This window comes from Oncorhynchus mykiss, chromosome 18 (assembly GCF_013265735.2).
Source record: "Oncorhynchus mykiss isolate Arlee chromosome 18, USDA_OmykA_1.1, whole genome shotgun sequence".
NCBI classification, from domain to species: domain Eukaryota; kingdom Metazoa; phylum Chordata; class Actinopteri; order Salmoniformes; family Salmonidae; genus Oncorhynchus; species Oncorhynchus mykiss.
Window position 1 is genome coordinate 52,230,593 of NC_048582.1, and position 71,377 is coordinate 52,301,969.

General features: G+C 43.2%; 4 protein-coding genes and 1 long non-coding RNA gene across 11 annotated transcripts; 2 read left to right on the forward strand and 3 right to left on the reverse strand.

Moving 5' to 3' along the window:
* Positions 1-4,804: 4,804 nt before the first annotated feature.
* si:dkey-166k12.1 (organic cation transporter protein) lies at positions 4,805-14,852 on the forward strand. The gene is made up of 10 exons (XM_021572415.2): positions 4,805-5,978; positions 6,202-6,305; positions 8,142-8,296; positions 8,675-8,843; positions 10,804-10,918; positions 10,997-11,097; positions 12,149-12,360; positions 13,939-14,047; positions 14,123-14,335; positions 14,617-14,852. The coding sequence occupies exons 1-10, from the start codon at positions 5,601-5,603 to the stop codon at positions 14,708-14,710; spliced, it is 1,650 nt and encodes a 549-aa protein (XP_021428090.2). The 5' UTR covers positions 4,805-5,600; the 3' UTR covers positions 14,711-14,852.
* A 7,002-nt stretch (positions 14,853-21,854) lies between these two features.
* On the reverse strand, positions 21,855-29,399 carry zgc:110239 (C1 family peptidase). Of its 2 annotated transcripts, none has more exons than XM_021572417.2 (11): positions 29,239-29,399; positions 28,006-28,065; positions 27,728-27,820; positions 27,026-27,198; positions 26,688-26,949; positions 26,403-26,598; positions 26,068-26,261; positions 25,760-25,851; positions 22,812-22,973; positions 22,445-22,634; positions 21,855-22,142 (listed from the first exon to the last, which is right to left on the reverse strand). In XM_021572417.2, the coding sequence occupies exons 1-11, from the start codon at positions 29,282-29,284 to the stop codon at positions 21,955-21,957; spliced, it is 1,656 nt and encodes a 551-aa protein (XP_021428092.1). In that variant the 5' UTR covers positions 29,285-29,399; the 3' UTR covers positions 21,855-21,954. The 2 variants fall into 2 exon arrangements, with proteins under 2 accessions (XP_021428092.1, XP_036808971.1); XM_036953076.1 differs by lacking the exon at positions 29,239-29,399 and adding an exon at positions 28,410-28,492.
* A 1,375-nt stretch (positions 29,400-30,774) lies between these two features.
* On the reverse strand, positions 30,775-38,726 carry sytl1 (synaptotagmin-like 1). 6 transcript variants are annotated; one of them, XM_036953080.1, is made up of 15 exons: positions 38,572-38,726; positions 37,936-38,058; positions 37,292-37,440; positions 37,100-37,211; positions 35,126-35,183; positions 34,956-34,989; positions 34,778-34,833; positions 34,486-34,560; positions 32,807-32,973; positions 32,582-32,684; positions 32,262-32,423; positions 31,997-32,075; positions 31,786-31,885; positions 31,420-31,625; positions 30,775-31,350 (listed from the first exon to the last, which is right to left on the reverse strand). In XM_036953080.1, coding segments are annotated over exons 1-15 (1,569 nt in total). In that variant the 5' UTR covers positions 38,574-38,726; the 3' UTR covers positions 30,775-31,207. The 6 variants fall into 6 exon arrangements, with proteins under 6 accessions (XP_036808975.1, XP_036808972.1, XP_036808974.1 ...); XM_036953077.1 differs by having other exon boundaries at positions 34,459-34,560; XM_036953079.1 differs by having other exon boundaries at positions 34,459-34,560; positions 37,936-38,378; positions 38,572-38,724.
* Positions 38,727-40,678: 1,952 nt separating this feature from the next.
* LOC110519830 lies at positions 40,679-51,283 on the reverse strand. Its single transcript, XR_005037333.1, has 4 exons — positions 51,057-51,283; positions 50,849-50,884; positions 50,561-50,708; positions 40,679-40,975 (listed from the first exon to the last, which is right to left on the reverse strand). It is a non-coding gene; the product is annotated as an uncharacterized LOC110519830 (long non-coding RNA).
* A 12,792-nt stretch (positions 51,284-64,075) lies between these two features.
* LOC110496487 (G-protein coupled receptor 3-like) lies at positions 64,076-66,628 on the forward strand. The gene is made up of 2 exons (XM_021572419.2): positions 64,076-64,285; positions 65,112-66,628. The coding sequence occupies exon 2, from the start codon at positions 65,130-65,132 to the stop codon at positions 66,129-66,131; it is 1,002 nt and encodes a 333-aa protein (XP_021428094.1). The 5' UTR covers positions 64,076-64,285; positions 65,112-65,129; the 3' UTR covers positions 66,132-66,628.
* Positions 66,629-71,377: the final 4,749 nt, after the last annotated feature.

Genomic DNA, 71,377 nt, shown 5'->3' on the forward strand with positions numbered 1-71,377 from the left:
ATAAAGGCTCTGTAATGTTGTTACTATAAAGGACTCTGTAATAATCTTACTATAAAGTCTCTGTAATGTTGTTACTATAAAGGACTCTGTAATGTTGTTACTATGAAGGCTCTGGAATGTTGTGACATAAAGGCTCTATAATGTTGTTCCTATAAAGGGCTCTGTTATGTTGTCACTATAAAGGTACGGTAATGTTGTCACTATAAAGGCTCCTTAATGTTGTTACTATAAAGGGCTCCCTAATGTTGTTACCATAAAGTCTCTGTAATGTTGTTACTATAAAGGCTCTGTAATGTTGTTACTATAAAGGCTCTGTAATGTTGTTACTATAAAGGGCTCTGTAATAATGTTACCATAAAGTCTCTGTAATGTTGTTACTATAAAGGCTCTGTAATGTTTTTACTATAAAGGACTCTGTAATGTTGTTACTATAAAGGACTCTGTAATAATGTTACTATAAAGGCTCTGTAATGTTGAGACTATAAAGTCTCTGTAACATTGTTACATAAAGGCTCTGTAATGTTGTTACTATAAAGTCTCTGTAATGTTGTTACTATAAAGGACTCTGTAATAATGTACCTATAAAGTCTGTAAAGTTGTTACATAAATTCTCTGTAATAATGTTACTATAAAGGACTCTGTAATGTTGTTACTATAAAGGCTCTGTGATGTTACTATAAAGGCTCTGTAATGTTGTTACTATAAAGTCTCTGTAATGTTGTTACTATAACGTCTCTGTAATGTTGTTACTATAAAGTCTCTGTAATGTTGTTACTATAACGTCTCTGTAATGTTGTTACTATAAAGTCTCTGTAATGTTGTTACTATAAAGTCTCTGTAATAATGTTACTATAAAGGCTCTGTAATGTTGTTACTATAAAGGACTCTGTAATAATGTTACTATAAAGTCTCTGTAATGTTGTTACTATAAAGGACTCTGTAATAATCTTACTATAAAGGGCTCTGTAATGTTGTTACTATAAAGGACTCTGTAATAATGTTACTATAAAGGCTCTGTAATAATGTTACTATAAAGGCTCTGTGGTGCTCCTATATTATAAAGGCTGACGCATAGAGACACTGCAACCTTGGGATGTCTCTCTCTCTATGCAGTAAACCTATACACTACAGGTAGATCCTGCAGTCACATTACAGCTTACAGCTTTGTTCAAACACACATGTGCACAAGAACTCAAGCATAAACAAACGCACACACCACAATACTAACGTATGGTATGAATGTGGCTGTAATTTCCCTGGTAATAGCCATGTCCATGTTTACGTAAGCTGATGTGAGCTTGGGCAGGGGGATAAATATGAAAAATGCTTTGGGCCAAGCTAAGGAGAGATGGAGGAATAAAGAGATGGAGAGAGGGGGGATTACAAGTCACACATTTTATCACACTCTCACTGACCCTGTCTCCCCTGATTAACTGACACTCAATCTGCCCTACAGGTTTTTGTTCTCCATATTGTTAGTAATGATAGACCAACCTATCTAATCCTTTGAACGTTTAATGGATCCAGTTCCCTAGGGGTAGGAGCAAGGAGTTCAAGTGGCATTGGTCAGAAAAGCTTCTCGAATCACTGCTCTGTAATCAGTCAATTCTCTCCACTAGAGAATTAATCGGCTGACCCTACGACTGTTCCATAGACCCACAGGCATCAGCAGGATGGGACATAGTGTTCAGGTAGAAATAACTAGTATAGAACACACATGATCGTTCTCTGTCATGTAAAAATTAATTGTAGCAGTTCTACCGCATACATCTCTGTCTACATCATTGATCCACAAAAGGCCGCTCCATAGGCCAACATTTACCTCATATACTATCCACTGCCTATTATAAACCCGCTATGATTTACATCCCGCTTTACATCCGCACTGTACCCACGCTGGGTGTGGCCACTGCCCGGATACATCATGACGTTACGTGCGCGGATGCAGTGTGCTCTCTCCCCTCTCATTGCATAAACAAAGACAACGATGTCTATGTGACATGTTATCACAAAAACCCAGTTGACAACAAAAATACAACGTCTCTTAGAATACCTTAACCGTTATTGTACCCCGCAATGCCACGTTGTACGTTGTTAGTAAACAAAGATGCTTCGTTAGGAAGTATAAAAACGCTTACTCACGCACAATCAGGATTCAAGAAATCCAGTCGATTATAGCCGATTTCCCCTCGTATATCAAGATCAACCGGGTGGGGAACTATTGTAGTAAATGTGGAATGTGGGATTTTATTATATGTGCTGTGCTGCAAGGGAACGCGGTAAAATCCCGGGTACGGTGTGGAGAAGAAGCGTAAAACGGTAACGTCAAACACTGGAACTTTCCCTACCGGAAAAACGGCCGTTATGTCAGTTGATCAAGATGATGGGATATGTCTGTCGAGTCAAGGTCATCTCAGATTTACTCGTTTCTTCTATTTCCGTTCGTTTTCCTATGCCAATAGCCATCTCTCTCTATCTCTCTTTCCCTCTCTCTTGCTCTCCGTCCAGCTCTTACCGAAAAACACCGACCGCAATGTACCGACTGTGACGTCACGAACGTCCACAGCTGCTGCAGGATGATAAATGTATATTAAAGCCTATCGTTTAAATAAGCAGAAATACTACCACCTTGTTATCAAATTAGTACTACCACTATGAACAAAAATCGTATACATGGTTATGGACGGATAAAATGTAAAAAACGAGGCTAACTCTGGCTTTTGAAAAGAAAAGAAAATGGTATCATAAAATGAGCTTGGATGTTTAATATGAGTTCGAAATAGCCCATTTTGAAATAGCCCACATTCTGTTTGCAATGAGTGAATGTTGAGGGAAAATAGACAAATGCCTAAAGGATTGTAGATAGCCCAAGCATGCTTCATGAAAATCTAAGTCCTCATTTTGGCAATATCCTATGTCCTATGCCACAGTCACAAATAGGCCGAACTGATTTTCAACCCACTGACAGGCACATGACGTGCCCACTGGTACACTCTTCTAACTGACTAAGCTGTGTGTGTGTTTTATTTAATGTAACCAAGGTATTTTAATAGGTAAATTGACTGAAAACGTATTCTCATTTAAAGCAACGAACTGGGGGATAGTTACAAGGGAGAGGAATGAGCCATTTGGAAACTGGGGATGATTAGGTGGCCATGATGGTATTAGTGCCAGTTTAGGAATTTAGCCAGGACACCAGGGTTAACACCCCTACTCTTACAATAAGTGCCATGGGATCTTTAGTGACCACAGAGAGCCAGGACACTCATTTAACATCCCATCTGAAAGACAGCACCTTACACAGGGCAATGTCCCAATCACTGCCCTGGGGTAAAAAAAAAAAAATACAGCAGATGAAAGAGTGCCTCTTACAAGCCCTCCAACACCACTTCCAGCAGCATCTGGTCTCCAATCCAGGGACCAACCAGGACCAACCCTGCTTAGCTTCAGAGGAAAGCCAGCAGTGGGATGTAGGGTGGTATGCTGCTGCTGCTGCTGCTGCTGCTGTTGGTCCATGTGTGTGTGAGTGTGTGTGTGTTTGATGAACTGTGAGTTGGGGACACAGAGGCCCCATTGTCTCTAGGGAAAAATTAACAGCTATTGGCTGAGTTTCAATCCAGAACGTTGATCCCTCCCCTCTGCCCTCGTTTCCTGTCCTTCACAACAGCTGAGATAACAGTGTGTCCCAATAGTCGGAAGTGGTTTCCTTTCCCCATCTCTCCTTCATCTGAACTTAATTTAACATCTTATCTGGAGAATGGTACACTTTGGAGGGCAGTGTCCCCATCACTGTTCAGGGGCCTTGGAGTCTCCACTTTCAGCAGGACCTGGTCTCCCAGTCTTATCCAAGGATTGACTAGGACCACTCTGCTTAGCGTCATATGCATCCCTGTATACATAGTAGTATTCATGGCTACTATGTTGATGACTCTATCTTGGCTTCTGATTGGCTAGGTGGTTTCCACCATATTGTTAGAATCCATTCCGTTTTGGGATTGTTTTGGGTCTTGGCTTATGTGTGTTTTTTTGGACTACATCAAGGATCAAGTCCCCGTCTTAAGAGAAAGGAGGATCCTGCAGTACCACATGTGAACACAGAGCGTCAGTATAGCGCCACTGTCGAGGCTTTCACAGAGGAGAGGTTTTCCTGAATGTGACACCAACGTCCATCATGAGTGCAGTGTGCTGACTTTGGCAACAGAGTGAAAGGCCCGATAGTTCTAATGTAAAGTAGCCTAAACAAAGAAGCTAATAATAACAGCGATTCAGCACAACTGAAGCGGAAAGTGGCAGAATCAGAATTACCAAGTTCACCACTAAATTTAGCACCACCAAACAGTGGACGGTCACAGGTGCAGCATCTAGGGCTGCGTTTAGACAGGCAACCCAATTCTTATCTTTATGTCACTAATTTATATTTTGACCAATTACATAAGATATTTTCACATCTGATATTTTTCAAGCTGATCTGATCGTTCAAAAGACCAAATAGTTTAAAAAATATCAGGATTGGGCTGCCTGTCTAAACGCAGCCTATTAGGCCTAGGCCTATACTCTCGATTGTTAGCATATTTATTTCCTAACAAATAGTAAATTAAGTGAAATTAAAGAAGACAGACTAGACTACATCCAAACAAACCACTCGGATGATGATAAATAAATCATGCTCCAGCGGTCATTGTTCAGAGACTACCTATCTATAAAGTGCGCGTTCATGTCTCTCCGCGCTCTGCTATTGTTCCGCTCGCGCGGTTTCCCTTGGTTCAACAGTTTTGTAGCAACAACCCCAACCCCAACCCCCACCTCCACAAAAACACGGTGTTTATAACATCCACCTTCGGGGACGCGCACTGGACACTGGCTTTCACTGATGTATATTATTTTGCTGGACAATGTTCTGCGTAATTTGTGCGTTTGGTTGACTGTTTATCTGATTTCCAGTTGACTTATGATTTGAGGTGCATGTCAATACAGAAGATTGTTGTGCCGTTCTGGGTTTCGGAAGGGCTTGTTCAGAGGGACTCTGCCCGAAGCGCGATTCTGACGATTTATTTTATTGACGATTTTCTGAGAGAAGGCTTTGATTGTAATATACAACTGTGCACACTTGGATGTGAGAAACTATTATGTATAGTTGTCTACCATATGCATTGTAAGGGAAGATAGTCTACTGCAACTGATTTTCGACAGAGGAGGAGGAGGTGGGGTGGATTGTTAGATAAGAGGGATTTTTAAGAGGGGTTTTGTAAGGGGCTCAGCCAGGACATGTGAGAAGAACAAAACTATGCCCCTCACTGACGGACGAGAGCGGACAACGGACATACGCACCTGTCTGTCCACTGTCACTCCGTGGCACATGGTGGTGTGTTTTTGTCTGGTCTTCTCTCTAGGAGACATATGATTTACAGCCTTTTGCTGGCTATAGTGATTCGGTTTATTCCAAATATATTCCATTTTTAAATGTGTATCTATTCAGATCACTTTAGTCTCAGATAAAATCTATTTTGCAAACGAGACTTGGTCGAATAGCAGCAGTAGGCCTAATGTCTCATTGAGATTTAAATAATCCCTTCTTCAAAGGAGCATTGAATTGATTGAAAATGAATTTCGACCAGATTCTAACAGCTGTAGGAGGGTTTGGAAAGTACCAGAAGATTTTGTATGTGTGGATCTGTCTGCCTCAGATACTACTGGGTTTTCATATGATGGCCAGCATCTTTACCGGGGCTACACCAGGACATCGCTGCCGGGACAGCCCGAGCTCAGGCCCCGGTAATAACGTTCATAATGGTAGCCTGGCTTTGACTTCAGCCGTTACTGTTACTGCAAAGCTGAACCTCAGCATCCCGGTGGATCCACAGGTGGACGACTCCTGCGTCCTCGTGGACATTCTAACAGAGAACGGGACTGTGCGCGCGCCTTGCGAGAACGGATGGGTGTACAGCCAGGATATTTATCAAAGCACTACCATCACTGAGGTAAATAATGCCTTTCCCTTATATTGTGTTCAGATTAATGGGGTTACTAGGAAAATGTTAGTATCATCTGTTCACTTCCCTACTACAGGTCAACAGGGTACCATGGATGGAGACTAGGTGGAACCTCAGTTGTGCTAGGGGAAGATGTTATGAACAGTTCTCTCATCAGACCTGTTGTTCCCTGTCTCACCACACTCACTCACACACTCTCTCTCTCCTTCAGTGGGACTTGGTGTGTGACAAGGCATGGCTCAACAGTCTGGGGTCTTCTGTCTACATGTTGGGTCTGCTGGTGGGAGCAGTCATCTTTGGAGCTATGGCAGACAGGTACACAACATAACCCTTGGCCCCAAACCTCTAACCTCTGACCCTCTCTACATGTTGGGTTTGCTGGAGGAAACTGTCGTCTTTGAAGCTATGACAGACAGGTATAGATGTAGGTTCTTAATTTGAGACAGTTTACTACAGCAGGGGGAAAAAATCCTACAGCAACAGAAATTTGAATTATTATGTGGATTATAATTCATTTACATTTTTGTAGGGGTTGATACATTTGCTGTGGAAAATACAAACGTTAGAATCATTTTTAAACATCAAATGCACTACAAGTGTTTCTTCATTGCAGGAATGTTCTCTGGCAACAGGGTGATCAGATTAAGATCCTACAACTGTAGAATCTTCAATAAACCTTGACCCCTACCACCAGACCCTAAACCAGCCATACTCCCAGAACGGGGTCAAAAGGACCACAGGTCCTGACTTAAAGGAACTAAGTCGGACTTTCAATTTAATGCTGTTATGAGTTGTAATAGTAAAATGCACAAGGTGCAAATTCAAAATTTGGTAATGTATGGGCAGTTTTCCTCTTGTTATGTCATTCACTAACAGACCTTAGAGAGAGCTATTTATAACCTGTCAGGAATTTACAGTTCATTAAGTACCAGCCCATGTTAGCTGGGTAGGATGTTAGCTGGGTAGGATGTTAGCTAGGTAGGATGTTAGCTGGGTAGGATGTTAGCTGGGTAGGATGTTAGCTAGGGAGGATGTTAGCTAGGTAGGATGTTAGCTAGGTAGGATGTTAGCTGGGTAGGATGTTAGCTAGGTAGGATGTTAGCTGGGTAGGATGTTAGCTGGGTAGGATGTTAGCTAGGTAGGATGTTAGCTAGGTAGGATGTTAGCTGGGTAGGATGTTAGCTAGGTAGGATGTTAGCTAGGTAGGATGTTAGCTAGGGTAGGATGTTAGCTAGGTAGGATGTTAGCTAAGGTAGGATGCTAGCTAGTGAGGATGTTAGCTAGGTAGGATGTTAGCTGGGTAGGATGTTAGCTACGGTAGGATGCTAGCTAGGTAGGATGTTAGCTGGGTAGGATGTTAGCTGGGTAGGATGTTAGCTGGGTAGGATGTTAGCTGGGTAGGATGTTAGCTAGGTAGGATGTTAGCTAGGTAGGATGTTAGCTAGGGAGGATGTTAGCTGGGTAGGATGTTAGCTTGGTTGTATGTTAGCTAGGAAGGATGTTAGCTAAGGTAGGAGGCTAGCTAGTGAGGATGTTAGCTAGGTAGGATGTTAGCTGGGTAGAATGTTAGCTAGGTAGGATGTTAGCTAGGGAGGATGTTAGCTAGGGTAGGATGTTAGCTAGGTAGGATGTTAGCTAGGGAGGAAGTTAGCTAGGGTAGGATGCTAGCTAGGTATGATGGTAGCTAGGGTAGGATGTTAGCTATGTAGGATGATAGCTAGGTAGGATGTTAGCTAGGTAGGATGTTAGCTAGGTAGGTAAATCAGGCTAACTAAGCAGCTATCTAAATCTTGTAGTTACCATGGCCAGATTATTTGCCCATGGGGGGCCTCCATGCCCCATGGCAAAATGTGTATAATTGCAGGAACTTATCTTTAAAACTGCAAAATGTTCTCTCAACCAAAAAGAGGGGTGTGAACAGTTTGGGGTCGCGAGGTGGGGGTTTGTTACTACGCATAGAAATGACAATATCCATCCGGACCTTAGCCACCTAGGAAATGTCAGTGGCTCTGACCCCTACCTAAAACCTAACCCATGGTCAACAGGTACAATACTGAATTTATAACTTCAATGTCATACATTTGGATAAATACTCACAGTCTCCCTCCCTTCCCTCTCTCCCTCTCTGTCCCCCTCTCCCTCTCTCTGTAGGATTGGTAGGAGGAATGCCCTGCTCCTCTCCCTAGCACTACAGACAGTGTTTGGAGTGGCTGGGGCTTTCGCTCCAAACTTCCCTGTGTATGTCCTGCTGCGATTTATTCTGGGGACTACTATCTCTGGAGTCATCATCAACGCCTTTGTACTGGGTACACACACACACATGTATACCCCCCCAAAATGTTAACTGTAATCTATATGACTGCTATTTACACAGGACTGTAATTTACATGAGACCATTATGCCAAACATTCAATCCATTATTAGAATTTAAACAGTACCACAATGACATCACCTATATTTCTTCTTTCCAACCCCAGAACACACATTATTCCTAACCCCTGAACCCTAGCTCTATTCTCAGAAACCTAAACCCCTTAGTTCCACACCACCCGATCCACTCAAACCTTAATCTCCCCTTCCCCTTCCCCTTAACCTAACCCTTATTATACCTCTCCTTCCTTTCTCCTCTGCTTTCCTTCCACCCTCTTCTCCCCCTCTCCTTCCATCCCTCATTCTCTCCACAGGTACAGAGTGGACGTGTGTCCAGCGTCGTATGTTAGCTGGTGTCTTCACTGACTACTTCTTTGGCCTGGGCTACATGCTAATAGCTGGACTAGCCTACCTCATACGAGACTGGAGAAAACTACAGCTGGCTATATCTGTTCCTGGCTTTCTGTTCATCTTCTATATATGGTGAGGACACACACACACTAATGCTTGGCCGGTTGCTCTTCACTATTCATGTCTCTTTCTCTCTCCCAGAAGAAAAAAGTAATGTCCGCAACTCTGGTATTCTCCCATGGTGATTTAATCAGACGCACAATAAAGACGTTTCGTTCCGAGTTGGATCTTCGTCAGGTCCACTGTACACCACTGTGAAACACACCTACCTAAAAAATCTCTAGATGCATTAACATCTGGTCACTTGAATACATATAATACTTTAACCTCACAATAAATATTACACAGTAGACATGATGGAAAAACATAAATACATTTTGTCTTGTATCCATGTAAATATACAGTGCCTTCGAAAGTATTCAGACCCCTTGACTTTTCCACATTTTGTTACTTTACAATCTTGTTCTAAAATTGATTAAATAAAACAAATCCTCAGCAATCTACACACAATACGCCATATTGACAAAGAAAATACAGGTTTTTCGAAATAAAAATAGAAATACCTTATTTACATAAGAATTCAGCACCTTTGCTATGAGACTCGAAATTGAGCTCAGCTGCATCCTGTTTCCATTGATCATCCTTGAGATGTTTCTACAACTTGATTGGACCTGTTGTAAATTCCACCTGTTGTAAATTCAATTGATTGGACATGATTTGGAAAGGCACACACCTGTCTCTATAAGGTCCCGCAGTTTGACCATGCATGTCAGAGCAAAAACCAAGCCATGACATCAAAGGAATTGTCCGTAGAGCTCGGAGACAGGATTGTGTCGAGGCACAGATCTGGGGAAGGGTACCAAAACATTTCTGCAGCATTGAAGGTCCCCAAAGAACACAGTGGCCTCCATCATTCTTAAATGGAAGATTTTTGGAACCACCAAGACTCTTCCTAGAGCTGGCCGTCCAGCCAAACTGAGCAATCTTGGGACAAGGGCCTTGGTCAGGGAGGTAACCAAGAACCTGGTCACTCTGACAGAGCTCTAGAGTTCCTCTTTGGAGATGGGAGAACCTTCCAGAAGGACAACCATCTTTGCAGCACTACATCAATCAAGCCTTTATGATAGAGTGGCCAGACGGAAGCCACTCATCAGTAAAAGGCACGACACCCCTCTTGGAGTTTGCCAAAAGGCAACTAAAGATTCACAGACCATGAGAAACAAGATGCTCTGGTCTGATGAAACCAAGATTGAATTATTTGGCCTGAATGCCAAGCGTCATGTATGGCGGAAACCTGGCATCATTTCTACAGCATTATGCCGTGGGGATATTTTTCAGTGGGAGGGACTGGGAGTCTAGTCAGGATCGAGGCAAAGATGAGCAGAGCAAAGAACAGAGAGACACTTGATGAAAACCTGCTCCAGAGCACTGGGAACCTCAGACATGGGCAAAGGTTCACCTTCCAATAGGACAACGACCCTAAGTACACAGCCAAGACAATGCAGGAGTGGCTTCGGTACAAGTCTCTGAATGTCCTTGAGTGACCCAGCCAGAGCCCGGACTTGAACCCAATCGAACATCTCTGGAGAGACCTGAAAATAGCTGTGCAGCGACGCTCCCCATCTAATCTGACAGACCTTGAGAGGACCTGCAGAGAAGAATGGGAGAAACTACCCAAATACAGGTGTGCCAAGCTTGTAGCGTAATACCCAAGAAAACTCTGCTGTAATCGCTGCCAAAGGTGCTTCAACAAGGTAATAAGTAAAGGGTCTGAATAATTATATAAATGTGATATTTCTGTTTTTTAAAATAAAAACCTATTTTTGCTTTGTCATTATGGGGTATTGTGTGAAGATTAATGAGGGATTTGTTTTAAAAAAATACATTTTAGAATAAGGCTGGACAAAGTCAAGGGGTCTGAATACTTTCCAAAGGCACTGTAGGTGTGCAATAGAATTAAAAAATGGGTGAGACAAATGCGTCAATCATTTTGTATACAATATGATATTATATACTCTCTCTCTACCCTCAGGGTGCTTCCTCAGTCAGCTAGGTGGTTGCTAGCCAATGACAGGAGAGAGGAGGCCATTGTTCTACTACGCAAAGCTGCTACAGTCAACGGACGTGTATTACCACCTACTATACAGGTACCACACAGACACATCTTATGTTTTTCACAGTGTTTGAGCATGCAAATAAAATATTTTATGTGTGTGTATGTTTAGGTGGACTGGTGTGACATGGAAGGTAGAAGGAGTCACTCAGCTGCAGATCTTGTTAGAACACCCCAGATGAGGAAAAGAGCTCTTATCCTTTTCTATGTCTGGTAACTAAGAAGTGTGTGTGTGTGTGTGGACGTGTTTAACTATACATGTGGGGACCAGAAGTTCACACAAGAATAGTAAACAAACAAAAATTTGAAACTGGGGACATTTTGTTAGTCCCCACAAGGTCAAATACTATTTCTCGGGGGTTTCTGGTTAAAGTTAGAATTAGTGTTAGGGTTATAATTAGGTTTAGGTTTAGGAGCTAGGGTTAGTTTTTCGGGTTACAGGCTGACTACACAGCTCGCGTCGCATGCGCAAGCGTTGCAAAATAAATTTAGAAATCTATATTATTCAATTATTGCACCCACACTGCTCGCGTGTGCCAACGAGCATAGAAGTCAGTTCTATTTCTGACGCAGATCGAGCTGCAAGTACTGCCTCTCCCATCTGCTCATTGGTTTATAGAAGCAGATACCCACGTGCTATCTCCTCATTGGTTATACCCACGTGGTTGACTGAAAGACGAATGAGGTCGGTGGCGGTAATGCACCTAATTTATGAAAGTTGCCAATCGCAATATAAAGTAAAGAGAAGAAAAAGCCTAGAAGGAGGAGAGATGACTAGAAACAATTCGTTTGACTAGAAACAATTCGTTTGACCGTTTTATGTGTGGATTAATTGTCGGAGTAGAGGACCTTGTGCATTTCAGGTAAAATAACTCAATGTTTATATCCCAGGACAAATTAGCTAGCAACAGCAAGCTAGCTAAATAGGACAAATTAGTTAGCAAGTGCAAGCTAACTAGCTAAATTGCCATAAAGGTTTAATGCTTTTCGACCTATCCCCAAATGAATGTAATTGGTTCAGAGTTTGTTTTGATATTTTAACCTGCGTTTGGTGTGGGGGGACAAAATACATTTATGCACGATGGCGCACGTGCGCAGCCAGTTTGGGTTGCGTGTTAGGGTTTGAATAAGGGTATAGGTTAGGGTTAGGTTTATGGTTAGGGAAAATTGGATTTTGAATGGGACTGAATTGTGTGTCCCCAGGATATTAGTAATACAAGACTGTGTGTATGTGTGTGTCTAACCCTGCTCTTTCTCTCTCTAGGTTTGTGAATGTATTGGTATATTATGGACTGTCTCTAGGTGTATCTAAACTGGGCTCAGACCTCTACCTGACTCAGTTCATCTTTGGATTGGTGGAGATCCCTGCCAGGTCATTGGTTCTCCTGTTCCTCCCTTGGAGCAGACGCCTATCCCAGAGTGTCTTTCTGGCCCTGGGGGGCGTGGCCTGTCTGCTCACTCTAACTGTACCTACAGGTGTGTGTGTGTGTGTGTGTGTGTCAGTGGAAACTCCTCATGGGAGGAAGGTTATCCTTTTTAGATAAAACTATACTAAATATAATCACGTCACTAAATAATTGATTAAAACACACTATTTTGCAAAGAAGGTCTATTGTAGCCTCAACAGCACTCTGTGGGGTAGCACCATGGTGTAGCCGGAGGACAGCTAGCTTCCATCCTCCTCTGAGTACAATGATTTCAATACAAAACCTAAGAGGCTCATGGTTCTCACCCCCTTCCTCCAACATATCAGAGCTCTTGCAGCATGAACTGACATGTTGTCCATCCAATAAAAGGATCAGAGAATTAATCTAGTATTGAAAGCTTAAGCTACAGCTAGCTAGCACTGCAGTGCATAAAATGTGGTGAGTAGTTGACTCGAAGCGAGAGAAAGAAAATAGTTGAACATTTATTCCTAAATGAAGGAGAAGCAAGAGAAATAGAGAGATTATCATTTTTTTCAGTTTCACTTATTTAGCTAGTAAATGCAGCGAGCTAGTTTAGCCTACCGAAACACACTGCTCAAACAGAGGGATGCTATGTTAGCTAGCTGGCTATGACTATCCAACACAACTGAAACTCCTAAAGTCAAGGTAAGCTTTTGGTTTTACTAATTTATTGCCACTGGGGCCCGGTGGTGTAACTGCTTACTGGCTGTACACTGTAACGTTACTGCATGATTGTAGCGGATTTACTAACGCATTAGTTCTATTAGCTATGCTAATAGAACTATGACGTTACTTTAGCTAATAAGGTGACAACGATGTAGGCTGTGTGTAGCGGTTTGGCTTGGAAAGTTTTTTTCAGCTGATGTGTTGTGCATTGAAGTCCACTAGCGAAGGGAAGAGGTGAAAGGAGGAGAGGGCATTACCTAGATGCGAGAAGGAATACAACGTGGCTGATATGAAACTGTGAACAGTGTTTATTCGTGATCAGGGGTGTATTCATTCCACAGATCTTGTTGAAAAACATTTCTTAAACGGAAGTAAACTGAACAAAACGGAGATTAACATACCTGAATTTGTCCAATAGAAACTCTCATTTGTAACTGTTAGACTTATGATTACACCCAATATCAGCTAGATGCAGGAAAGCGTGTGCAAGGTGGTATTGAATTCTGCCTGTCCATGTGTCACTGTCTGTCACATCAAATTTGTCTCTCGACCTGTGTGCACCTATGTTGTAAACTTTCATTCATAGGCTAGGTTGTAACAACCTCATGATGAGTATAGGGAAAATTCTAGTATCATGTAGTAGCCTAAACCTATCAATGTTACATTGAGCTGGGTGAATGGAATATGAATGACAGTCATCCAATACGCTGAACTATGGCCATGCTTATGAAAAATTGTCCTCCCTGAAACGGCACTGACCGCCACTGGTGTGTGTGTGTGTAGGGGGGGGGGTTGTAACATATTGGGTCCACAAAACAGCTGCTAGTCTGTCTACAAAACACCACGGCAGGTAGCCTAGCGGTTAGGAGCGTTGTGCTAAATGACAAAATCATGTAATAAACATTCTCTCTCCATCCCTCTCTCTCTCTCTCTCTCTCAGACCATCCCAACCTGATAACAGGTCTAGCCATGGTAGGAAAGTTTGGTATCACTGCTTCCTTTGCCGTTATCTACGTTTATACAGCTGAGATCTTCCCTACTGTACTACGGTAAGAAGTGTGTGTGTGTGTGTGTGCACATTCATTTGTGTGAATCCATTCTAATACCAGTGTGTGTGTCTACAGGCAGACAGGAATAGGGGTGTCCAGTATGTTTGCCCGTGTAGGGGGTGTGTTAGCCCCCCTTATCAACATGCTCCATACCAGAAACCCCTCTCTACCCATGCTCATCTTTGGCTGCACCCCCCTGCTTGGTGCAGTTCTCGCCCTGGCACTGCCAGAGACTGCCAACAGACCACTACCGGATACCGTAGAAGACGCAGAGAACTGGGATACTAGGTACTATATCTACTGACAGACAGACACACAAACACACATCAGGGTTGGGGTCAATTCCATTTCAATTCCAGTCAATTCAGGAAGTACAATGAAATTTAAACTTTTCAATGAGGAAAATGTGGAATTGGAATTTGGTTAACATTCTGAATGAACTGGAATTGACCCCAACCCTGACACACACACACAATCAAGTCCACAAACTAACCCCTATTGCCAACCATAACCTGTGTTTCTTGACTGTTTTTGTTTAAAACGTTTTATGAGTTTGTTTTCTACTTCAGGTTTCCTCCAAAGAAGGGCCAAGGAGAGGACATTATCCAATTAGCAAGCAGCACAGAGGGGCAGGAACTACAGCGCCTAGCAACAGAGTCTTGACCACTCACACACATCCCAGCAATCCACACACAAACACAAATACAGTTCAAGTCAGAAGTTTACATACACCTTAGGCAAATACATTTAAACTCAGTTTTTCACAATTCCTGACATTTAATCCTAGTAAATATTCCCTGTTTTAAGTCAGTTAGGATCACCCCTTTATTTTAAGAATGTGAAATGTCAGAATAATAGTAGAGAGAATGATTTATTTCAGCTTTTATTTCTTTCATCACATTCTCAGTGGGTCAGAAGTTTACATACACTCAATTAGTATTTGGTAGCATTGCCTTTAATTTGTTTAACTTGGGTCAAACGTTTCAGGTAGCCTTCCACAAGCTTCCCACAATAAGTTGGGTGAATTTTGGCCCATTCCTCCTGACAGAGCTGGTATAACTGAGTCAGGTTTCTGGCCTCCTTGTTCGCACACGCTTTTTCAGTTCTGCCCACACATTTTCTATAGCATTGAGGTCAGTGCTCTGTGATGGCCACTCCACTACCTTGACTTTGTTGTTCTTAAGCCATTTTGCCACAACTTTGGAAGTATGCTTGGGGTCATTGTCCATTTGGAAGACCCATTTGCGACCAAGCTTTAACTTCCTGACTGATGTCTTGAGATGTTGCTTCAATATATCCACATCATTTTCCTGCCTCTTGATGCCTTCTATTTTGTGAAGTGCACCAGTCACTCCTGCAGCTAGCACCCCCACAACATGATGCTTCCACTCCCATGCTTCACGGTTGGGATGGTGTTCATCGGCTTGCAAGCCTCCCCCTTTGTCCTCCAAACATAACAATGGTCATTATGGCCACCAGTTCTATTTTTGTTTCATCAGACCAGAGGACATTTCTCCAAAAAGTACAATCTTTGTCCCCATGTGCCGTTGCAAACCGTAGTCTGGCTTTTTTATGGCGGTTTTGGAGCAGTGGCTTCTTCCTTGCTGAGCGGCCTTTCAGGTTTTGTCGATATAGGACTCGTTTTACTGTGGATATAGATACCTTTGTACCTGTTTCTTCCAGCATCTTCACAAGGTCTTTTGCTGTTGTTCTGGGATTGATTTTCACTTTTCGCACCAAAGTACATTAATCTCTTGGAGACAGAACCCGTCTCCTTCCTGAGCGGTATGACGGCTGCGTGGTCCCAGGGTGTTTATACTTGCTCCTGACAGAGCAGGCATTTGGAAATCGCTCCCAAGGATGAATCAGACTTGTGGAGGTCTTGACTGATATCTTTTGATTTTCCCATGATGTCAAGCAAAGAGGCACTGTGTTTGAAGGTAGGCCTTGAAATACATCCACAAGTACACCTCCAATTGACGTCAATTAGCCTATCAGAAGTTTCTAAAGCCATGACATTTTCTGGAATTTTCCAAGCTGTTTAAAGGCACAGTAAACTTCTGACCCACTGGAATTATGATACAGTGAATTTCTAAGTGAAATAATCTGTCTGTAAACAATTGTTGGAAAAATTACTTGTGTCATGCACAAAGTAGATGTCCTAACCGACTTGCCAAAACTATAGGTTGTTAACAAGAAATTTGCGGAGTGGTTGAAAAACGAGTTTTAATGACTCCAACCTAAGTGTATGTAAACTTCCGAGGTAACCTCTCACTCGTTACAAGATTCAAAACCACATACCATACAGAAGGTCTGTATAGAAGCACTATGCCATGCCAGGGGTGGCAGGGTAGCCTAGTGGTTAGTGTTGGACTAGTAACCGGAAGGTTGCAAGTTCAAGCCCCCGTGCTGACAAGGTACAAATCTGTCGTTCTGCCCCTGAACAGGCAGTTAACCCCCTAGGCCGTCATTGAAAATAAGAATTTGTTCTTAACTGACTTGCCTAGTTAAAAAAAATAAAATAGGAGCAGACCAACATGTGCTCATATACACTTGCACACACAATACGGGGGTCATTCATAAATTCTACAGGGAATGAATTGCCCAGGTTTCCCATCCATAAAAAAACAACTTTTTAGCGCTCTTCATTCAAACATGTAACTTTGGTTTTCAGAAATTTGATAACATTACTGGGGTGGTAAAAACAAATGAATTACCCCAAAACACACACAAACATGCCAACAAGATTTTAGATTGTTTGGTGAAACATGCTCATGTGATGAGTAACCTTGACTGAGACCTGAAGATTTGCATCAACTCCCTGAGCAACTGCCTTTAATAAAAAGTATAGCTTACTGAACTAAACAATGATGACCTGTCAACCTTCTAAAACGTTTTTATTGAGAACCAATTAACTATTTTCATGGTACTGTACATCTGTCATTACATATCTAAATCGCGTGTGGTATATCTATGCAATATGTCTTTGTCTATGCCGTTTTGGTACTTACTATCTTACTGCCTTATGTTCTTTTCCAGAGAACTATTACTGGAGAATGCTAGCTTGAGAATACATCAGAATATTGTTCATAAATGTGAACACATGCACTAGCTTTTTACAATACCCATTATGTAGCTCTTATAGTCTATTATGCAGGTACAGTGCCTTGCGAAAGTATTCGGCCCCCTTGAACTTTGCGACCTTTTGCCACATTTCAGGCTTCAAACATAAAGATATAAAACTGTATTTTTTTGTGAAGAATCAACAACAAGTGGGACACAATCATGAAGTGGAACGACATTTATTGGATATTTCAAACTTTTTTAACAAATCAAAAACTGAAAAATTGGGCGTGCAAAATTATTCAGCCCCTTTACTTTCAGTGCAGCAAACTCTCTCCAGAAGTTCAGTAAGGATCTCTGAATGATCCAATGTTGACCTAAATGACTAATGATGATAAATACAATCCACCTGTGTGTAATCAAGTCTCCGTATAAATGCACCTGCACTGTGATAGTCTCAGAGGTCCGTTAAAAGCGCAGAGAGCATCATGAAGAACAAGGAACACACCAGGCAGGTCCAAGATACTGTTGTGAAGAAGTTTAAAGCCGGATTTGGATACAAAAATATTTCCCAAGCTTTAAACATCCCAAGGAGCACTGTGCAAGCGATAATATTGAAATGGAAGGAGTATCAGACCACTGCAAATCTACCAAGACCTGGCCGTCCCTCAAACTTTCAGCTCATACAAGGAGAAGACTGATCAGAGATGCAGCCAAGAGGCCCATGACCACTCTGGATGAACTGCAGAGATCTACAGCTGAGGTGGGAGACTCTGTCCACAGGACAACAATCAGTCGTATAATGCACAAATCTGGCCTTTATGGAAGAGTGGCAAGAAGAAAGCCATTTCTTAAAGATATCCATAAAAAGTGTTGTTTAAAGTTTGCCACAAGCCACCTGGGAGACACACCAAACATGTGGAAGAAGGTGCTCTGGTCAGACGAAACCAAAATTGAACTTTTTGGCAACAATGCAAAACGTTATGTTTGGCGTAAAAGCAACACAGCTGAACACACCATCCCCACTGTCAAACATGGTGGTGGCAGCATCATGGTTTGGGCCTGCTTTTCTTCAGCAGGGACAGGGAAGATGGTTAAAATTGATGGGAAGATGGATGGAGCCAAATACAGGACCATTCTGGAAGAAAACCTGATGGAGTCTGCAAAAGACCTGAGACTGGGACGGAGATTTGTCTTCCAACAAGACAATGATCCAAAACATAAAGCAAAATCTACAATGGAATGGTTCAAAAATAAACATATCCAGGTGTTAGAATAGCCAAGTCAAAGTCCAGACCTGAATCCAATCGAGAATCTGTGGAAAGAACTGAAAACTGCTGTTCACAAATGCTCTCCATCCAACCTCACTGAGCTCGAGCTGTTTTGCAAGGAGGAATGGGAAAAAATGTCAGTCTCTCGATGTGCAAAACTGATAGACATACCCCAAGCGACTTACAGCTGTAATCGCAGCAAAAGGTGGCGCTACAAAGTATTAACTTAAGGGGGCTGAATAATTTTGCACGCCCAATTTTTCAGTTTTTGATTTGTTAAAAAAGTTTGAAATATCCAATAAATGTCGTTCCACTTCATGATTGTCCCACTTGTTGATTCTTCACAAAAAAATACAGTTTTATATATTTATGTTTGAAGCCTGAAATGTGGCAAAAGGTCACAAAGTTCAAGGGGGCCGAATACTTTCGCAAGGCACTGTATAATTCAGAGGCTTGCAAGCATTTTGGTTGATAGGAATATGTGTTGAAATGTAGTACATTAACTGCTACAGCTTTTTTTGGCTGATGTGTATTTTGTTCTGAGGGCATCATTGACAAAGGTTAGATTTGATCCATAGCTATATACACTACATCACCAAGAGTATGTGGACACCTGCTTGTTGAACATACATTCCAAAATCATGGGCATTAATGGAGTTGGTCCCCCCCTTTGCTGCTATAACAGCCTCCACTCTTCTGGGAAGGCTTTCCACTAGATGTTGGAACATTGCTGCAGAGATTTGCTTCCATTCAGCCACAAGAGCATTAATGAGGTCCAGCAACGATTTTGGGTGATTAGGCCTGGCTTGCAGTTGCCTTTCCAATTCATTCCAAAGGTGTTTAATGGGGTTAAGGTCAGGCCAGTCAAGTTCTTTCCGCATGGGGCATTGTCATGATGAAACAGGAAAGGGCCTTCCCCAAACTGTTGCCAAAAAGTTGGAAGCACAGAATCTAGAATGTCACTGTGTGTTGTAGCGTGAAGCTTTCCCGTTACTGGAACGTCCAGAGGCATTTTGTAACTGATTTTTGCAACTGAGGCCAAGATGTTTAAACATGCTATGACAGTGCCATTCTGTGAGCGCGTGTCTACGGCTGAGCCATTGCTGCTCCTAGGATGTGTCCACTTCCCAATAACAGCACTTACAGTTGACCAGGGCAGCTCTAGCATCGCATCAATTTGACAAACTACCTTGTTGGAAACGTGGCATCCTATGACAGTGCCATGTTGAAAGTCAGAGCTCGATTTTAGACACCTGTTAGCAACAGGTGTGGCTAAAATAGAAGAATCCACTAATTTGAAGGGGTGTCCACATACTTCCGGGGCGGCAGGGTAGCCTAGTGGTTAGAACATTGGACTAGTAACCGAAAGGTTGCAAGTTCAAATCCCCGAGCTGACAAGGTACAAAATCTGTCGTTCTGCCCCTGAACAGGCAGTTAACCCACTGTTCCTAGGCCGTCATTGAAAATAAGAATTTGTTCTTAACTGACTTGCCTAATAAATCAAATTCAAAAACTTTGGTATATATATATATACAGTGCCTTGCGAAAGTATTCGGCCCCCTTGAACTTTGCGACCTTTTGCCACATTTCAGGCTTCAAACATAAAGATATAAAACTGTATTTTTTTGTGAAGAATCAACAACAAGTGGGACACAATCATGAAGTGGAACGACATTTATTGGATATTTCAAACTTTTTTAACAAATCAAAAACTGAAAAATTGGGCGTGCAAAATTATTCAGCCCCCTTAAGTTAATACTTTGTAGCGCCACCTTTTGCTGCGATTACAGCTGTAAGTTGCTTGGGGTATGTCTCTATCAGTTTTGCACATCGAGAGACTGAAATTTTTTCCCATTCCTCCTTGCAAAACAGCTCGAGCTCAGTGAGGTTGGATGGAGAGCATTTGTGAACAGCAGTTCAGTACTTTCCACAGATTCTCGATTGGATTCAGGTCTGGACTTTGACTTGGCCATTCTAACACCTGGATAGGTTTATGTTTGAACCATTCCATTGTAGATTTTGCTTTATGTTTTGGATCATTGTCTTGTTGGAAGACAAATCTCCGTCCCAGTCTCAGGTCTTTTGCAGACTCCATCAGGTTTTCTTCCAGAATGGTCCTGTATTTGGCTCCATCCATCTTCCCATCAATTTTAACCATCTTCCCTGTCCCTGCTGAAGAAAAGCAGACCCAAACCAGGATGCTGCCACCACCATGTTTGACAGTGGGGATGGTGTGTTCAGCTGTGTTGCTTTTACGCCAAACATAACGTTTTGCATTGTTGCCAAAAAGTTCAATTTTGGTTTCATCTGACCAGAGCACCTTCTTCCACATGTTTGGTGTGTCTCCCAGGTGGCTTGTGGCAAACTTTAAACAACACTTTTTATGGATATCTTTAAGAAATGGCTTTCTTGCCACTCTTCCATAAAGGCCAGATTTGTGCAATATACGACTGATTGTTGTCCTATGGACAGAGTCTCCCACCTCAGCTGTAGATCTCTGCAGTTCATCCAGAGTGATCATGGGCTTCTTGGCTGCATCTCTGATCAGTCTTCTCCTTGTATGAGCTGAAAGTTTAGAGGGACGGCCAGGTCTTAGTAGATTTGCAGTGGTCTGATACTCCTTCCATTTCAATATTATCGCTTGCACAGTGCTCCTTGGGATGTTTAAAGCTTGGGAAATCTTTTTGTATCCAAATCCGGCTTTAAACTTCTTCACAACAGTATCTCGGACCTGCCTGATGTGTTCCTTGTTCTTCATGATGCTCTCTGCGCTTTTAACGGACCTCTGAGACTATCACAGTGCAGGTGCATTTATACGGAGACTTGATTACACACAGGTGGATTGTATTTGTCATTAGTAATTTAGGTCAACATTGGATCATTCAGAGATCCTCACTGAACTTCTGGAGAGAGTTTGCTGCACTGAAAGTAAAAGGGCTGAATAATTTTGCACGCCCAATTTTTCAGTTTTTGATTTGTTAAAAAAGTTTGAAATATCCAATAAATGTCGTTCCACTTCATGATTGTGTCCCACTTGTTGTTGATTCTTCACAAAAAAATACAGTTTTATATCTTTATGTTTGAAGCCTGAAATGTGGCAAAAGTTCGCAAAGTTCAAGGGGGCCGAATACTTTCGCAAGGCACTGTATGTATGTACGTATGTACATGTGGTGCTACTGCTAGCAACAGCAAGGCATGTATTCATCATGTGTTTAGAACGACTGAGTGTGTTGGGAAGAGTAAGGTCTTATTTGTCATGAGTTAGCAACACTATTGAGTCAGCATGAACAAAAAAAAAAAACAGCAGCAAGTACAAAAACATTCCACATTTATTGAGATGACTCCACGATTCCATGATTCAGTGTGTGCGCACGTTTGTGAGACAAAGGGAAAGGCACCGTGCACCGTGCGCCAACCAGCAATAAACATGTTTAAAAATCTTACTGCCTAAACGATATTACTTCACCCCATGCACCACACACTTCTGATATTAATCCAATATCAAATACCGCCTCCTATCATTTAAAAAGGAGTGGTAACTCCTGTGCGTGTGTTTCATGTTTCTCCCTCGCTCTATGCCAGTGTAACATACGTAGCATCAGTGGTAACACCACAGTTGTTATCCTTCATAGACATCAGTATGTACCCATCGTTTCCCCAGTAGGTTGACCAGGAGTTCTTCACCAGCCAGTAAGGCTCCGCCTCCATGACACCATAACCCACTGCAAGCACCGCGTGGTCCAGGGAGTCAGTTGTGTTTCCTAGGCGTGAGGGAGAACAAAGAGATTGCGTGAGTGATCGCGAGAGAATGAGAACAGCCATGGGGAATACCTCAGACAGATTTGAAGAATAGCTGTGTATGTTTACCCTATAGCAGGCGTATTCAACTCTTACGCTACGAAGTCTGGAGCCTGCTGGTTCTGTTCTACCTCATAATTAATTGCACCCACATGATGTCCCATGTCTAAATCAGTCCCTGATTAGAGGGGAACAATGAAAAACCGCAGTGGAACTGGCTTGAGGTCCAGAGTTGAGTTTGAGGGCACTATAGTATATAACTCACCACATTTGGGTTCATAGTAGACCCCGTGGCTGTAGAAGACAAAGGATCTATGTCCTGCGTCAATACTGACGGCCACTGGGCCATGTTTAAACAACGCCACCTTCAGCGCCTCGGCATCACCTGACGTCACATTGGTGTAGCTCTGGACACGAGCTGTCAGCTGAGAAGTGTTGAGGTGGCACAGGCCGTTCTGTTAGGAGAGAGAGTCATACACTAGGTTCAAGTACAGTATATTGTAAAGATTTACATGTCCTGTTTGTCAGAGTATATGAGTTTATAAACAAGTGTGTGTAAGACATGAAAAGCAGCAGGCAAAGCATAGAGCCCTGTGGATTACCTCTAGACAAGCGCTCTGTGTGTGTCTCACCATGCCCATGTAGGAACCATAGGTCTCCGTAGTGGCGATGCCTCCGTGTTTCATGATCCACTCGTAGGCCCTCCACTCCTCTCCTCCATCACATCCGTTATTACCAAAGCCCCAGCTACAATCTACCAACATCTGCTGGGACAAGACCTGGAGGGACCCTGACTACAGGGAGAAAAGAGAAGAACTGACAATTATAACTGGGTGAGAAGGGGGGGGGGGGGGGGCAAGAGACCAATTACTGTTTTTTCACAGCAACTTCCACAGCTGCATCTGTGGGTTGCTAGGAGGTCAGATGGGAGGAATCTGATTGGCCCCCTGGGAAGTAGTATGTTTATGAACCTGCCAGTGCAGCAGGACACAGCACCTCCCGGTCACTTCCTACTGAGAGGACAAGCTCATTTCCTTAGAGCTGGCAGAGGTACAAAGGAGGACCACTGACAAGACTAACAACCATCCCCTAAACTCTCCCAAATAAGTCCCAACTTCAGCTTAAATGGCCTCTATGTAAGTTCAACAAACTCCATGAACCACCACACGTGGCTCATTAAAAATCTCCTGAACTGCAATCAGCTACTACTGCTAATGAGTGCGTGTTGTTCAAGGGAATGGTGAATACTCAGCGCGACAGCCCATAAGAAACCTGTCTTGAACATTTCTAGAGTTGCTAGGCAACACCAGTGAGGAAGGAACGCCTGTGGATATGGATTATGGGGTGCAGGGAGACCAGAGATGGCGGTGATACATGCAAGTATATTACAGCTAGAGATCTTAAAACACCTCAACCACATAATCAAACACGAGGGAAAAAAAAGTGTTCAAGCTACAGCTAATTGTGAACAAGTTGACATTTATTTTCATCCATTTTACCGTTTGAATAAAAGGACTATTAATTATCATCCTCCTTAGGGATGAGCTACAGCGCTGACTGTTGATATTATGGGTAGAAAATCCAATTCCATCATTCATTAAGTTGGGTAATTTATAACCTTTCAGTGCAGCCTAAGACGTTATTGAAAAAAACCTAACTTGCTTTACGTCACCTGTTCTGAAGAGGGGTGTTAGAAAAACATGTGTAGAACACAGATCAACTTGACCAGCTACAGCTGGCTCAGAACAGAGCTGCATGCCTTGCCCTCTACAGCACTAACATGCACGATAGTCTCTCCTGGTTGAGGTTGACGAGACATGAAATGCGCCGCTTGTAGTTATGCGTTATATTACTGTGATGAAAATTCCAGATTGTCTGCACAAGCAAATAACATTGAGCTCAGACACCATTAACCAAAGTCCGATACACATTCACAGCGACGCACAGGATTCATAGCAAATTACTCAAGCAAACAGCAAAATTCCCTTTAAAAAAAAGTCAACATTTCATGGGACACAAAGGGTTTTAATTTGGCCTGGGTGCATTTTACTTATCAAACAACTATCACAAGTGCACAGCATACAGAGCATAGTTGGAGTGAGATTTCTCCTGCAGCTTCTCTGCAGGAGTAAGACTTGTGCTTTTATGAGCCCATTCACCATCAAGTGCAGGCAACTACTATCAGTGCGTCACCCACCACTTTACGTGAGCTGGAGCTGCATTTTGAAAACATACTTAATTGTTTGACACCTGAATGTTCGTCTTACATTGCATCAAAGTAGCCTATAGGCAAAATCTGACCATGGCAACATGGAGGCAATTATGTTATTTTTAAAAAGTTTGAGGAAGCTTACAATTTAGCCTACTATTCTGTGTGCCAGGTATGATTTTCATATGCGCATTTCTCATTGAAGTTTCATTTCAATAATGTTTTTCACTTCTCAAAATCATTGTCACGTGCTTAATCATAAAATCTTATGGCCAGGTACTTCTGTGTGCTCAGGCGCACGCACGCTCCCTCAACATTATCAGGAGAGGGAGAAGGGCTCAATGAAACAAATCTCTTAAATGGTTATGAAAAACCTAAAACTTGTTTCTCACCAGTGTAGCAGGTTCTGAACTCTGCAAAGAACATTGTAAATTACTAATTAATCTAATCAAATGACAAGGATTTACAGTACATTTACTACTGGTGACAATCCCGATTACAAAAGGAGAAAAAAATTCTCAAAGGGTGAACAATGAGCAAGACTTGGCAGGATACAGCTGAGCCATTCTGGAGAGACTAGTCTATATCTACGCCACACATCCCTCCCATTGTCACATTTAAAATTATACTCAAGACATTACCGTCACACATTAGATGTTTTTCACTGACACCCGCAACTCAACCAGCTTGGCCCATTGCCACGCGTGCTACCCAAATTGTGGACTTCCAATAGGCATAGGCCTACGAGCTTGTGATTTGAAACAATCCACAGCAATTTTCTTAAAGAATCTAATAATCCTTGATTCCTCTGATGCTAAGTCATGCTTTCTGGTGAAGTATTTTATTTCTGTACAGACAGGAGTAATTATATTATTTGGGCACATGCTTTTCCATTTAATTCCCTGTTGGACCCACCGCTATGACATTCCTCTCCTGGTTTTCATGTCAACTCTATTTCATTGTCCAGAAGCCAAAGGCAACATCCTAGTCATATTAGCAACCCATCCTAGTTATTGCATCTTTAGATTCCCCCCCCCCCCCCATGCTATCACATGCCCTGTTCAGAATGGGGGTGTTCCAGGTGCCCTGTTCACAATTGCATTTTGGCAAACATTTGAAAATGACGTTTTATTGGCTGCGTCATTAAATGAGTTGCATGTTCTGTTAAGATGCATTAACATGGTCCACCTTTTCCAGACAGAAACCCTGGCAGACACTTTGTTGTATTTTACATTTATGTGACTGTCCATCTATCAGTGTGTTTGTGGACCCCAGTTAGAATAGTTGCTGCAAAAGCTAATGGGGATTCAAATAAACAGCTGTAACACCACTCCAACTGAAGTTATTCTAAAAATCACTGTGAGATATTACTTTCAGGAAGAGAGCGCCCTCTACTGCTCCAGTGGTGGCAAAGCTCCAACATGAACCACAGATGGCCTGGTCCTTCACCGGAGTCACAGCACCTAGAAAATACACACAATGTTGTCACACATGCATGCACACGCACATGGAAGCTGGTGGGTGGAACTATAGGAGAACGGGCTGAGAAGTCTATGGAACAGAATAAATGGAACGGTATCAAACATATGGAAACCACATTTGACGCCATTCAGTTAATTCCAGCAGTTACAATGAACTCGTCCTCCTATAGCTCCACCAGCCTTCTCTGCTCCACACACCATAGAGCCTCCAGTCCAGCTGATCAGGGACCTGTACTCCAGTGTATAGGTGCATGGGGAACGGCAAGCCGTTGTTGGGCCTCTTCCCTCCATTTCTGCCCCTCATAGCAGACAGCTCCGACATGGAGAGGTCAGACAGAGAGTTGACCGCCAGGGAGAACGACAGGCCAGCACGGTTCATAGAGTGGACATACCTGGGAGAGGGAATAATGGAGGGAAGAGCGAGAGGGGAATAGAGGAAAACAGAATTTGTAACCACCAAATTATATTCATCTAAAACTTTCAAGCCTTCATTTGTTTCTCTTGCCCTCTCCCGCTTTCCCCAGCACCCTCACCGGAGGTTGTGAACGAATGCGTGCTCTCTCTTCTCATGCTCTCTCTCGTCACCATAATGACGCCCAAACTGCTCCTTGAAGTGGCCGAACAACCGCTGGGCATGGCCTAACGAGGAAGTGTGAATCAGATCTTTCATCGGATTGGCCAGCAGGTGGTGCTCCACACCCGGACCAGGAAATGAACCACAGCTCATCCCTGAAGAAAGATGTGACCGACAAGAAAGTGATTAAGATTGTTTGTTAATTGTCACATGGCTTGAGAGCTGTGTGTTTGCGCATGCGAACCATCAGGCAGGGCAAAGACTTTGGGGTCAAACTTTGAGCTGAACTCCTTGTAGTCGACCAGATATTTATCATAATGGGACCCCAGCAGGGTGTTGTAGCCCATCATCTCGTAGTGTAGGGGAGTGGTCAGCTCAGCTCCTCCCATAACCCCTCCTTCAGGGCGTGTCACCCAGAGTGTGTAGGTATTCTTCTTGTGTCCGACTACTGTCACATTCTGCCAGACCTCACAGAGCACACCTCCATAGTACTCCATCCTGAGGAACTACACACAAAGACCACTTATTACAAATAACTTTTCAAAACTACCTGTATTATTTGAGAAACTCAACCACACACACCATGAACCCCTGGAGGTCAGGTAGGGATCCTTGAGGTGCGACTGGCTCTTCTTTTGTGCCATTGACCTGGAAACACTTCATAATGTTTAGCTCCACCTCTGTGGTCTCAGGAGTGATCTTATAGGATGATCCCCAAGGAAGCTCCATCCCCATCTGGTACGTCGACACCTGGCCTACAGGTCACCATGACAACACACAGAAAATAAGAACTGAAGTTGACTGCGTGTTAGTGCTGAACTAACAAAAGTCTGCACAACCTAGAATAGAGTTAGAGATCCCTGGTCTTAGTGACCCTCATCTCCAGGATTTTATAGCGTGATTTAAAAGAAGCTGTAGTTCACTGCTTAGTTGACAAGTTTCGCTGTCTAGAAGTGCTGAGGTTTCAGTCTATTGACCTTGACTCAGTAGAAAGGCCTCTGTTCCACACGTGATTCACTGACAGGGCATCTCAAATGACATCCACTACAACCCTGCTGCTAACATGCACTACTTCTGATCAAAGCTGCAGCACAGGGGACTCCTCAAAAGGATGTCATTTGAGACCAAAAAAAAAAACCCACAGGTCCTGTCCACCCAAGAACAACTTCTAAAAATCTGCTAGGATTTTATTGACATAAGCAATAAGGTGGATATTCCAGCTTGCCTGAGAGAACACGGAGCCATATTGCTTGACTATTGTACAGCTAGTGTGTAAATAGTTACCGTGGTAATAGTCAATACGGCTGGTCCTCCCCTTCAGGTCGAACCAGGCCTCGAATGGTTCCTTTATCTCAGCATAGGGCAGGGAGATCACACCTGATACAAATGTAATTAATAAACTAACTAACAGTAAGTCACTCTGGATAAGAGTGTCTGTTAAATTATTAAAATGTAAATGGTGTAATCTTGTAGTTACTGACAAGTCATGCAAAAGTACAGGATATATATTATTACCATACATTAAGTGACCATTCAGTTCAATAACAATAGGTCTCACTCACCTTTGACATGGTATGCCTTCCCAAAGTCTGGGACTGAAGGGAGAGCTTTTCCCTCTGTGGCTGTGGAGAAAGAGCATGTCAATGCCAGAGGTGTACGAAGAGGTCATATTCCAGAGTCTACCCTTAACCCGTCTCATACTATTACTGCTAACATTACCCCTCCGCTGTGACCTAAGAGAAGAAAGTGGGTTACAGATGTGGAGTGGAGTTTGTGTTTGTTGCAGGATTACAAAGTAAACACCACATATGATAACAGGCTTGTGGCCGCCACGTGCCAAAGTCTCACGCTGGTGGTGTGGTTGGCTGGATGACCTTTGAGGACTTATCAGACTGGGCAGACTGACAGACATGAGCTTTGCTTTTCTCACTCACTATTGTTGAAAAATAACAAATGTGTTACCTACTCTAGTCAGAAGCAACGCGAGTCAACAGTCGAGGCCCACAGATCAGACACACACACACACTTAACTAGGCAAGTCCGTTAATTAAGAACAAATTCTTATTTACAATGACCGCCTACCCCGGCCAATGCTAAGCGCCGCCCTGTGCGACTCCCAATCACGGCCGGATGTGATAAAGCCTGGAATCGAAAAAGGGATTGCAGTGACGCCTCTTGCACCGAGATGCAGTGCCTTAGACCGCTGCGCCACTCGGGACACACGAATCCAGTTTAGAGATAGTGTTCATTTTATGCCAGTTTACAGTGACTCTAAAAAAATAACACATGTTTATCACGATGTTGTACTTAAATCAGTTTGACAGTAGACTACTTAGGCTACATAGAGCTAGCCGACTAAACTCCAGTCTGGGTTCATTCACCATGGATTGGAGTTTAGTCAGCTACAACAGAGCAGTATCCTACCCGTGAATCAGAATCAACATTTGTTTACCAGTGCAACATGCAGGGTCTTTTCAAATTATAGTAACTTCTGTGACCTCGTTCATTCCAAGATATTTGACTGGGAGTTTTAGCAGTGCGGATTTGACTGGGAGTTTTAGCAGTGCGGCCAGGTCGCCCCGGTGTCACGAGATCTGTACAGGCGCGTCAACAGTTATGTTCCCAATTAGCATTTTATCCAAAACAATTCAGTTCATACAATAACATTATAAATAATTGTATAGTAGGCCTACATTTGGTTGAGTAGAGGACTCATCGAATACGCAAAACAAACAAAACGATCAGAATCTATCAACTTTTAATTAACTGTCTTAACAAAAACATCGAGATCTTACCTACTACGCTCCACAATAGCACAGTTACAATGTACCAGTCCCTCATAGCTTATTTTTCGTAGGTTGTTCTGCGCGTATATGAGATCAGTCAGAAAGACATAAACATATCGTATTGCGTTCTGCAACGACTTGAGTGATACAACATTTATTGAATTTAAGCCCATGCTGTTAATGATTGGTATCTATGTTGGCCAATCAGATGGATGTCCTGATAGAAGCCCTCCAATCACAGGACAAGGGTGGGTGATTTGGGCAAGTCATGTGATTTCGGTCATATGAGGATTTTTGGTATTTATTGTGGATTTCTACAGATATTTTGGCATTATTCGGCATCTTTAGAGTCTGTCAGAGAGAAAATGACATAATCATGTGCATTTACTGTCAGAGCTTTTATCGCATTTGATAACATGCCCCTGGTCTTCTATGGCTGTATTCCGCAGTGTGGCAGAATGCCTTTGCCTCATAAAACGACAAATACAATTGCGAACCTGCGACACTATGTAGATCCATGTTCTTAATGTCAGTGATTATATGTGACAAGGATACGATTTCGGAAATACATAACTAAAATTGTGCCTAATTGAGTCAGATAACAAATGAGTAGTGTACTCTGTCCACGAGATTACAAAACTGTAGTTTAATCGAGGTATTGAAATTTAATTGATAATGTACAATAACATTATTACACAGAAACATTCATAAAGGTTGATTCGTACAGTAAATTTAACTTCACAACAGAGAACCAGAACTGCGTCATAACATATTAGTCAAATACCTGAGTTGGGCTTGAAGTCGTCTAAACGGTGGAGGTGTCAGAATACCCACAAAACTCAAACCGGGAATTGGTTTCAATCATATTTCCACCATTCATTTTTTCCATAGGGGATTTTAGAGACACTTAAAATAAGGGCTGAGTTTCATGTAGGTTTACCGTGGCGTGACGTTTTGATAACCATGTAAATCTCTCCTGGCCAAATTGACTTGTCAATATATTCCACTCAGATACGAGAATGTAGATTACAAATCCCTACAAGCTCCTGCATTTTATCCCTAGCTGACACCTTTGCTAACAGGTATTGTGTCATTAAAAACGTGCACAAGACAGTTCACAGAATATGTCAATTTAGTCATTACTACATTTAGCTAACATTAGATAGTTAATCCCTTAGATTCTTATCATTGCCTCGATTCGGCAGTCTCGTCCAGATCATCATGACATTTGTAGTTCTTTGTGATACCCACATTAGCAACTAATTATCATTTCATTTTGGGTGGTAAATTCAAGAAAATATATTGATAAAAGTCACCTTGTCCGAAAGAGATTTAGACGGTTATCAAAACATTACGCCAGGGTAGATCTACACGAAACACAGCCATTATTTTAAGTGTTTCTAAAATCCCCTATGGGAAAAATAAATGGTGGAAAAACGATTGGAACCATTTCCTTGTTTGACAGCTAGGTTATCGCTATTATGACTCATACTGTGGAATAGTCCATAAAGTACCAACTCCAAGCTAAATTAAGTGCAGCTCAAATACTCTTAAATTGTTTACTTGACATATGTATGACACAAGTTTTTAGATTACACATTTTATACAGTAGTTTTAACATAACATGATTAATTAATGTCTTTGTTAACTACCACACTGTCATATGCATTTCCTCCCCCTAGTTTCCTCTTTTTAGTTCCTTATTATTGTGGAATTCAACCCTGATCGTTTGGGCATTTATAAACCACTAGCTAGGCTTGAGGAAGTATAGCTGACCCTATCCTAATTTAAAACAATAGCCCTACACTGCCCTAACTGAAATGTATTTGATTGATCTGGGTCTCTAAAACTAGCCCTACAGGTAGGCTAAAAGTATACCCATACGTATCCTACTGTAGGCAACAAAACCCAACACATACTACCAGCAGCACTACCTTTTATATGTACAGATTCTAGTGGGAAGTGTAGTGTGTGTGTGTTATTCTGGGCGATCAGCCAGGTTAGTTCTGATAGGTAGTGTAGTATCCATCCAGTGGTTGGGGTTCAGGATCATGGAATTCCAAATAGATGCTTCTTCCTCTGTTGAATCCATCCAACCCACTGCCACTCCGTAGCTCAGACCTGTAACACACACCTTATTACAATGTCATCTGTGCATACACAGTGCGTATCTATCTGTGTGTATCTCACCTGTCCCACGGCTGAGTCGGACCCCTCCCAGCAGGTGTGTTTTTAACCCTTCACGGTGCCAGACAGTCAGCTCGGCACAGGCCTCTCTCAGGTCAGCAGGCTGGAACCCGTCATACACCATGGTGTGGTTGTAGGTCGGACTGACCGACCGCTTAACCACGCGTGTCTTCTGACCGCTCGACCGGCTGGTGTCCGGCAGCACGTAACTTGGATTAAAGTCAAAGTAGTGTTAAAGAACAGTTATTATACACGTTCCACTATACTGTAAACACAGTCTTATCCCACTAACTCTAGACCCCCGTTCCACAAATCCAGACCTTGAGAACGGGTTTTCTTTCAACTCCTGACCTCTGAGCTCTAACCCACCTCTTGATGAAGGAGTCAACAACACCCCCTTTGGTGGAGAGAAGACCCTGCGCTTCCCGCAGCCAGATGTGTAGCTCCCCTGTTAGAGGTAGACCTCCACCTACACAGAATACGTTCAGAGTAAGTTCAGACAGAGAGAGTGAGTGAGTATGAGAGAGAGAAGGAGAGAAAGTGCTGGGTGTGTGTGACGAGCATAATGAGCTCAGTTTACCCTCGGACCCTGCTGGGATGAACTTGATAGAGAGCAGGATGTTTCCTCGACTACTGATAGACTCTGGACTACACTGGACCTGAGAGAGAGAGAACAGAAAAAGAGGAGAGTGGGAGATTGAAGAGAAGAGAGATTAAGGTTAGAAGGGTTATATAAGAGATCGTTGAAATTCTCAGCACCTTCTCTTCTCCTGGCCAGTTAAGACCACATACAATTTAAGACTTACTGCATGCTGTGGTGTGTGTGTGTGTATACCAGCTCTTACCCGTGGCTGTAGCTGGTACCAGTCAGAGCATGTATGTTTCCAGTCCCAGTGAGCCAGCTCAAGCTCCACCTCTCCTAGGAACAGGTTTCTGCCCAGTGGGGCAGCGTGCCACACAGACAGGTTCAGAGTTCTGCCACGCACCTCTGACACACTGATTTTATACTGAAACCAACACAATTATACTGAGAGACGCAAGTGGTTCATACATTCACATGTACATCAGACAAGACAGACAGAAGACAGACCGGCAAGTAGACAGAGAGGTAACAAACAAGACAGATGCTGAGGGAAAGGAATCGAGAAAGAGTGTGTGCTCTCACTTTCAGTGTCTGGTCAAAGACTGGGCTGAGAGTCTTTTTCTTCACTGATGTTTTCTTCTTACTGTGAGATGACTTATCAGGCAGGAGATATGCCTTCACATACCTACAACACACGCACACGCACACACACACACTTCTTAACACAAAACAAGTGCTTCACAAAGGGATAGTTCACATTAATGATGCCTGTAAGCATCCTCGAAACAGCAACCCTAGTTTACTTACGGGTCGGAGTGGTTCTTGCGTGCGGCGGCCAGGTCTTCACAGCGACACACTCTGATCTGCAGCTCCTCCCTCTGAGTGTCATAGTCCAATGAGAATAGGACACGCCCTTTCACCTCCACTGCTCCGAACTCCCCCGAACTGAACAGACTCATCATACTGCCACTCAACTACATACACACACACACACACACACGTGTTTTGTATGTATGCATGTACAGTTGAAGTTAGAAGTTGACATACACTTATGTAACAGTACAACTTTAGACCGTCCCCTCGCCCATACCCGGGCTAGAACCAGGGACCCTCTGCACACATCAACAACAGTCACCCACGAAGCATCGTTACCCATCGCTCCACAAAAGCCTCGGCCCTTGCAGTGCAAGTGGAACCACTACTTCAAGGTCTCAGAGCAAGTGAAGTCACCGATTGAAACGCTATTTAGCGCGCACCACCGCTGACTAGCTAGCCGTTTCACACCCGTTACACTTAGGTTGGAGTCTTTAAAACTAGTTTTTCAACCACTCCACAAATGTCTTGTTAACAACCTATAGATTTGGCAAGAGATTAACGTAATTTAGTGCGAAAAGTGCAAATCAATCCCAGAACAACAGCAAAGGATCTTGTGAAGATGCTGGAGGAAACAGGTACAAAAGTATCTATATCCACAGTAAAACGAGTCCTATATCGACATAACCTGAAAGGCCGCTCAGCAAGGAAGAAGCCACTGCTCCAAAACCTCCATAAAAAATACATACTACAGTTTGCAACTGCACATGGGGATAAATATTGTACTTTTTGGAGAAATGTCCTCTGGTCTGATGAAACAAAAACAGAACTGTTTAGCCATAATGACCATCGTTATGTTTAGAGGAAAAAGGGGGAGGCTTGCAAGCCGAAGAACACCATCCCAACCGTAAATTACGGGAGTGGCAGCATCATGTTGTGTGGGTGCTTTGCTGCAGGAGCGACTGGTGCACTTCACAAAATAGATGGCTTCATGAGGAAGAAAAATTATATGGATATAATGAAGCAACATCTCAAGACATCGGTCAGGAAGTTAAAGCTTGGTCGCAAATGGGTCTTCCAAATGAACAATGACCCCAAGCATCCTTCCAAAGTTGTGAAAAAATGGCTTAAGGGCAACAAAGTCAAGGTATTGGAGTGGCCATCGCAACGCCCTGACCTCAATCCCATAGAACATTTGTGGGCAGAACTGAAAAAGCGTTTGCGAGCAAGGAGGCCTACAAACCTGACTCAGTTACACCAGCTCTGTCAGGAGGAATGGGCCAAAATTCACCCAACTTATTGTGGGAAGCTTGTGGAAGGCTACCCGAAACGCTTGACCCAAGTCAAACAATTTAAAGGCAATGCTACCAAATAATAATTGAGTGTATGTAAACTTCTGACCCACTGAGAATGTGATGAAAGAAATAAAAGCTTAAATAAATCATTCTCTCTACTATTATTCTGACATTTCACATTATTTCTTAAAATAAAGTGGTGATCCTAACTGACCTAAGACAGGGAATTTTTACAAGGATTAAATGTTAGGAATTGTGAAAAACTGAGTTTAAATGTATTTGGCTAAAGTGTATGTAAAAGTCCGACTTCAACTGTATGTATGTATGTATGTATGTATGTATGTGGCTCACTGTGTAGTTAGACTGTAGACTGCTTACTGAACTCCCAGGCCTTAGAGGTGTCGGATCAGCATCTGTCACACCACTGGACACCGAGTTTGTGTCCTCCGAGTCCTACACACACACACACACACACACACACACACACACACACACACACACACACACACACACACACACACACACACACACACACACACACACACACACACACACACACACACACACACACACACACACACACACACACAGCATGTTTCTAGAACAGAAAGAGGCAATAGTAGGATAAAACGTTATCCCCAAACAAGGAGTGAGTGTCTGTAGACTGTACCTGCAGTGTTCCCTCCCCTGTCTCCTCCATGTGTACATTCCTCCTGCTGTAATAGTCTGGAAGGCGCAGACAAAAACACATTAATCAGACAGAATGAGAGAGGGAGAGTGCGGTGGAGGAGGGCGAGAGAAATGAACGGGGGGAGAGGGTGAAGAGAGAGACAGGGAGGAATGTGTACCTGAAGATGAGATGCTGTTGCTGTCCTGGAGACTCTGGAAGGGAAGAGAGAGGAGAGAGATTACCTCTCCACAACTAGACAGACAATCCTCCTCCTCCTACACACACACACACACACACACACACACACACACACACACTCACACACACACACACACACACACGACTAACCTGTGTGTTTGGACTCCTGGTTCTGGGTGTAGGTGTGAGACGATTTTGACTCCTGTAACTGAAATTTTAAAACTAAAACGACATACATTAAAACTGTACATACAAGTACTTCTTCAACCATACATGCACTTCTTTAAGCATTATCTTTACATATCTGACATTTTTGTTTGAATGTCCACACTCAGTTCTACATGTGAATCATATCAGATTTGCACATTCACACTGATGTAGCCTCTCAAATAGCAGATGCAATGCTCCTGTTTCTTGAAAATGTTGGATGGTTGTCATGGTACTGGATGTGGTATGACTCAGAACTCAAAAGATCAGATTCCACATGCTTTTTGCTGTTTACACATTGGGGAAAAGATCAGATACTGTATGTATCACATATTTGAATACATCAGAATTGGGGTGGATGTGTGAAAACACACAAACATACAGTTGAAGTCGGAAGTTAACATACACCTGAGCCAAATACATTTAAACTCAGTTTTTCACAATTCCTGACATTTAATCCAGAATAATAGTAGAGAGAATTATTTCTTTCAGTTTTTTTTCTTTCATCACATTCCCAGTGGGTCAGAAGTTTACATACACTCAATTTGTATTTGGTAGCATTGCATTTAAAATGTTTAACTTGGGTAAAACGTTTCGGGTAGCCTTCCACAAGCTTCCCACAATATTTTGGGTGAATTTTGGCCCATTGCTCCTGACAGAGCTGGTGTAACTGAGTCAGGTTTGTAGGCCTCCTTGCTTTCAAACGCTTTTTCTATGGGATTGAGGTCAGGGTGTTGCGATGGCCACTCCAATACCTTGACTTTGTTGTCCTTAAGCCATTTTGCCACAACTTTGGAAGTATGCTTGGGGTCATTGTGCATTTGGAAGACCCATTTGCGACCAAGCTTTAACTTCCTGACTGATGTCTTGAGATGCTTCATTATATCCATATAATTTTTCTTCCTCATGAAGCCATCTATTTTGTGAAGTGCACCAGTCCCTCCTGCAGCAAAGCACCCCCACAACATGATGCTGCCACTCCTGTGTTTCACGGTTGGGATGTTCTTCGGCTTGCAAGCCTCCCCCTTTTCCTCCAAACATAACGATGGTCATTATGGCCAAACAGTTCTATTTTTGTTTCATCAGACCAGAGGACATTTCTCAAAAAAGTACGATCTTTGTCCCCATGTGCAGTTGCAAATCGTAGTCTGGCTTTTTTATGGCAGTGGCTTCTTTGTTTCTGAGCGGCCTTTCATGTCATTATATAGGACTCGTTTTACTGTGGATATAGATAATGTTATACCTGTTTCCTCCAGCATCTTCACAAGATCCTTTGCTGTTGTTCTGGGATTGATTTGCACTTTTTGCACTAAAGTATGTTCATCTCTAGGAGACAGAACGCGTCTCCTTCCTGAACGGTATGACAGCTGCGTGGTCCCATGGTGTTTATACTTGCGTACTATTGTTTGTACAGATGAACGTGGTACCTTCACGCATTTGGAAATTGCTCCCAAGGATGAACCAGACTTGTGGAGGTCTACAATGTTTTTTCTGAGGTTTTGGCGGAATTATTTTGATTTTCCCATGATGTCAAGCAAAGAGGCACTGAGTTTGATGGTACACCTCCAATTGACTCAAATTATGTCAATTAGCCTATAAAGAAGCATAATTTTCTGGAATTTTCCAAGCTGTTTAAAGGCACTGTCAATTTAGTGCATGTAAACTTCTGATCCACTGGAATTGTGATACAATGAATTATAAGTGAAATAATCTGTCTGTAAACAATTGTTGGAAAAATGACTTGTGTCATGCACAAAGTAGATGTCCTAACCGACTTGCCAAAACTATAGTTTGTTAACAAGAAATGTGTGGAGTGGTTGAAAAACGAGTTTTAATGACTCCAACCTAAGTGTATGTAAACTTCAACTGTACATATAACAGCACAATCCAACCCCTCTTTATTATAAATGCCTTTACCTTCTCTTGTCATCCTCGTCTTTCTTGTCATTTATCTGACAAGTTGGGTCTTTGTTGTTAGTGGGAGGAGCAGCTTCTGTCTGCCCGTTAAACACCCCACTCAGAGGCAAATCTGTCAATCAATAAATTAATCAATCTATACCAGATGTCCTGCTTCTTGGTTATTATTGGTGTGTGTGTGTGTAGTCTGACCTGTTCTTGGCTTCCTGCGTCGTATAGAGGCCTGTACGATGTCAACGCCGTTCTTCGTGTCTCGGTGGCGTTTGCTTCTCTCCTCATTAAACCACGCCCCCGACAATGACCTCAAACGCACTGGGTCTGCCTCTTTCTGCTGCAGGGCCCTGAGGGTTAAACATCATGTTCACTATATTTAAGCAATAAGGCCCAAGGGGGTGTGGTATATGGTCAATATACCACGGCTAAGGGCTGTTCTCAGTCAAGACGCACCGCGAAGAGCCTGGATAAATCCCTTAGCGGTGGTTATTGCTATTATAAACTGGTTACCAACATAATTAGAGCAGTAAAAAATAATTGTTTTGTCATACCCGTGGTATATGGTCTGAAACACCACAGCTGTCAGCCAAACAGCATTCAGGGCTCGAACCACCCAGTTTATTATAATATAATTTATAATACAGCTTATTAATGAGAGTTACTTGCAATGACAGTCAGATGTGGTTGTTTTCACAACCAAACTTAGTTGAATGCACTGACTGAGTCATCTTAGACAAATGGGTCTGATAAATGACTAAAATGTCAAATAAAACAATGAATCAAGTGCTGGGCAAAATAAAAAGCTTACACCCACACTGGGTTAAATAATAATCACCTCTGACCTTAAACGACCATCATCACGGGAACGCAGCTCAGAGTCCCTTAGCAACACTTCCAAGATGGAAGACTGCTCTGCCTCTGACAGGTGACTCAGGTCCAACAACTCCCCTTCTCCCTCCATCACCCTGAGAGCGAGAGAGCGAGGGAGATTACATTGTAAAATACAGTACTACTAGTATGACAGAATGCCGGACTCAGGGATCGGTTTACTACGTTTATCAGTTGGCACTTCCTCCTAAAATGAGGCTATTGTAGAATCTCTATAGTGTGTTTGTACTGTATGGTCTGACAACATGTAAACGGTGGTCTCACCTTGGCGATTAGTGCATGCGCTCAGAGCTTCCGTGTGTTTTTTTAGGTTTGTTTTGCAATCAGGATACAAAGCGCAACATCCGCGGAGCGCGAGCTTTCCACAGTACAACACTTCCCCAACCGCCTGTTTTAACTTGTTAGTAAAAAGTATGTTAGGCACCTGTGACCTCGGTACACACCTTCTAAAAGCAAACATGCAGAATACACATAAAACAAACAGCGCAAGAGAAGGCTACCTGTCCCAACTTGCTCTTAAACTGGAATTAAACTGGTAAAAAGTTTCCAAACACGCTGGGGAAAAAATACAAATAACAGTTCATACTTACATCAATGATGTCCAGTGTTGGTGGATATTTTCTCCAGGAGAAGGTTGGTGTCTGAAAAGTCCAAGCGGTGTGGTGGAACTTGGCGAGGTTGACGCGACACGGTAGACTGCTGAATAAACGCGAACACGCCTTCTCTTTCAGGCAGGATGCAAAACACGAACTGGAGCTAAAAAATAAATAACATCAAATAAACCTGTAGGCTATTAGAGTGTTATACGAAGTTTACAACACATTTATATAATGGGATGTTGTAGACACGTAGCCTATACATATGCTTACTCGTATCTTGCTCTTTATTTACGCGAAATCGGCGTAGGCTTAATAATAATCAATAATCGGATCCGACAGGAGCAGTTTGTGTGAGCCGGTTAATTTGCTTAGTTGCATTTGCATAAGAAAAACACAGTGTCTCAACTGTGGTGGTCACAACACCCCAGAACTCTATTCATAATATTTGAATAAACATAGTAAAAGTTTAATTAGAAAGGAGAGGGAAATTGAATAGGGTGGTAGAGACAAAGCTGATGTGGCTTGCTGTGTGTATATTTTTTGGTACATCATGATAAGGGTTATCAGACAGTATCGTGCTGTGTTTGATGAAAAGGTGTGTGTGTGTGTGTGTATGTGTGTGTGAAAGAGAAAGAGAGAAATAGTTGTATTTGATAGAGGTTAGAACATTTAATTCAGAGATATCTGGCCATATGGCTAGGTGGGGTACTTTACAGTAGCTGCCCCACCTTTTAAACACACATAGGTAAGCCTACACAGTCTCAAACACACAGAGAAATCGATACACTTACACAGTCTCACACAAACACAGCTACACCAGTACAGAACACTGTGTACTGACAGTCTTTGTTGTTTAAAGAGAGAGTGTGTGAGTGTGTTTCAGAATGAGAGGGAGAGAGACTGCTTGTGTGTGTGTGTGTGTGTGTATGTGTGTGTGTGTGTGTGCGTGTGTGTGTGTGTGTGTGTGTGTGTGTGTGTGTGTGTGTGTGTGTGTGTGTGTGTGTGTGTGTGTGCGTGCGTGCGTGCGTGCGTGTGTGTGTGACTCCACCACCAAGCCTTTTGTCAGTGTGTGTGTTTGTATGTGTGATTTTGAAAGAGAGAGAGAGAGAGAGAGAGAGAGAGAGAGAGAGAGAGAGAGAGTCCAGCATTCAGTCCTTTGTCAGTAGAACTGGAGGACAGCCAGTTTGTTTGTGGGATTTCAGTTCACTGAGTTGGGAGGTTTTATAACCAATCAGTCCAGAAATTACATTCTGTCTGAACAACCCAAAACAGCCCCAACCAGCCATCCAATCAACCAACCAGCCAACCAGCTAACCAACCAGCCAATCAGCCAGCCAGCCAGCCAGCCAACCAACCAATAGCACCAGGACTGGGTCATGTTCAGTGGGCACTAAACGGGATAAAGTGTTTTGAAATGGAATGAAACAGGGAGGTACCAACTGGACTTTCTACATTTTGTCCAACTGAACCTGGCAACTGTTCCCCAATCCCTCTACTATCCTCATGTTGAGGCACACAGACACACCCAGCTCTACTAGCCCCATGTTGAGGAACCCAGACACACCCAGCTCAATGTCACTTCATATCCGTATCATCACATCTAAACACACACACACTCCTTTTTAACTCACTCTCTCTCCCTCTTTATTTCTCTCTCTCACACACACTCACATAAACCTATTATTTTGCATGATCTTTATTTTCATAAACAACACAACAACAGAACAGATCCCAGATCCCTCCCTCCTGAACGCAGCTCAAGCCAAACCAGTTCAACAACACAAATTAACGAACATGTTTAAACACGATTGAAAATCATTACACATTCACATAACTACAAGCTTCTAAGACAATACTATTTGCCAACTGTAAATTCAGAAGGCATTTAGGCCAACTGACAGGAAAAAGGGAATACACACACACACATGGACACACACACACATGGGTGCGCACACACACACACACACACATACACACACACATGGGCACACACACACATGGACACACACACACACGGACACACACACACATGGACACACACACACATGGGCACACACACACATGGACACACACACACACACACATGGGCACACACACACATGGACACACACACACACGGACACACACACACATGGGCACACACACACATGGGCACACACACACATAAACAGGAGTTACACAACATAATGGAGGGCCAGTCAAACAAACAAAATGACCGACAGGTGCACATCTGGGACACACAAAAAAGTATAACACACACACTGGAGTATGGTAGATTGACGTCATGCAAAGCATCGTGACAGCATGGTGAGTCACAGCTCCCCCTCATCCCTCCCTCCTTCATCTTTCACTGTCCTCCTCTTCTCTCTCTCCTCTCCTCTAGGCTGGCTGCTCTCTGTGGAGGGGAGAGAGAGAGAAAGAGAGACAGAGATTATTGTTCAGCCTATTATATTACTTCAGCTCTCTAGATGTCACTGTGATGCAAAGACACACACACACACACTCTCTCTCTCTCAATTAATTTATTTCAATTTAAGGGCTTTATTGGTATGGGAGACATATGTTAACATTGCCAAAGCAAGTGAAGGAGATAATAAACAAAAGTGAAATGAACAATACAAATCAACAGTAAACATTACACTCCAAAAGAATAAAGACATTTCAAATGTTATCTTATGTGCAAATAGTTAAAGTACATAAGGGAAAATAAATAAACATAAATATGGGTTGTATTTACAATGGTGTTGTTCTTCACTGGTTGCCATTTCAAATAAAATGTCACATATACATGGTTAGCAGATGTTAATGCGAGCGTAGCGAAATGCTTGTGCTTCTAGTTCCGACCATGCAGTAATATCTAACAAGTAATCTAACCTAACAATTTCACAACAACTACCTTATACACACAAGTGTAAAGGAATTAATAAAAATATGTACGTAAAAATATATGGATGAGCGATGGCCGAACGGCATAGGCAAGATGCAGTAGATGGTATAGAGTACAGTATATACTGTACACATGAGATGAGTGATGTAGGGTATGTAAACATTATATAAGTGGCATTGTTTAAAGTGGCTAGTGATACATTTATTCCATCCAATTTTTTATTATTAAAGTGGCTAGAGATGAGTCAGTATGTTGGCAGTAGCCACTCAATGTTAGTGATGGCTGTTTAACAGTCTGATGGCCTTGAGATAGAAGCTGTTTTTCAGTCTCTCGGTCCCAGCTTTGATGCACCTGTACTGACCTCGCCTTCTGGATGATAGCGTGGTGAACAGTCAGTGGCTCGGGTGGTTGTTGTCCTTGATGATCTTTTTGGCCTTCCTGTGACATCGGGTGGTGTAGGTGTCCTGGAGGGCAGGTAGTTTGCCCCCGGTGATGCGTTGTGCAGACCTCACTACCCTCTGGAGAGCCTTACGGTTGTGGGTGGAGCAGTTGCCGTACCAGGCGGTGATACAGCCCGACAGGATACTCTTGATTGTGCATCTGTAAAAGTTTGTTTGTGTTTTTGGTGACAAGCCGAATTTCTTCAGCCTCCTGAGGTTGAAGAGGCGCTGCTGCGCCTTCTTCACGATGCTGTCTGTGTGGGTGGACCAATTCAGTTTGTCCGTGATGTGTACGCCGAGGAACTTAAAACTTTCCACCTTCTCCACTACTGTCCCGTCGATGTGGATAAGGGGGTGCTCCCTCTGCTGTTTCCTGAAGTCCACGATCATCTCCTTTGTTTTGTTGACATTGAGTGTGAGGTTATTTTCCTGACAACACACTTCGAAGGCTCTCACCTCCTCCCTGAAGGCCGTCTCGTCGTTGTTGGTAATCAAGCCTACCACTGTAGTGTCGTTTGCAAACTTGATGATTGAGTTGGAGGCGTGCATGGCCACGCAGTCATGGGTGAACAGGGAGTACAGGAGAGGGCTGAGAACTCACCCTTGTGGGGCCCCAGTATTGAGGATCAGCAGGGTGGAGATGTTGTTTCCTACCCTCACCACCTGGGGGCGGCCCGTCAGGAAGTCCAGGACCCAGTTGCACAGGGCGGCGTCGAGACCCAGGGTCTCGAGCTTAATGATGAGTTTGGAGGGTACTATGGTGTTAAATGCTGAGCTGTAGTCAATGAACAGCATTCTTACACAGGTATTCCTCTTGTCCAGTTGGGTTAGGACAGTGTGCAGTGTGATTGTGATTGCGTCGTCTGTGGACCTATTTGGGCGGTAAGCAAGTTGGAGTGGGTCTAGGGTGTCAGGTAGGGTGGAGGTGATATGGTCGTTGACTAGTCTCTCAAAGCACTTCATGATGACGGAAGTGAGTGCTACGGGGCAATAGTCATTTAGCCCAGTTACCTTAGCTTTCTTGCGAACAGGAACAATGGTGGCCCTCTTGAAGAATGTGGGGACAGCAGACTGGGACAAGGATTGATTGAATATGTCCGTAAACATACCAGCCAGCTGGTCTGCACAAGCTCTGAGGACACGGCTGGGGATGCCGTCTGGGCGGCAGCCTTGCGAGGGTTAACGCGTTTAAATGTTTTACTCACGTTGGCTGCAGTGACGGAAAGCCCACAGGTTTTGGTAGCGGGCCGTGTCGTTGGCACTGTATTGTCCTCAAAGCGAGCAAGTAAATTGTTTAGTTTGTCTGGGAGCAAGACATCGTGGTCCGCAACGGGGCTGGTTTTCTTTTTGTAGTCTGTGATTGACTGTAGACCCTGCCACATACCTCTCGTGTCTGAGCCGTTGAATTGTGACTCTACTTTGTCTCTATAATGACGCTTAGCTTGTTTGATTGCCTAGAGGAGGGAATAGCTACACTGTTTGTATTCGGTCATGTTTCTGTTCGCCTTGCCCTGATTAAAAGCCGTGGTTCACGCTTTCAGTTTTGCACGAATGCTGCCATCAATCCACGGTTTCTGGTTGGGGAAGGTTTTAAAAGTTGCTGTGGGTACAACATCACCGATGCACTTGCTATTAAACTCACTCACCGAATCAGCGTATTCATCAATGTTATTGTCCAACGCTATGCGGAACATATCCCAGTCCACGTGATCGAAGCAATCTTGAAGCGTGGAATCTGATTGGTAGGACCAGCGTTGAACAGACCTGAGCACAGGCGTTTCCTGTTTTAGTTTCTGTCTATAGGCTGGGAGCAACAAAATGGAGTCGTGGTCAGATTTTCAGAAAGGAGGGCGGGGGAGGACTTTGTATGCGTCGCGGAAGTTAGAACAACAATGATCCAGGGCTTTGCCAGCCCGGGTCGCGCATTCGATATGCTGATAAAATTTAGGGAACCTTTCCCTGTGGCAACAGGTCACAAATATTGCTGCTGTGATGGCACACTGTGGTATTTCACCCAGTAGATATGGGTGTTTTCGAATTCTTTGTGGATTCTTTGTGGATCTCTGAGGGAAAAATGTTCACAGACATTTTTCCACCAAAACACTAACATGTTCTAAAGCGAATATTGGAACAATATTTCTACATAGAACCTGTGGAATGGACAGAGGCGATACAAAGACCACTAACGTCAGTTGGTTGTTATTTTGCGATGTCATTAAAAATGTCATAAAGGAAATATTGTAACTTGAAAAGTAGACACTATATGTGTGAAGTTTCCATCCTCTACGTTGTGTATGAAATAGGAACAATTATAAAGTATTTTTGTTTAGAGAGGGATGTGATCTTAGTAACTATAAGAGGAAATTGTTTCTATAACTTTGTACAAGTAATTAATCACCGCCCCCTTAAGTGAGGTCAGAGAAAGTGTCAGCCACACGAACCACCCCTTTTGAATAAACTGTGTGAAATGATGGGTTAAGAATTAAAAAATCAGACCAGAAAGCAGCTTACGTCCAAAGTGGTTTGAACTCTGAAATCTCAACACGAGGTAGAGATGATGAAGTCACCTCCCAGACAATCACTGGTATGGCTGATTAGCTGTCCTAAGTAAAATATGTTGAAAAGCTTATTTAAGTGGGACCATTCTACTACTCTCACCCCACTGAGAGCCATCGACACGGCTGGCTAGCCTATCTACAAAGAATCATCTTCCAAAGCAAGTGGAAGTAGAGTGAGCACTGTAGCTCTGTTCAGGACTACACGACGGGTCGCCAGATACCGGACGACAGCAGAGGAGAACAACAGTAGAAGAGATGGGTGGGGACCCCTTTTGGACAATCAGAGCTTTACAAGCGTGCCACAAACGGTCCAACACCTTTTCCAAGAAGGCCTGGTTCCATCAGAAATACACAGTGAAACAAAGCATTTACATGTAAATACATTCATGATTTCTTACTCCAAACAGGCGGTGGTTTGTGTGCAAAGTATATGATTACTTTGAGAGTAGGTTCTAAAATGTACCAAAATTAAGTGTCTTTATCTCTCGCTCTCTACATGTCTTTTGTAAGAAGCTGGCATATTGTGTCAGTCCGCTAGGGATTTGTTTCTAATGTATTAAGTGTGTATGTTTATATTTTAGTTAGCTAGTAAATAAATAATTAAACCAATTGGTGTAGTATTGAATCATAAGTAAGGCCGGGTATTTGCAGATGCAAGGAGGATACAAAGTTCTGATTAATAAGTTGACTGTTTATGGATGTGATAGGTAAAGACCTTAAAAGTTTAATTCGGGAGATGGTAACTCTTTAAAGAACCGCTCTCGTGGTGCCCCAAATCCTAATGAGTTAATAGTTACATGTTTAATTTAATCGGGTAAAGATTAAACACAGTTAGTTGATTAGATAAATAACAGTCATCAGATTAATGAAAGTAAAGTCACGACAGTGGCCTTTCTCAATAGCAAGGCTTTGGTCACTGAATCTATACATAGTCAAAGCTTTCCTTAAGTTTGGGTCAGTCACAGTGGTCAGGTATTTTGCCACTGTGTACTCTCTGTTTAGGGCCAAATAGCATTCTAGTTTGCTGTGTTTTTTTGTTAATTCTTTCCAATGTGTCAAGTAATTATCTTTTTGTTTTCTCATTATTTTGTTGGGTCTAATTGTGCTGCTGTCCTGGTGCTCTGGGAGGTCTGTTTGTGAACAGAGCCCCAGGATCAGCTTTCTTAGGGGACTCTTCTCCAGGTGTATCTCTCTGTGGGTGACTGCTTTGTTATGGAAGGTTTGGGGATCGCTTCCTTTTAGGTGGTTGTAGAATTTAACGGCTCCTTTCTGGATTTTGATCATTAGCGGGTATCGGCCTAATTCTGCTTTGCATGCATTATTTGGTGTTTTACGTTGTACACAGATTATATTTTTTGCAGAATTCTGCATGCAGAGTCTCAATTTGGTGTTTGCCCCATTTTGTGAATTCCTGATTGGTGAGTGGACTCCAGACCTCACAACCATGAAGGGCAATGAGTTCTATAACTGATTAAAGTATTTTTTAGCCAGATCATAATTGGTATGTCGAATTTTATGTGTCAGGTGTGCTCCCTCTCCAGCCTCTAGGTCACCAGGCTGCTCGTTATGGTGCACACTTGTCACCATTGTTACGCGCACCTGGACTCCATCACTTCCCTGATTACCTTCCCTATATATGTCACTCCCTTCGGTTCCTTCCCCAGGCATTATTGTTTCTGTTTCATGTCTGTGCGTTGTTCGTGTTTCTTATTTTGTATTATGTTGTGTTTATTTATTAAAACACTCACTCCCTGAACTTGCTTCCCGACTCTCAGCGAACAACGTTACAAAATAACGTCTCACCTAAGGGAAGCATCAGGGAATGTTTTTTGTTTTTTTTTCAGCGGGAATGACGTCGGGTCCGGGAACCGCTACAGGCTCTCATCCCTCAGACAGATCGCCAGGCTCCCCTGTTTCCACCGGCTCATTAGGTTCTCATGCTTCAGCCGGTTTGCCATGCTCCCCTGCCTCAGCCGGTCTGTCAGGTTCCCTCGCATCAGCAGTGGTGACCGGTCCGCTCCTGATCCTGGTTGGCGTCCTGTGGCTGGAGCCGAACGCGCCGGGGAGGGGGTACCATCACGTATGCTCTCTCTCCAGGGCTCTAGGTCGCCATTCTCCCACATCTCAGCCGAACTGACATGTTTCCCACGCCTCAGCAGAGGTGACTGGTCCGCTTCTGATCCTCGGGATCGTCATGTCTGTGCGTTGTTCGTGTTTCTGATTTTGTATTATGTTGTGTTTATTAAAACACTCACTCCCTGAACTTGCTTCTCAACTCTCAGCACACAATGTTACATAATGTTCCTTTTGATGGCATAGAACACCCTTCTTGCCTTGTCTCTCAGCTCATTCACAGCTTTGTGGAATTTACCTGTGGCACTGATGTTAAGGCAGAGGTATGTATAGTTTTTTGTGTGTTCTAGGGCAATAGTGTCTAGATGGAATTTATATTTGTGGTCCTGGCAACTGGACCTTTTTTGGAACACCATTATTTTTGTCTTACTGAGATTTACTGTCAGGGCCCAGGTTTGACAGAATTTGTGCAGAAGCATCTAGGTGCTGCTCTAGGCTCTCCTTGGTTGGGGACAGAAGCACCAGATCATCAGCAAACAGTAGACATTTGACTTCAGATTCTAGTAGGGTGAGGCCGGGTGCTGCAGACTGTTCTAGTGCCCTCGCCAATTTGTTGATATATGTTGAAGAGGGTTGGACTTAAGCTGCATCCCTGTCTCACCCCACGGCCCTGTGGAAATAACTTTTAACCTCTCTGGGATATTCGGGGCGGTAGCGTCCCACCCCGCCAACAGCCAGTGAAAGTGCAGGGCGCCACATTCAGAACAACAAAAATCTCATAATTAAAATTCCTCAAGTATTTTACACCATTTAAAGATAAAAATCTCATTGACATCTAGTGGAAACCTTAGGAAGTGCAACATGGCCAATATCCCACTGTATCTTCGATAGGCTATTAGTTGAAAACTTACAAACTGGTTGGATTTTTCTCAGGTTTTCGCCTGCCATATGAGTTCTGTTGTACTCACAGACATTATTCAAACAGTTTTAGAAACTTCAAAGTGTTTTCTATCCGAATATACTAATTATATGCATATTCTAGTAGCAGGCATTATATGCATATTCTGAGTAGCAGGTAGTTTACTCTGGGCACCTTATTCAGTCAAGCTACTCAATACTGCCCCCCAGTCACCAAGAAGTTAACCGCACACTTGTTGTTTGTGTAGATGGATTTTATAACGTTGTATGTGTCATGACTCTCTCTCCTTGGTGAGGATCAAAAGGACCCATCAGCTTGGCAAATGTTTGAGGACAGCCCCCTCCCCTCCAACAGGAGAGGAGAGGGGGGGGGTTTGGCCTGTTTTATTACTTAAATACCTTGCAGACACTTTCCCTTTGGCTCTGCAGTATGGGAAGACCGAAAATACTTTGTTAGACAGAGAGACTTTGCCGCCAAAATTTTACCATCAAACAATGGACACTGGGACAATATATTTCAACATCCGAATGATGAGAGATGGAATATGGAAAATGAATGTATATTTTGTGATGTCATTCAAATGATCAGCAAGACCTTATAACAGAAATATTGTAACATTAAGAGCTTTCACACTGTATATGTCAGATTTACAGCTACATGTTGTAGAAATTATATGATTAAATATGAAACTATTTTTGAAAAGATAGAAATGTGATTTTAGCCTTCTAAATGAGATAATGACTTTTCATATAAACATAGGCCCAGTCAGTAACCACGCACACGTGAGCACAGACACTGCGTCGGCATGTTGGAATGCCCCTAAGACCAAAGTGCTTAAAAGGACTTGCTAACGAAATGTATATTAGACCAAAACATGCCGGGTTGCTGTGGTCCTAGCTGTACCCTGAATAATCAACCATTGAGACCAGGGAATGTGAGGCCGTGGTCCACACGTTGAAATGTTTAGAACTTTGTAAACTAGACTAAAACATGCACCATCTGCAGCCGTGCATGTGAAGTAGTCTAGGACATTTTGACCAAAGACAAGAGAGAAGAAGGGGCGGCAGGTAGCCTAGTGGTTAGAGCGTTGGGACAGTAACAGAAAGGTTGCTAGATTGAATCCCCGAGCTGACAAGGTAAAAACCTATCGTTCTGCCCCTGAACAAGGCAGTTAACCGACTGTTCCCTGGTAGACCGTCATTGTAATTAAGAATTTGCTCTAAACAGACTTGCCTTGTTAAATAAATAGATCCCTCAGAACACTGTGTGTGGTACATCTGAAGTACCTATTCTAATGAACACTCCAGAAGAAAAGAAGTCTACAACTAAGAAGGACATTGTAACCTATGGTGGAAAACCAGAGACTTACATCAAACCACTTCCCATAGATGGATCGAGTGGTGACGACAGAGAAAGACATCTACACGTAAATATATATTGTATTTCTGTGGTTGTTAGTGTGCTAAGTATTCTGGTTACAGTGAGCACAGTTTCCATATGTATGATAAGTTGACTCTTTGTCCCTCCCTTTCCATTGCGTAACCAAACGGTCATGCTTTTGTTAGTCAACTAGGGACCTGTTTTCATTGTATGTGTGTTTACGTATTTGGTGTGATGATTTAGTCAGTTGATAAATAATTAAGCCAATTTGTGTATCGCTGATTCATCACTTAGGTTAGAGTTCGTGCAGATATCCAAGGTTTATGCGACATTCAGAATGTGACTGATGAGGTAATAATTAATATTTGTCTATAATTGATGTAAGAGATATTTAGATAATCTTTAGAGTTTAATTCAGGAGATAGTAACTCGGTAAACAACTGTTCCCGTGGTGTTCCAAATTATGAATGAGTTAATTGTTACATGATTAATTTAATTGAGTAATAAGTAAACGTAGTAGGTAAATATTCGGTAAATAGCAGTCATCACATTAATGATAGTCACATCACCTTTTTTTCCAAACACCACTTTCCATCAATTTGTATAGCAGACCCTCATGCCAAATTTAGTCAAAAGTTTTTTGTCTTTGTTTTGTTTTGTTTGTTTGTCAATTAGGGTGTGCATGGTGAATACGTGGTCTGTCATATGGTAATTTGACATTTGCTCAGTGCATTGTTTTCACTGAGGAAATGTACGAGTCTGCTGTTATTGATAATGCAGAGGATTTTCCCAAGGTTGCCATTGACGGATATCCCATGGTAGTTATTGGGGTCAAATTTGTCTCCACTTTTGTGGATTGGGGTGATCAGTCCTTGGTTCCAAATACTGGGGAAGATGCCAGAGCTAAGGATGATGTTAAAGAGTTTAAGTATAGCCAATTGAAATTTGTGGTCTGTATATTTTATAATTTCATTGAGGATACCATCAACACCACAGGCCTTTTTTGGGTTGGGGGGTTTGTATGGTGTCCTGTAGTTCATTCAAAGTAATTGGAGAATCCAGTGGGTTCTGGTCTTTAATAGTTGATTCTATGATTTGTATTTGATCATGTATATTTTTTTACTGTTTGTTCTTTGTTATAGGGCCAAAAAGATTGGAGAAGTGGTTTATCAATACATCTCAGTTTTGGATAGATAACGCTTCATGTTGTTGTTTGTTTAGCGTTTTCCAATTTTCCCAGAAGTGGTTAGATTCTATGGGTTCTTTAATTACATTGAGCTCTTTTCTGACATGCTGTTCCTTCTTTTTCCGTAGTGTATTTCTGTATTGTTTTAGTGATTCACCATGGTTCAGGTTATCTGGGTAGGCTCAGGTTATCTGGGTCTCTGTTTTTGGTTGGATAGTTTTCTCAATTTCTTTCTTAGGTTTTTGCATTCTTCATCAAACCATTTGTCATTGTTGTTAATTTTCTTTGGGTTTTCTGTTTGACATTTTTAGATTTGATAGTGAAGTTGAGGTCGAATGTACTGTTTAGGTTTTCTACTGTCAAGTTTACACCTTCAGTATTACAATGGAAAGTTTTGTCCAGGAAGTTGTCTAAAAGGGATTGAATTTGTTGTTGCCTAATTGTCTCTTGCTCTCTCTCTCTCACACACACACACACACACACACACACACACACACACACACACACACACACACACACACACACACCCTCACTCACATGGGGTCGTAGGTGGTATCTTTCTTGAGGAAGCGCATGGCGAAGAATCCCCCAGCCTGCACACACAGCACCAGGATGATGCCTCCTATGAAACTGGACATGTCAAAGCTGGCCTGGGAGAACTCTGATGGCTCTGGAGGAGACTCATCTGACAGGCGGAGATATATGGGGAGGGGGGGGGGGAGAAGGAGAGATATGGGAAGAGAGAGAGAGGGGGAGAGGGATGAGTAATAATAGAGAGATCAATAAGGGATGGATAAAGTGATGGAATGTTGAGTTTAATCTCACCTGAGTCCCCTTCACCTTCTTCCGCTATCTCTATGACTAAAAACACATAAGGAAATGTAATCAATGTTATTGTTATTTAGCAAATAGTTTTTACTCACATTGTCTATTTTGTGTGTGTGTGTGTGTGTGTGTGTGTGTGTGTGTTTTGTGTGTGTGTGTGTGTGTGTGTGTGTGTGTGTGTGTGTGTGTGTGTGTGTGTGTTACTCACCTGTGCACATGGCTGGGTCGTTTGTCACATTACAGTTCGGAGAATCACCCTGATCGGATACACACCCAGTATCATTACCTACGAGAGAGAGGAGGGATGGTGTGTGTGTGTAGTTCAGATCCTGACACACTGAATAATTTAATAATCTGGTAAAGACCTGGAGGGTTGTCTTACCTGTGTGTGTGTGTGTGTGTGTGTGTGTGTGTGTGTGTGTGTGTGTGTGTGTGTGTGTGTGTGTGTGTGTGTGTGTGTGTGTGTGTGTGTGTGTGTGTCTGTGTGTGTGTGTGTGTGTCTGTGTGTGTGTGTGTGTGTGTGTGTGTGTGTGTGTGTCTGTGTGTGTCTGTGTGTGTGTCTGTGTGTGTCTCACTGTTCCCGCAGACCCTCCAGACACAGCCAGTCAGATTTAGGGTGGAGTCTCCGACACACAGGTCACATGACTCAGCCTGGGAGCAGTCTATTGGAGGCAACAGTTGTCAATCAATCAGCCAGTGCAGAATAACACACATAAACACACTCAGGGCGGACCTCTGCTTTCCTCATAACAGGAATCAATGAATCATTCAAGATAAATTGAACTTTAGTCACAAAATATTTAGTTGCAAAAATTGTTTTCTCATCCAACAAATACAACCAATAGTAGATGGGGAGGGGAACACAGAAAAAGACAAAATGAGCTAAAACCTAGGATTCACTTAAATCCTAGGTATTGAGCTACACTCATTGAGCCAAACCCTAGGCATCGAGCTAAACCCTAGGAATTGAGCTAAACCCTAGGCATCGAGCTAAACCCTAGGCTTTGAGATCAACCCTGGGAATTGGGCTAAACCCGAGGCATTGGGCTAAACCCAAGTCATTGAGCTAAACCCTAGGCATTGAGCTAAACCCTAGGCATTGAGCTAAACCCTCGGCATTGAGCTAAACCCTAGGAATTGAGATATACCCTAGGCATTGAGCTAAACTCGTTGAGCTAAACCCTAGGTTTTGGGCTAAACCCAATATATTGAGCTAAACCCTAGGCATTGAGCAAAACTCTAGACATTGAGCTAAACCCTAAGCATTGAGTTAAAACCTAGGTATTGAGCTAAACCCTAGGCATTGAGCTAAACTCATTGAGATAAACCCTAGGCAATGAGCTAAACTCTTGGCATTGAGCTAAACCCTAGGATTTGAGCTAATCCCTAATCATTGAGCTAAACCTTAGGCATTGAGCTAAACCCTAGACATTGAGCTAAACCCCATCAGTTGAGATAAACCCAAGGCATTGAGCTAAACCCAAGATATTGAGCTAAACCCGAAACATTGAGCTAAACCCTAGGCATTGAGCTAAACCCTAGGCATCGAGCTAAACCCTGGGCATTGGGCTAAGCCCTAGGCTTTGAGCTAAACCCTAGGCATTGAGCTAAACCCTAGGCATTGAGCTAAACCCATGGCATTGAGCTAAACCCAAAGCATTGAAATAAACCCTAGTGATTGAGCTAAACACTAGGCATTGAGCTAAACCATAGGGTCTGAGCAAAACCCTAGGAATTGAGCTGTACCCTAGGCATTGAGCTATACCCTAGCAATTGAGCTAAACTCATTGAGCTAAACTTATTGAGCTAAACCCTAGGTATTGGGTTAAACACTATATATTGAGCTAAACCCTAGGGATTGAGCTAAAACCTAGGTGTTGAGCTAAACCCAAGGTATTAAGCTAAGCCCTAGGCATTGAGCTAAACTCATTCAGCTAAACCCTTGGCATTGAGCTAAATCCCAGGAATTTAGCTAATCCCTAATCATTGAGCTAAACCCTAGGCATTGAGCGAAACCCTAGGCATTGAGCTAAACCCTAGACATTGAGCTAAACCCCAGGAGTTGAGCTAAACCCTAGGCATTGAGCTAAACCCTAGGTATTGAGCTAAACCCTAGGTATTGAGCTAAACCCTAGCCATTGAGCTAAAACCTACGCATTGAGCTAAAACCTAGGTGTTGAGCTAAACCCAGGGCATTAGCTAGACATTAATCATTGAGATAAACCTGCAGGCTTTGAGCTAAACCCTAGGCATTGGGCTAACCCTATGCATTGAGCTAAACCCTAAGCTTTGAGCTAAACCCAGGGAATTGAGCTAAACTCATTGAGGTAAACTCTAGATATTGAGCTCAAACCTAGATATTGAGCTAAACCCTAGGCATTGAGCTAAACCCAAGGCATTGAGCTAAACTCATTGAGCTAAACTCTAGATATTGAGCTAAATCCTAGGTATTTAGCTAAACCCTAGGCATCGAGCTAAACCCTGGGCATTGGGCTAAGCCCTAGGCTTTGAGCTAAACCCTAGGCATTGAGCTAAACCCTAGGCATTGAGCTAAACCCATGGCATTGAGCTAAACCCAAAGCATTGAAATAAACCCTAGTGATTGAGCTAAACACTAGGCATTGAGCTAAACCATAGGGTCTGAGCAAAACCCTAGGGATTGAGCTGTACCCTAGGCATTGAGCTATACCCTAGCAATTGAGCTAAACTCATTGAGCTAAACTTATTGAGCTAAACCCTAGGTATTGGGTTAAACACTATATATTGAGGTAAACCCTAGGGATTGAGCTAAAACCTAGGTGTTGAGCTAAACCCAAGGTATTAAGCTAAGCCCTAGGCATTGAGCTAAACTCATTCAGCTAAACCCTTGGCATTGAGCTAAATCCCAGGAATTTAGCTAATCCCTAATCATTGAGCTAAACCCTAGGCATTGAGCTAAACCCTAGGCATTGAGCTAAACCCTAGACATTGAGCTAAACCCCAGGAGTTGAGCTAAACCCTAGGCATTGAGCTAAACCCTAGGTATTGAGCTAAACCCTAGGTATTGAGCTAAACCCTAGCCATTGAGCTAAAACCTACGCATTGAGCTAAAACCTAGGTGTTGAGCTAAACCCAGGGCATTAGCTAGACATTAATCATTGAGATAAACCTGCAGGCTTTGAGCTAAACCCTAGGCATTGGGCTAACCCTATGCATTGAGCTAAACCCTAAGCTTTGAGCTAAACCCAGGGAATTGAGCTAAACTCATTGAGGTAAACTCTAGATATTGAGCTCAAACCTAGATATTGAGCTAAACCCTAGGCATTGAGCTAAACCCAAGGCATTGAGCTAAACTCATTGAGCTAAACTCTAGATATTGAGCTAAATCCTAGGTATTTAGCTAAACCCTAGGCATCGAGCTAAACCCTGGGCATTGGGCTAAGCCCTAGGCTTTGAGCTAAACCCTAGGCATTGAGCTAAACCCTAGGCATTGAGCTAAACCCATGGCATTGAGCTAAACCCAAAGCATTGAAATAAACCCTAGTGATTGAGCTAAACACTAGGCATTGAGCTAAACCATAGGGTCTGAGCAAAACCCTAGGAATTGAGCTGTACCCTAGGCATTGAGCTATACCCTAGCAATTGAGCTAAACTCATTGAGCTAAACTTATTGAGCTAAACCCTAGGTATTGGGTTAAACACTATATATTGAGCTAAACCCTAGGGATTGAGCTAAAACCTAGGTGTTGAGCTAAACCCAAGGTATTAAGCTAAGCCCTAGGCATTGAGCTAAACTCATTCAGCTAAACCCTTGGCATTGAGCTAAATCCCAGGAATTTAGCTAATCCCTAATCATTGAGCTAAACCCTAGGCATTGAGCTAAACCCTAGGCATTGAGCTAAACCCTAGACATTGAGCTAAACCCCAGGAGTTGAGCTAAACCCTAGGCATTGAGCTAAACCCTAGGTATTGAGCTAAACCCTAGGTATTGAGCTAAACCCTAGCCATTGAGCTAAAACCTACGCATTGAGCTAAAACCTAGGTGTTGAGCTAAACCCAGGGCATTAGCTAGACATTAATCATTGAGATAAACCTGCAGGCTTTGAGCTAAACCCTAGGCATTGGGCTAACCCTATGCATTGAGCTAAACCCTAAGCTTTGAGCTAAACCCAGGGAATTGAGCTAAACTCATTGAGGTAAACTCTAGATATTGAGCTCAAACCTAGATATTGAGCTAAACCCTAGGCATTGAGCTAAACCCAAGGCATTGAGCTAAACTCATTGAGCTAAACTCTAGATATTGAGCTAAATCCTAGGTATTTAGCTAAACCCTAGGCATTGAGCTCAACCCTAGGCATCGAGAAAAACGTATGGAGCTAAACCTTACCTATTGAGCTAAACCCTAGATACTGAGCTAAATCCTAGGTATTTAGCTAAACCCTAGGCATTGAGCTCAACCCTAGGCATCGAGAAAAACGTATTGAGCTAAACCTTACCTATTGAGCTATACCCTAGGTATTGAGCTAAATTCATTAAGCTAAACCCTATGCATTGAGCAAAACCCCAAGTATCAACATAAACCCTAGGAATTGAGCTAAACCCTAGGCCTTGATCTAAACCCTAGGCATTAGGCTAAAATCATTGAGCTAAACCCTAGCTATTGTACTAAACCCTAGGCATTGAGCTAAACCGTAGGCATTGAGCTTAAGCCTAGGCATTAAGCTTAAGCCTAGGCATTGACCTAAACCCTAGGAATTGAGCTAAAATCACTAGGCTAAAATCATTGAGTTAAACCCTAGATATTGAGCTGAACCCTATGCATTGAGCTATACCCTAGGTATTGAGCTACATTTATTAAGCTAAACCCTATGCATTGAGCTAAACCCCATGCATTGAGCAAAACCCCAAATATCAACATAAACCCTAGGAATTGAGCTAAACCCTAGGCATTGATCTAAACCCTAGGCATTAGGCTAAAATCATTGAGCTAAACCCTAGACATTGAGCTAAACCCTAGGTATTGAGCTAAACCCTAGGTATTGAGCTAAACCCTAGCCATTGAGCTAAAACCTACGCATTGAGCTAAAACCTAGGTGTTGAGCTAAACCCAGGGCATTAGCTAGACATTAATCATTGAGATAAACCTGCAGGCTTTGAGCTAAACCCTAGGCATTGGGCTAACCCTATGCATTGAGCTAAACCCTAAGCTTTGAGCTAAACCCAGGGAATTGAGCTAAACTCATTGAGGTAAACTCTAGATATTGAGCTCAAACCTAGATATTGAGCTAAACCCTAGGCATTGAGCTAAACCCAAGGCATTGAGCTAAACTCATTGAGCTAAACTCTAGATATTGAGCTAAATCCTAGGTATTTAGCTAAACCCTAGGCATTGAGCTCAACCCTAGGCATCGAGAAAAACGTATGGAGCTAAACCTTACCTATTGAGCTAAACCCTAGATACTGAGCTAAATCCTAGGTATTTAGCTAAACCCTAGGCATTGAGCTCAACCCTAGGCATCGAGAAAAACGTATTGAGCTAAACCTTACCTATTGAGCTATACCCTAGGTATTGAGCTAAATTCATTAAGCTAAACCCTATGCATTGAGCAAAACCCCAAGTATCAACATAAACCCTAGGAATTGAGCTAAACCCTAGGCCTTGATCTAAACCCTAGGCATTAGGCTAAAATCATTGAGCTAAACCCTAGCTATTGTACTAAACCCTAGGCATTGAGCTAAACCGTAGGCATTGAGCTTAAGCCTAGGCATTAAGCTTAAGCCTAGGCATTGACCTAAACCCTAGGAATTGAGCTAAAATCACTAGGCTAAAATCATTGAGTTAAACCCTAGATATTGAGCTGAACCCTATGCATTGAGCTATACCCTAGGTATTGAGCTAAATTTATTAAGCTAAACCCTATGCATTGAGCTAAACCCCATGCATTGAGCAAAACCCCAAATATCAACATAAACCCTAGGAATTGAGCTAAACCCTAGGCATTGATCTAAACTCTAGGCATTAGGCTAAAATCATTGAGCTAAACCCTAGCTATTGAGCTAAACCCTAGGCATTGAGCAATAGCCTAGGCATTGAGCTTAAGCCTAGGCATTAACGTAAACCCTAGGAATTGAGCTAAAATCATTAGGCTAAAATCAAACTTAGGGATTTAGCTCAACTCTGGCCATTGAGCTAATCCTAGGTATTTGGCTAAAACCTAAGTGTTGAAAAAATCCCTAGATATTGAGCTAACCCTAGGAATTGAGCTAACCCCTAGATATTGAGCTAAACCCTGGGCATTGAGCTCAACCCTAGGCATTGAGCTACACCCTAGGCATTGAGCTAAACTAATTGAGCTAAACCCTAGTTATTGAGCTAAACCCAAGGCAATGAGCTAAACCCTTGGCATTTAGCTAAACCCTAGGAATTGAGCTAATACCTAGGCATTGAGCTATACCTTAGGCATTGAGCTACACCCTAGACATTGAGCTATACCCTAGGCATTCACCTAAAACCTAGGCATTGAGCTATACCTTAGGCATTAAGCTACTCTCATTTAGCTAAACCCTGGGCAATGATCTAAACCCTAGGCATTTAGCTAAACCCTAGGGATTGAGACAAACCCTAGGCATTGAGCTAAACCCTAGGCATTGACCTAAACCTTATGCATTGAGCTATACATTAGGAATTGAGCTATACCCTGGGCATTAAGATAATCTCATTTAGCTAAACCCTGGGCAATGATCTAAACCCCTTAGCATTTAGCTAAACCCTAGGGATTGAGACAAACCCTAGGCATTGAGCTAAACCCTAGGCATTGACCTAAACCCTAATCATTGAGCTAAACCTGTAGGATTTGAGCTAAACCCTAGGTTCTGAGGTAAAGCCTAGGCTTTGAGCTAAACCCAAAGCACCGAGCTAAACTAATTGAGCTAAACCCTACCCATTGAGCTAAACCCTAGATATTGAGCTGAACCCTATTCATTGAGCTAAACCCTATGCATTGAGCTAAACTCTATGCATTGTGCTAAACCCTAGGTATTGAGGTAAACTCATTGAACTAAACCCTAGGCATTGAGCTAAACCCTAGGCAATGAGCTAAACTCATTGAGATGAACCCTAAGCAATGTGCTAAACCCTTGGCATTTAGCTCAAACCTAGGAATTGAGCTAATCCCTAATCATTGAGCTATACCTTAGGCATTGAGCTATGCCCTAGGCATTAAGTTAATCTCATCGAGCTAAAGCTTAGGCATTGAGCTAAACCCAAGGCATTGAGCTAATCTCATTGAGCTAAACTCCAGATGTTGAGCTAAATCCTAGGTATTGAGCTAAACCCTAGGCATTAAGCTAAACTCATTGAGCTAAACCCTACCTATTGAGCTAAACCCTATGCATTGAGATAAACCCCAGGCATTTAGCTAAACCCTATGCATTGAGCTAAACCCGAGGCATTGAGATAAACCCTAGGCATTGAGCTAAACCCCAGGTATTGAGCTAATCCCCAAATACAGACCTAAACCCTAGGAATTGAGCTAAACCCTAGGCATTGTGCTAAACCCTAGGCATTGAGCTTAAGCCTAGGCATTGAACTAAACCATAGGCATTGAGCTAAACCCTAGAAATTGAGCTAAACCCTTGGAATTGAGCTAAACCCCAGGCATTGAGGTTAAGCATTGAGCTAATCCCTAGGTATTGAGCTAACCCTGGGTGTTTAGCTAAACCCTAGGTATTGAGCTAAACCCTAGATATTGATCTAAACCCTAGGCATTGAGCAAACCCCTAGATAATGAGATAAACCCTAGTTATTGAGCTAAACCCTAGGCATTGAGCTAAACCCTAGGCATTGAGCTAAACCCTGGGCTTTGAGCTAAACCCTGGGCATTGAGCTAAATACTGAGCGTTGAGCTAATCCCTGGGCATTGAGCTAAACACTGGTTATTGAGCTAAACCCTGGGTGTTGAGCTAATCCCTGGGCATTGGGCTAAACCCTGGTTATTGAGCTAAACCCTAGGCATTGAGCTCAATCCTAGGCCTTGAGCTAAACCCTAGGCCTTGAGCTAAACCCTAGGGATTTAGCTCAACCCTATTCATTGAGCTAAACCGTAGGTATTGAGCTAAACCCAAGGTATTGAGCTAAACCCTAGGCAGTGATCAAAACCCTCTGCATTGAGCTAAACCTTAGGCATTGAGCTAAACCCTAGGCATTGAGCTAAACTCGTTGAGCTAAGCCCTAGTTATTGAGCTAAATCCTAGTTATTGATCTAAACCCTAGGCATTGAGCTAAACCCTATGGATTGAGCTAAACCCTATGGATTGAGCTAAACCTCAGGGATTGAGCTAAACCCTGGGCATTGATATAAATCCTAGGCATTGAGCTAAACCGTATGCATTGAGCTAAACCCTAGGCATTGAGCTAAACCCTAGGCATTGAGCTAAACTCATTGAGCTAAACCCTAGGTATTGAGCTAAGCCCTCGGCATTGATCTAAACACTAGACAATGAGCTGAACTCTAGTTATTGAGCTAAAACCTAGGCATTGAGTGTAACCCTGGCCGTTGAGCTAACCCCTAGGCATTGAGCTAAACCCTAGGCATTGAGCTAAGCTCAATGAGTTAAACCCAAGGCATTGAGCTAAACTCATTTAGCTAAACCCTAGGCATTGAGCTAAACTCATTGAGCTAGACCCTAGGCATTGAGCTAAGTGCAATGAGATAAACCCTAGGCATTGAGCTAAACTCATTTAGCTAAACCCTAGGCATTGAGCTAAAGTCATTGAGCTAAACCCTAGGCATTGAGCTAAACTCATTGAGCTTAGCCCTAGGCATTTAGGGGGTCTGAGCATTGTTTGCCAAACTACCAATGTTTCATTTGCTTACACATATCATGTCATTTCAAATGAGAGGTCATGAATAATAGGAGACAAGGGAAGGTTGGAAACAATACTATAAATGTAAGTGGGGCCAAGAGGAACAGAGGGGCCAAAGTTGAGAGTCAGGAAGTTCAAAGGGTGACAGACCACACACACACACACAAACATGCTCACATACCTACCTGAAGAGTCCGACTGACAATGAGAGGTGATAACCACTGAAAGGACCAGCAACGCTGCACCGAGGGCCTTTAGCTCTAACCCTCGCATCCTGACCACTACAGAACAGTTCAGACTAGTACAGACCAGCAAAGACCAGTACAGACAGGTAGAGACCACAAGACTAGTCAGAGAAAAACAAAAAATAGCTTCAGTTCCTCAGGTGGCTTCAAGATGTCAACAGGGATCATAAGGTTCTAAAAGGTTCCAGAAGGTTCCAGAATGTTTCAGAACATTCCAAATGTAAGATTAAGTACTTTTCAGTTGTTTGTAGATCCCTTGCAGAGGCCTCAAACTCAACAAAAAAGAAATGGGGTTCTAGCTTTAGGAAATATTAAATGAAGAGGAGAGGAGTTATCTGCATTTGGGAAAGAGAGAGACAGGAACCGGTGTAACTCGACCCTAGTCTACTTGGTTACCTTGCCATCCCCCTCCCCTTCTCCACCACCCTGAAACCCACACCACTGAGACAGATTGACACCTTTTTACCTCAGAGCCCCAGGACACACACACAAAAGCATGCTCACAAGCACGCACACAGGCACACAAACACACACTCATATGCCCGCACACACACACACACAGGAATGTGCACACACACAGGCATGTGTGCCCACACACGCTGATTATCATTCCGACACAGATATTACAGGTACTGTATAGACACTGTCACACAAGGACATGTGTATTTTGTCAAATGCGTATTTATGTGGTGTATATATACAATGTGTTGTTAATTCCTGTCTATACATTGCTTTCTAACTGTATAATTAACATGTTGATTGACACACACACATTGCAATGAATAATGCTTTAAGTCAATAAACACTTGTCACCTTCACCTCATACAAACCCATGCCTTCTCCATCACATACACTCCTCCCACACACACAACCCAACCTCCTCTCCTCCTCTCCCTTCTCCTCCTCTCCATCCTCTCCCTCCTCTCACACATCGATTTGAGCTGGAGCGTCAAAGAGGTGTGTATGGGTGTGTGTGTATGAGGAGAGGCAGTATGTGTGCCTGTTAGATAACCGAGGAATTTCCGCAGTCATATGAGCACGAGCTTGAGCTTCCCGTTAACAGCTAATAAATCCCACCTGAGGGCAGTCAGACGGTAAGGAACAGATCTAACTGCCTGTCTCCTCTCTATCTATCCCATCTAGGTGTTAAAAGGTAGTGTAACAGAGGTGGTTCGGTGAACCACATAAACTTGATTAGGAGGTTAATCACGCCTGAAACCTGAACACTTGCGTAAGCTCCCCTTGTTGCTGCCTAGGCTTTAGCTCATCGGGTTACTGTGGTGCAACACGCTGAAGTACACTGAACAAAAATGTAAAAGTGTTGGTCACATGTTTCATGAGCTGAAATAAAAGAGCTGTTGCCAGATATTTTAATGTTTATTTCTCTACCATAAGCCACCTCCAACGTCATTGTAGAGATTTTGGCAGTCGTTCCATCCGGCCTCACAACTGCAGACCACGTGTAACCAGTCCAGCCAGGACCTCCACATCCGGCTTCTTCACCTGCGGGATAGTCTGAGACCAGCCACCCGGACAGCTGATGAAACTGTGGATTTGCATAACCAAATAATTTCTGCACAAACTGTCAGAAACCATCTCAGAGAAGCTCATCTGTGTGCTCGTTGTCCTCACCAGGGTCTTGACCTGACAGCAGTTTGGCGTCGTAACTGACTTCAGTGGGCAAATGCACACCTTCGATGGCCACTGGCACGCTGGAGAAGTGTGCTCTTCACGGATTAACCTCATTTTCAACTGTGCGAGCCATTTGCTGATGTCCCCGTTGTGAACAGAGTGCCCCGTGGTGGTGGTGTGGTTATGGTATGGGCAGGCATAACAGACAACGAACACAATTGCATTTTATCAATGGCAATTTAAATGCACAGTGATACCTTGACGAGATCCTGAGGCCCATTGTCGTGCCAGTCATCTGCTGCTCTCACCTCATGTTTCAGCATGATAATGCACGGCCCCATGTTGCAAGGATGTGTACACAATTCCTGCAAGCTGAAAATGTCCCAGTTGTTCCATGGCCTGCATACTCACCAGACATGTCACCCATTGAGCATGTTTGGGATGCTCTGGATCGACATGTATGACAGCATGTTCAAGTTCCTGACAATATCCAGAAACTTCGAGCAGCCTTTGAAGAGGAGTGGGACAAAATTCCACAGGCCACAATCATCAACAGCCTAATCAACGGTATTGGAAGGAGAAGTGTCGCACTGCATGGCTGGTTTTCTGATCCACGCCTCTACATTTTTTTAAAGGTATCTGTGAAAAATAGATGCATATCTATTCACAGTGATGTGAAATCCATCGATTAGGGCCTAATGAATATATTTCAATTGACTGATTTCCTTATATGAACTGTAACTCAGTAAAATATTTGAAATTATTGCAAGTTGCCTTTATATTTTTGTTCAGTGTCATATTCAGTGGCTGAATTATAATATCTCCTTCTCCCTTGTCTCCCTCTCTCAGTTTTTCCTTCTAATGTGTAAATGACGTAATGCTATATATTTCTCCCAAAGAGAACCGGAAGTCAGTTTCCTTACATGGTTCTATGTCAACGAGAAAACGAGGGTCCCCCTCTCTGCGCAGTGCCGTGGCCCGTGCGTAATCACGTAGACACATTGCAGCAACCACTGCAGCCCACGCACGCTGTTTTGTATTACCGGGGAAACCGAGAATCTCAGTTGTAGGTAAATCATCCATGACCGGGTTTCCCAGATATATCTATCAATCATCTCTCATCAGATAGCCTACATCATTAACCAATCAACATTAATCAGCTGTTCATGTTTCAAAATAGATAGTAAGCCTATACATGTTCAATTTCTTGCTTTTCAAAACACCCAAGGCCATGTAGGCCTAGAGAGAGATAGACATATAGCCTACGCACTTTTTCTCAAATCGAGACCAAATCGAGACCTCAATAAGGTTCTATCTGACATTTAAAAAAAACTATTGTATAGTCAGATTTAATTGATCTTTAGATGGTTCTTCATATATCTGTGAAGATAGATGTTTGAAAAAAAAAAAATTTAAGTGAAAAAAATGAAAAACTAGAAAGTTGATGTTGTCACGTGCTTGTTCAGTGACGACAGTAATTCGTCTGACGATCATAATACATTTCTTAATAATGTGCTCTGATTCTATATTGGTAAAATAGTGTTATTCTATCATTTATGTATTCAAATAGCTACCGTTGTCTTAATATCTTAATGTCCAATTCAGAAGTGTCATATAGACCCTTGTAGCTGAACCCAGACTGACATTTCGGAGCCAGGATCGATCTGTGATTGCACCCTCCCTAAAAAACGGATTACAAATGTTACAAGATTTTGATACTCTGCACTTTAGTTACCTTTAAGAAAAAACAAAACACTACAGAACAGTTTTGAATTCTGGGATATGAAAACTTTGATGCTCAATATCTCAGAACTATGCCTTGCGCATATAGGTCAAGAAATTATCATGTATGATTCATCCGAGACAAAGGGTGCTTAGCCAGTGACTCACCTTAGGACACTGCATGTAGGCTATTAATGCACTGAGATCCTATTTTGCTCTTGCTTATTGAATGACGTACACGTTTCTGTTAACTTTTCAAATTCTGCAGAGACAACTACACTTATGACCTCAAATGTTTTCTTATAGTCTTATTCAATACCGCCAAAAAATAAATGACAACAATCGATTATGCAAGCAAATTCTAGCATACAATTACGTTTCAGAACCTTGGACAGCTCCTCTAGGTGCGAGCCCCACTACGCTGCGAGCCCCAACTCTACGCCCTTTTCTCGCTCTCAACCATTTACACGTACAATAATATTTACCGCGGTGTGTGTGTGCGTGTGTGTTTGTGTGTGTGCGCGTGCGTGCGTGCATGCGAGAGTTTCGGTAGCGCCTGTCCGAAAATTTTAAGGAAAAGTTGCGCGCGAGGCAAGCCGCAGTGGGAGGGGCGGGAAGCTGCCGCATTTTTCTGAATGAAATTACTCTACAGGAGCCCCCCATCCCACCCCACACTCCCGTCTCTCCGAGCGCCTCATTGGCTAAAGCCTGCCATCACTGACGTCAGTCAGACCTTCCCTAGTGAAGGAACATTCGCGCAGGAGATCCATCCAGTCATTCCGGTGTTCACCACCGGAGAAACGGAGACAACCTATTCGCAAGGAGGATATGTTATTACTCTGATGGGGACAGACAAGCCTTACTGAGATATTACCGACCATCGATATACCAGGAGACAAGCTGGACACAGACAGCATCACGGCATCACAGTTTCCTGGATTCTCTGTCAACAGAGCTGATTTGAAAGAATCGTGATCAAGGTCTTGTTAGAAGGTAAGATCTTCTGTCCTGTCTGTCTGTAGGTCAGTCTGTGTGTGGGGGCAGTGTATGTAAACCTCAATTTATATCAGAGATAAAGCATGAGGACATGGTTTTCCAAGCTAGTGGGCATCTGTTACACAACACACCACAAGGCACTGTAGTAGAAGAGTGGAGAACAGACACCAGAAGGGCTGCATTCCAATTCTGTCTTCTCCACCTTCTATCTGGAGTGTGTACTCGTTCACTCCCCCTTGTATATTTAAAAGCATTGGCTAGACATACATATAGGCTAGACAGGGCTTCGTCATCATATATCTCGTACATTTCTTGAGGGGAGTGAACAAGTGCACACTTTGGAGAGAGAAGAGTAGATATCAGGCAATGAAATGGAATGGTCCCATAGTAATGTGAGGAGCATGCAAAGTCTCTCCTTTGAGATGAACCAGTATCACTGTGGTTCAAGTGCACTACCTCCTGTGCCATAAATGCCCAGACCTTTTGGCAGATGCCGAAGTGGCCTAAGACCCAAGAGAGGAAGCCACTGTAGACTATCGAGATGCAGGACAGGAGACGAGGAAAGGAAGCCACTGTAGACTATTGAGATGCAGGAGAGGAGACGAGGAGAGGAAGCCACTGTAGACTATTGAGATGCAGGAGAGGAGACGAGGAGAGGAAGCCACTGTAGAGTAGATGCAGCCCCAGTGCAGGGTGTCTGTCTGCTGCTGTTAAGTAACCATAACAAACCACATGCAGGAACAGAGGGAGAGGGAGACTTGCTAACAGTCTGTGACATTGTTTGTTAACATCTCTGTCTTCTCTCTCTCTCGCTCTCTCTCAGGTGTCGTGTGTGTGACTCATGATGACCCAGAATGACTCGGACATCTGGTTCGAGGAGTCTTCAGGTTCAGGGATGACTTCGCCTCTTTCCCAGCTGGACCAATCAGATCCCACAACCATTCCTGAGGCCTCTCCTCTCAGCCTATGGGGAGTGGCACTGTGCGTCTCCGGAACCCTCATTGTATCCGAGAACACCATCGTAGTGGCGGCCATCTTGGCCACGCCTTCTCTCCGTGCTCCTGTCTTCCTGCTCCTCGCCAGCCTGGCATTGGCCGACCTGCTGGCGGGCGTGGCCTTGATCCTGCACTTCCTCTTCCTGTTCTGTGTGGAGCCCACGGATTGGTCAGATCTGATGACGTCAGGGCTTCTGGCGACATCACTGACCGCCTCCCTCCTCAGCCTGATGGGCGTGGCGCTGGACCGTTACCTGTCGCTAAGCCACGCCCTCACCTACGGCTCCCGCCACTCGCGTCGATGCGCCGCTGGTCTGCTGGCACTCGTCTGGCTGGGGTCATGTCTGATCGGCTTGGGCCCAATGCTGGGGTGGCACTGCCTCAATGACATCACATCCTGTTCCGTGGCGCGACCCCTGACCCGGACGTACCTGTCGTTGCTTTGTGGCGGCTTCCTGCTGGTCATCATGGTAACGCTGCAGCTATACACCGGGATCTGCCGCGTCGCTAGGCGGCACGCCCATGCCATTGCCACGCAGAGGCACTTCCTGCCTGACGACCAATCGTACAACAGCAAGCACGGGGGCCGGGGGAAGGGCCTATCTCGGCTGTTGTTAGTCCTCGGAGTGTTTGTCAGCTTCTGGACGCCCTTCGCCCTTTACGGTTTGCTGGGCGACGCATCTAGCTCGCCCCTGTATACGTATGCTACGTTAGTGCCGGCTGCAGGGAACTCTCTGCTCAACCCTCTGCTGTATAGCCTGAGGAACAGAGACATACGCAAGGTGCTGCTGCATGCCTGCTGTCCTCACAGACACACACACAACACACACAGGCCTGTTGACGTGTAGGATGGAGACACACATAGACACACACATACTGTCCCATATAACTGTAACGCATACAAATAGCACATCCTCATCATCACTTGCACATCAGATAAGAAGCAATCAGAATGTACTGTTCCAGAAGGCAGCCATCTTGGAGTCAGCTGGAATAAGCTCTGTCATTGGCTGTGAGACCTGATGTACTGTATCATTTCATCATGTGCCTCATCCTCAACTAACATGTAGACAATCCACTCTGATGCAATCACAGAGGTGCAACTATCGTAATTCATCTGGGTCCTTGGTGGGACTATACTATGCTGCTGTCGGTGATCCAAAGGTCAAATGCAGAGTAACTTGAAGGACTCTTAAACTCTTATAAAGTGTTTGCACTAATACTGTAAAACGCACCTCAACTATCTCTGAAAAGGTTTGAGTTTGCCAATGTTTTTTAAAATAAAATGTATGAATGTTGTCTTTTTCTACTTCCTAAATAAAAACTACTTTATTTTGTACTAAAAGTGAGGTGGAGTCTCCTTCTTTCTATACGCACGCATGCATGCGCACACACACACAGACGTACTTGACTTAAGCCTGTTGACAATTGTCCTGCATCTCGGTTTGGAGCAAGTTTTCCCAGGTCACACCAGTTGAGGCCGCTCTCAGCCATTTCTGCCTAGACTTTCTCGGTTTCTGGGTCGCCCTCTGTTTCTTTTTCCCTGTGGGTTCCATTTCAACCACTGGGACAGATGTCAATTAAACGTCTATTCCACGTTGGTTCGATGTAATTTAATTGAAATGACGTGGACATAACGTTGGTTCAACCAGTGGGCAGGACTGGCGAGTGATGATGGTGGTCGGTTTCTGAAGGGTGTCCAATCCAGCTCCACTCATCTTTTGATTTTCAGGAGGATCTTGAACATGGTGGATGACTGTAAACCTGAAAAAATTCTCCATTCAGAAAGGCTACCCATGACACCTGACACAGAGCAGTACCTCGCTAGCTGCTTTGCCTTTTTCCTATGCAGGCCTGCAAGCTGAAGGCCACGCACTGTCAGCCTATGTACATGGCCAAGACTCCCAAATATCAGTACTACAAGTTTGCACTGATAACCTGGTATTTCAGCAACTTGTCAGCAAAGGCCTGCTCCACTTACGGGTGAAAATAGCAACCCACTTCCAATATGAGCACTTCACTTCCGGCCTCTCTCACAACAACTCTATCTGAACCCCTCCCTCTGGCCTCCCTCCAGCACCTCCCTCCAGCCTCCCTCACAACCACACTATCTGAACCCCTCCCTCTGGCCTCCCTCCAGTACCTCCCTCCGGCCTCCCTCACAACAACACTATCTGAACCCCTCCCTCTGGCCTCCCTCCAGCACCTCCCTCCGTCCTCCCTCACAACAACTCTGTCTGAACCCCTCCCTCTGGCCTCCCTCCAGCACCTCCCTCCGGCCTCCCTCACAACAACACTATCTGAACCCCTCCCTCTGGCCTCCCTCCAGCACCTCCCTCCAGCCTCCCCCACAGCAACAACAACATCTGACATATTTGGTATACAAGAAAACATCATCAACATGCAGGAATATGCACTGATGGTGTTACTGCCTATCTCACCTCATTAGCTATCAGGTTGACAAAGCGGTCATGTCTAACGATGTATGAACAGCAATCACTAACAATGTGTGAAACAGACTACATTACATTTGACTCATGTAAGATACAAAACGGATCATGGTTTGCAGGGTACCAGAGTGCTAGGTTGTATTTTGTTGGTAGAACCTGAAGCCTTAACAGTGGTGTGAGTGTCCTCGCCAATAGCAGCGTTCTGGTACATGGGATGGTAGCTGGTGGGTGGAGAGAACAAGTTGAAGAGCTTGACCATGAGTATTCAATCAGGCTTGATATGATTGACATTTCCCCTCTGCCTGTGGTCATGAAGCTAAAGGCTGTGAGAGAAGTGGCTTTAGCAAAGGTTCAACATCTGTTTGCCAATGTGCAAATCCCACAGAAGGTTTTAAGGGAAATAAAGTGGTGAGAAAGTGTCTATCCTTAAATACACACACCACACGTGAAGTTATTTTCCTGAGCCCAAAAAAGGGAGAGGTTTGGGTGTCCTGAATGGAGGATTTAAATATTTATAACTCAGTGTGAATATTCATGATGTTCTTTGTGAAGTGTCAGAACACACACGCGTACACACATAGGGCGCTTTCCTCAATTAAGGCGAGGCGATGCAACAACCAATGGGCGAACTCTACCGGTTCACGCATAGACCAAAAAATGTATCCAGAGACAGAAGAGAAAGTGAGACACCCCTCTCAAAAGTTATTTTCTGGTTCACTGAAAGTTCAATGAAAGTCAATGAACTAAGTAGACCAGACCCAGCTGGGGTCATAATCTTAGAGCATGAATATAAAATGCTAATATCTTCAACTGTGAGTGATGACAAAAATCGGCCTTGGTGACAATTTAAATAATTTTGGAATTTGACTTCTGTGGTATCTTCTCTATTGGAATTGTCTTTTTCGGCCATGATTCAGTTAAACTGCAGCACCGAAGCAATACTGTAGGTGTAGTCAAAAGCGTGCTTCCAGCCTGGAACCTTGGGCCCTTGGTCTCAACCGCCGAGCTCATGCAGCAACGCTGCTCAATGACCAAAGGATTTTTTGGCGGAAAAACAGAGCGGAGCATCAAGAGTTATGCTAATTATCTACATTTACGTTGGAGGTGTGAATTGCATGCCATTACCACTGCTATGTGACAGGTAGCCTAGAATCCACATTAGCCTAGCCATTAGCCTAGCCTAGCCTAGCCATTAGCCCAAACAAAGAAAACAATGTTTGTGCATCCAGGTATACTTATATGGGTGAATCAACTTATTTTTATAGACATTATTTCATATGATTTAATACATGTTATTAACAAAGTTTGCTCCATTTGAAGTATAAATAAGTGATAATGCCGAGAAGCCGTGTTGGGTGTTGTCATCGAGGACCGGCAAACCGTGCCAATATATCCATCAAACACTGGCTTCAAGAGCATTATCACTTTTATACAGGGTTGGGTAGGTTACTTTCTAAATGTAATTCATTACAGTTACTAGTTACCTGTTAAATTGTAATCAGTAACATAACTTTTGGACTTCCCAAACTCAGTAAGGTAATCTGATTACATTCAGTTACTTTTAGATTACTTTCCCCTTAAGAGGCATTAGAAGACAAAAATGTATGTTACCAATTGAACTACATCTATTGCAGGATAATTCAATGTTAAAGTTTACATAGCTGGCCATATATGGATATTACATTTCTCTACATGTTCTCTCTACTACCGCATGGCAAGCGGTACCGGAGTGCCAAGTCTAGGACAAAAAGGCTTCTCAACAGTTTTTACCCCCAAGCCATAAGACTCCTGAACAGGTAATCAAATGGCTACCCGGACTATTTGCATTGTGTGTCCCCCCCCCCCCCCCCCCCCCCCCCCCCTCTCTTTTTACGCTGCTGCTACTCTCTGTTTATCATATATGCATAGTCACTTTAACTATACATTCATGTACATGCTACCTCAATTGGGCCGACCAACCAGTGCTCCCCCGCACATTGGCTAACCGGGCTATCTGCATTGTGTCCCACCCACCACCCACCCACCCAACCCCTCTTTTACGCTACTGCTACTCTCTGTTTATCATACAGTAATGGAAAAAAGTATTTGATCCCCTGCTGATTTTGTACGTTTGCCCACTGACAAAGAAATGATCAGTCTATAATTTTAATGGTAGGTTTATTTGAACAGTGAGAGATAGAATAACAACAACAAAATCCAGAAAAACATGTCAAAAATGTCTGGCTCCCAGGTGTCTTTTATACAGGTAACGAGCTGAGATTAGGAGCACACTCTTAAAGGGAGTGCTCCTAATCTCAGTTTGTTACCTGTATGAAAGACACCTGTCCACGGAAGCAATCAATCAATCAGATTCCAAACTCTCCACCATGGCCAAGACCAAAGAGCTCTCCAAGGATGTCAGGGACAAGATTGTAGACCTACACAAGGCTGGAATGGGCTACAAGACCATCGCCAAGCAGCTTGGTGAGAAGGTGACAACAGTTGGTGTGATTATTCGCAAATGGAAGAAACACAAAATAACTGTCAATCTCCCTCGGCCTGGGGCTCCATGCAAGATCTCACCTTGTGGGGTTGCAATGATCATGAGAACGGTGAGGAATCATCCCAGAACTACACGGGAGGATATTGTCAATGATCTCAAGGCAGCTGGGACCATAGTCACCAAGAAAACAATTGGTAACACACTACGCTGGTAACACACTGGTAACACACTACGCTGACTGAAATCCTGCAGCGCCCGCAAGGTCCCCCTGCTCAAGAAAGCACATATACATGCTCTTCTGAAGTTTGCCAATGAACATCTGAATAATTGAGAGGACAACTGGGTGAAAGTGTTGTGGTCAGATGAGACCAAAATGGAGCTCAATTCAACTCGCTGTGTTTGGAGGAGGAGGAATGATGCCTATGACCCCAAGAACACCATCCCCACCGTCAAACATGGAGGTGGAAACATTATGATTTGGGGGTGCTTTTCTGCTAAGGGGACAGGACAACTTTACCGCATCAAAGGGACGATAGACGGGGTCATGTACCATCAAATTTTGGGTGAGAACCTCCTTCCCTCAGCCAGGGCATTGAAAATGGGTCGTGGATCTGTATTCCAGCCTGACAATGACCCAAGGCAACAAAGGAGTGGCTCAAGAAGAAGTACATTAAGGTCCTGGAGTGGCCTAGCCAGTCTCCAGACCTTATTCCCATAGAAAATCTGTGGAGGGAGCTGAAGGTTCGAGTTGCCAAACGTCAGCCTCGAAACCTTAATGACTTGGAGAACATCTGCAAAGAGGGGTGGGACAAAATCCCTCCTGAGATGTATGCAAACCTGGTGGCCAACTACAAGAAACGTCTGACCTCTGTGATTGCCAACAAGGGTTTTGCCACCAAATACTAAGTCATGTTTTGCAGAGGGGTCAAATACTTATTTCCCTCATTAAAATGCAAATCAATTTATAACATTTTTGACATGCGTTTTTCTGGATTTTTTTGTTGTTATTCTGTCTCTCACTGTTCAAATAAACCTACCATTAAAATTATAGACTGATCATTTCTTCATCAGTGGGCAAACGTACAAAATCAGCAGGGGATCAAATACTTTTTTCCCTCACTGTTTATGCATAGTCCCTTTAACCATGTCTACATGTACATAC

Excerpts from the sequence above, each read along its gene's own strand:
- si:dkey-166k12.1 (XM_021572415.2), top strand. The coding sequence starts at position 5,601 with ATGAATTTCGACCAGATTCTAACAGCTGTAGGAGGGTTTGGAAAGTAC. Across the intron at positions 5,979-6,201 it reads AAAGCACTACCATCACTGAG|TGGGACTTGGTGTGTGACAA; the intron begins GTAAATAATGCC and ends TCTCTCCTTCAG. Across the intron at positions 14,336-14,616 it reads GCAGAGAACTGGGATACTAG|GTTTCCTCCAAAGAAGGGCC; the intron begins GTACTATATCTA and ends TTTCTACTTCAG.
- zgc:110239 (XM_021572417.2), bottom strand. The coding sequence starts at position 29,284 with ATGAGGGACTGGTACATTGTAACTGTGCTATTGTGGAGCGTAGTAG. Across the intron at positions 28,066-29,238 it reads GCTATTGTGGAGCGTAGTAG|CCACAGAGGGAAAAGCTCTC; the intron begins GTAAGATCTCGA and ends CTTTCTCCACAG. Across the intron at positions 22,635-22,811 it reads ATGGTTCCTACATGGGCATG|AACGGCCTGTGCCACCTCAA; the intron begins GTGAGACACACA and ends CTCTCCTAACAG.
- sytl1 (XM_036953077.1), bottom strand. Across the intron at positions 34,834-34,955 it reads CAACAGCATCTCATCTTCAG|ACTATTACAGCAGGAGGAAT; the intron begins GTACACATTCCT and ends TGCGCCTTCCAG. Across the intron at positions 32,076-32,261 it reads GGTACCAGCTACAGCCACGG|GTCCAGTGTAGTCCAGAGTC; the intron begins GTAAGAGCTGGT and ends TCTCTCTCTCAG.
- LOC110496487 (XM_021572419.2), top strand. The coding sequence starts at position 65,130 with ATGATGACCCAGAATGACTCGGACATCTGGTTCGAGGAGTCTTCAGGT.